At 38.4% G+C, this 72,089-nt stretch overlaps 1 protein-coding gene across 1 annotated transcript; it reads right to left on the bottom strand.

Moving 5' to 3' along the window:
• Positions 1-24,400: 24,400 nt before the first annotated feature.
• On the bottom strand, positions 24,401-64,291 carry LOC149207669 (uncharacterized). Its single transcript, XM_089395826.1, has 2 exons — positions 63,207-64,291; positions 24,401-26,386 (listed from the first exon to the last, which is right to left on the bottom strand). The coding sequence occupies exons 1-2, from the start codon at positions 64,127-64,129 to the stop codon at positions 24,850-24,852; spliced, it is 2,460 nt and encodes an 819-aa protein (XP_089251952.1). The 5' UTR covers positions 64,130-64,291; the 3' UTR covers positions 24,401-24,849.
• Positions 64,292-72,089: the final 7,798 nt, after the last annotated feature.

Raw genomic sequence — 72,089 nt, 5'->3', positions numbered from 1 at the left:
ATGAAGCGGGTGCAAGGCGGGAAAACATGATCTCCATCCGAGGTAAAGGGAAGTTCTAGGTGAAAGAAAATAGGTTAATCTGGAGGTCCCGAGCTTTCCTTCTAAGTACACAATGGTGGAATGAAATATCACTCTCAAGAACTCCTCATCACAATCATTGCTTGTAATAGCATGTTTGAATATGTCACATGGTTGTGATGAGATAGGAATGAAGGGTGAGAGAGAGGAGTGAAATAAATAGGTTTCTCAATGTGATGGTTACATCGGAGAGGGGAGGTCATGGAATGATCAAACCTACGAGTGAGTCAAAGGGGATAAAGTATATTCAATCAGGGGTTCTTCCTTGACACCATATTTAGAAAGGGGGAAGGGGCATGGTCGCTCAAGGTCATACCAAAAGGGACAAGGGACTTGCTTGAGGAAGACTCAAGATGATGAACAAGAGGGAAAGGAAAAGGGGAGGGTAAAGAGTCAGATTCAACCGGTTTTCCTTCCCCATAATCTAAAGGCTCAATTGATTTGAATATATAATCATGAGGTGGGTAGATAGGAGTAGGATTGCTTTCCTCATTATAAGCATCAAAGATTAGGTTTTCATCAAAAGGATAATCAATCATTTCCAATTGTACTTCATGCAAGGGAAAATAATAATTCTCCTTTCCAAGGGTATCAATGGATATGTCATCATAGGTAATGCCTGGGATAAAGGGAAAACCAATCTCATCCTCATCTTCTTTGTCACTATCATAAATGGGAGCATAATCAAATTGAGGCCCACCAATCTCCCATTTCTCCTTTCCAATGTGGAAATAATCTCAAGTTTCATCCTCCAAGGATCTCATGGGATCACATTCCTCAAGGTTCTCAAAAGGAGAGTCATCCTGAGTGATACCCTTGAGAGAGGTAAGGTCAGTCTTGGCCTTGCTTTCCATAGCCTCATTCTCCTCAACACGTGATCTCAAAATCCTCCTGGCCATCTTGCAGCCCCAATGAGGACTCATCTTCCTGCTCATCACCAAGATCCTCAAGGTCATCTTCATCTTGGTTGGTTGACAAGCGAGACCTCTCTTCTTCTCTTTTCTCTTGAAATAACTGCTAAGGTATTTGTTACATGATTTTTGTAATATGCTTCTAGGAGGAGAGAATTAGTAGGGTTCTCTTTATATTCACATTTCATATTATGAAGCTTCACCTCTTTATCATATAAAAAGGAGAACACTACATTATAATTACATTCCCTTACTAAACCCCTGCATGACCTATTATATTCATCCAGTATTTCTAGCATGATTTGGATACTTTCAGGATCCAACTCTTCACCATCTTTAGAGAAGATGTCTTTCACTTCACTATTATTTGCCCTCAATTCCATAACTGATGTTTGCTCGTCATCCTCATTTTCTTGGTCATCCAAATCCTCATCTGGTAATGAGCCATATTTTTCTTTGATGCTGTGAGACAAGGAATTAAATGCACAAGTATAATAGGAAATCTCCAAGAAGAGATAATTTGTGGGCACTTATTCATCCTCCTTCCTTATGCTGACGAGGTTTGACCTGCTCTTGTAATAAAAATTGAGTATGAATTCATCGTTCTCATGCTCTATCAAATGATCACAAAGCTCATATCACAAATCCAATCTTTCCCATAGGTCTTGTTCTTCTTCAGGACTAATGTTGTGGATACTTTATTTAGCCACTTTTCATGATCTTGCATATAATGCCAAAATGGAGTTGTCAGAGAGAATTAAAATCCCTTCACAAATCCTTGCTTCACCCTACAAGCATTGACTTTGAATTTCAATGATGAACTATGATTCCATTCCTCCAATGGAGTCGCCAAATGATATATCAATAATATCCTATGGGGAAAATAACGTGTTTCGTGTCCCCGACAATGGCGCCAAATGTTACCGCTCAAACTAGTAGGGGACCTAAATGGTAAATGCTAGGCCAAGGGAAACAAATGGAGACTTAGCCCATTGTCACCTCAGTTAAGGCTCCCTACTATTTACAAACTTTCACCGATGGGAAGAGACTCGGTATATTATGGAGTCATTCATGATAGGGGACTTACTCTCACCACCCTTGGAGGACTCCTACCTGAGTGGTATGTATTTAGAACCACTATACTCAACAATGATCGAATTCTAGGGTTTGAATAATTGATGTCGAGATGCATTCAAGAATAAACAATAATGGTGGAGAAAGAAATGTCTTCTAATAGAAGAAACCCCATTTCATTCTCTGCTCATGCCAAAATGAGGAATAATGCAAGGTATAAAGGTCATTTCAATGGAAATCCTAGATCTAAGGGAGGAAGGAAGGGCATGTGCTTTGTTTGCAATAAGTTTGGTCACTATGAAAGGAAGTGTCCTAATAAAAGGGATACACCTTGAGATGATGACTATCATAACAACTCCAGGGGAAACTTCAACAATAAAAACAACGATCAAAGTAATGGCAGGCCCAATGGAAAAGGAAAAAGGAAGTGGGGCATCAAGGAAATGGTCTACCCTCCAAGAAATCAAGGAACTCTAGGTATGATGAATCCATTGTTGTTAACAATAAGAAAAAAGAGTACTATCTTATATTGGGCCTCTCCATTGCCTCTCCTCTAGACACTGGGGAAATTGGTTGATTGATAGTGGTGCCTCAAGGCACTTCACCGGATACAAGGAAGCCCTTTCTAATCTGATAGAAAAGGAGACAAACTTGGAGATCATCCTTGGAGACGATGCCAACAATCCTGTGAAGGGAGTAAGGAATGTTACCCTTCAATTGAATCAAGGTAACACTATTCATTTGCAAGAAGTACTATATGTACCCGATCTCAAGAAGAACCTAGTGTCCATTTCAGCATTGGAAGATAAAGGATTCATGGTTGCTTTTATCGATGAAAAGGTACGTGTTTGGAAAATAAATTTCAAGGATGATTTTACTCTTGGGTTCAGGGTTGACAGTTTGTATCAAGTTGCAAGAAGTCCATTAGGAGCCATGTCTTGTGACACATCTCTACAATCTGAACTATGGCACCAGAGGTTCGCCCATCTTCATTATAAGGCCCTACCCAATGTGAGACAGAGGATGACAGGTATGCCCGAGTCCAAAGTAGAGCATGAAGGTGTATGTCTGGGATGTGTTGAAGGAAAACTTACAAGGGGACCATTCCCCTCAAATAATAGCAAGACCACAGACATATTGCAATTGATCCAATCTGACATATCTGGTATGATGCATGTATACTCCTTGGGAGGATACTTATATTATCTCACCTTTATGGATGATTATTCTCGCAAGTCCTAGATCTACTTCTTGAAGAAGAAGGATGAAGTGTTCACCTAGTTCCAACATTTTAAAGCCTTGATCGAAAACCAATCTGGGAATAAAATCAAGATATTGAAGACTGATAATGGGACCGAGTACAAATCCAATGAATTTCAAGATTATTGCAGAGAATTTGGCATTAAGAGGGGGACTACAATGCCATACATTCCCAAGAAGAATGGTGTGGTTGAAAGGAAGAATCGCTCTATTGTAGAAGTTGTTTTTACCATGCTTCATGATTAAGGCCTTCCGAAGTTTCTATGGGGTGAAGCTACGGATACCGTCGTGTATGTTCAAAACCGATGCCCTCATCAAGCATTGGACTCCAAGACTCCTGAATAAATGTTCACTGTTAAGAAACTCGATATCTCTCATTTCAGACTTTTTGGAAGCCTCGTATATTTTCATGTGCCCAAAGAAAAAAGAAGAAAATTGGCTGCATCTGGGAAGAAAGGAATCTTTGTGGGCTATAGTGAAAATTCTAAGTTATGTCGAATTTATGTGGTTGGTCAAAAGGAAGTTGATATAAGTCATGATGTCACCTTCGATGAAGATATGGTCCTTAGGAAGATCAAAAACCTTCCTATCCTAAGGAAGCACAAAGAAGTTGACACAAGAAATAAAGGTGAAAAAGAGGATGAAACGATGCATGAGGTTGATGAACCTATGGGTCCTATTGATCCACTCCCTCATGGGCCTTCCTCCTCCAAGAGGAGACCCTCATGGCTTAGGGAGACTGTCGAAGATGTTGAGAGGCACATTGCACCAAGGGGGACTTTCCATGAAAGAAAGAAGCCGAATAGGTACTAAGGATATTTGATCGCCATGAGCACTATCATTCAAAATGAGCCTTCATCATTCGAAGAATTCGTGAAGCATCAAGTAAGGAGGATGTTATGAATCAAGAATATGAGTCAATTATGAAGAATGATGTCTAGGATGTGGTCCCTAGACCCTAGGACAAATCAGATGTCACTTTTAAGTGGCTCTACAAAATCAAGCATGGAGTTGATGGAAGTGCAGAAAAGTTCAAGGCTCGCTTTGTTGCTCAAGGCTTATCTCAAAAGGAAGGTGTAGATTATGATAAGATATTTGCACCTATTTCCTTATACACCACCATCCGCTCGAACATAGCCCTTGCTACCTCGCAAGGATAGAACCTACATCAGATGGATGTCAAGACCACATTCTTGCATGGTTCAATCAAAGAGGAAGTGTATGTGAAACGACCCGCAGGGTTAAAAGTTCATGATCGGGAATCTCATGTATGCAGGTTGAAGAAATATATCTATGGATTGAAGCAAGCACCTTGGGCTTGGTATGAGAGGATCGATAGCTATCTCATGAAGTTTGGATTCATTAGAAGTGAATCTGATCTGAACCTTTACTTTAAGGTTGAAAATGATAAAACTCTCATTATGTTACTTTATGTGGACGACCTCTTTCTAACAGGTGCAGACCCTCTCATTCACAAAAGTAAGAGGGAGTTGGCTTCTGAATTTGAGATGAAGGACCTAGGACTAATGCACTATTCCCTAGGGTTGGAGGTCTCGAAAAATACAAGTGAAATTTTCCTCTCTCAAGGAAAATATGTTGTGAAGATATTGGAAAGATTTGGGATGGTGGACTGCAAGCCAGTGACTACTCCGATGGAACTTAACTTTAAGAAGTTATGTGGTAGTGTTGCTGGACCTGAATTGGGAAATGTCTATGAGTATCGTCATCTCATAAGAGCACCGATGTTCTTGGTGAACTCACATCTAGACATATGTTTTGCAGTTAACACATTGATCCAATACATGGTTGAGCCTCATCATATACATTGGATTGTTGTCAATAATCTTCTGAGATATCTTCGGGGCACAATCACTCATGGACTAAGATACACTACCAGAAATGTGAGGCTGCGTGGTTATTATGATGTTGATTGGGCTAGTAGTGTGGTGGATCGCAAGAGCACTTCTGGATGTTGTTTTTCTACGGGTCCAGCTTCGATATCTTGGATGAGGAGGAATCAGAAATCGGTTGCCTTGAGCACCATCGAGGCCGAATACATATCTGCTAGTATGGCCTCCTGTGAAATTTTCTGGTTGAGGAAGCTCTTCAATGAGTTGTTTGGACATGCGTTGGATACCACCGTGATCTTCTGCGACAACCAGAGTTTGATCTGATTATCATAGAATCCCATGTTTCATGATCACTCCAAGCATATAGATATCAGGTACCACTTTATCCGAGATATGGTACAACAAGGAGCAATAAGACTCCATCACATTGGGATTGATGAGAAGGTCACTGATATTCTGACAAAGCCCCTAGGGAAGGTCAAATTCTTGGCCTTCCAAGAATTACTTGGAGTCGTGGAGAGATCCTCTTATGTGGGTCATGTATGAGATGGACATTGAGCTCTGGGAGCTCTTAGGGGCTTGGGGTACTTCTTAGAGTGGTGGGAAACCATAAGGTGAGTGGTTCAGCCTTCCCCTAATGGTTTGTTGTGTACAGGGTGAGTGGTTCATCCTTCCCCTGTGATACCCCTTGGCGACATGTGAGCAGGATGAGTGGTTCATCCTACCCATGCAGTCTGGCACTCATTGGAAGTACCTCTCATCTGGCCAACGAGTATGGAAATGAGGATAGGGACCATAGTATTACTGATGGAGACATCGTGTACTACTGTACTCCCTATGCTAGGATGTCCAATATTGATCTAGGATCAATGAGAACTGACTTTGAGTCAGTAAGAGTGGTATGAGGCACTCTCTTTTGCAGAGCAGTGCATGGATGGAAGAGATGGTACAGATTGGAAAATGGATTAACAGGTGGCATTAGGGGAATTTTGAGGTCTAAAATGGGCCTCCTAAGGAAGTTATAAAATAATAGTGGAAATAATAAAATAAGATTGGATTACATTATCAAATTTTAGAGGGAAAAAAATAAAAAAATAAAACTATTTTTTCAACTCGTATTTTCAACTTATCTCCCTAAGGTTTTACTCAAATTTCGAGTGGAAACACTCGTTGGATGCATAATTTGATTCCTCATCCAAGGAGTACCAATGTTGAATATTGTTTTATGGACCCTACTACACGAAAAATGAGAAATGCATGAAAAACGTGATTGCAATCATGTTTTTTCATGTATTTCTCATTTTTCGTGTAGTGGGGTCCATCAAAAGTATGCAACATGGGTACTTCTTGGATGAGGAATTAAATTTTTCATCCAACGAGTAATCCCACTCGAAATTTGAGTAAAACGTTAGGGAGATAAGTTGAAAATACGAGTTGAAAAAATAGTTTTATTATTTTATTATTTTTTAATCTTTTTACTTTTTTACTCCAAAATGGTGAATCATCCCCCATGGTTGATATCATCATCTTGAATCCTATCAGTTCTTATAAAGTTTATTTTGGTTGTAAATCTTTCTTAGGAGGTCCATTTTAGACCTCAAAATTCCCCTAATGAGTTCTCCCTAGTTGAGAGGGAGTGTTAAAATTGGAAACTAGGGCTAAACTCCACATGGGTTATCATATTTATGACAGTTGATATTTTTATTAGATTCCTCTATCGGAGAGGTGTAGGATTGATCTAGATATCATTTGATTTTGGCATGTACAAATGAAGATATGCATTTATTTATATTTAGAACAAATTGTCAAGGTCGTCCAGCAAGCAAAACAGGCACACAAGCCCCCAATTCATCCTCAACATTGCATATAAAAGGGAGACCTCAATTAATTTTCACCATTATCTCACCACACGTGTCTCTCTCTCCTCTTGTGATTGGGCACACTATCCGATGCAGTTTTCTCTCTCTCCACATGTGTGAACTAGGGTTTTTGTTTGCTGCATTGATCAAGTTGCTAGGAGGATGTTTGACTACGATGACATGATGCGTTGACCTATTTTGACTTCGGTTTGGTTGAGGAATCTTTGTCTAAGAAGGTTGCAATTTTGGGCACGAAAATCGAGGAGTTTCGACCAACGTTCACTGTGGTTAGGGCTAACCGCAGGTTGACTGTTTGACCAGACTTTGACTGGGTAGAATTCGACTGTTTTGAGGGATGTTTCATCTTGTTGTTTGGAGGCCGAAGTTGACTAAATTTGACTAAATATTTGAGTGTAAAATTTGCCGTGTTGACCAACATTGACTTTTCTGGTTAGGGCTCTTTTGCTGCTGTTATAAATTATCATAATTTGTAAATTGTACTATCTCTCTCTGTTGAAATATTGAAGACTAAAAGAAGATTTGATCAAGGGTTTCCCCACATTGGGGTTTGTCCCTAGCTGGTGCCACATCTTGTGTCCTCTTGTCTTGGCTTGTCTTCTACTGTTTATGTTTATGTTCTATTAGTATTTTACTTACACGTTTATGTGATTGCTAAACTAAAATTGATATTGGGCTCATAAAGAAATTGAAGTAAAATTTCTCTAAAGCATAGAACATACCATTGTTGCCTAAAATTAACAAGTTCGAAATAGGGATGTAACTTTCTTTTCTACTAATGTTGCATCAATGAAGTTATGAGTAGCCCCTCCACCAACCAATGTTGTGATGTGTTATCCCTTGACGACTCCCTTGATCCTGAATGTGTAATACATAGGGGTTCGAGATAGGGACACAATCTTAACTTGCGGTTGGGTTTTCTTCTCTTCACATGGTTTTTCCTCTTCTTTAGCTTCCTCGTGGGATTTTTCCTTCTCTAGGCTACTAGGCTCACCTTTTAGGGTGGGTTCTACTTCTTTTTCCTCACGTTGGATACCACTTCGATTTAGTAGATGTTTCCTTTACCTAAACAACGATGTCCTGGCTCCCTTGGCTCGTTGCAAGTAAAACAAAGCTTCTTTCATCTTAGTTTTCTTCGGGTTTCCTCATCCAACATGTCCCTTTTGGCCCAACCTCATTGAAAGGGTTTATTCTCCTTACTCTCTCAAGGATGAGAGGCTTGGATGGGGCCTTTGATTTGGTTGTTGCATTTCCCATGTCTCAAGTCTTATTGATGGCATCCTGAAGGGTTTCCAGATAGAATGTCTCAACCCAGCCTTGTAGGGGTTTAGTTAATGCCTCCGTGAAAAGCATGACTAATCGTTCTTTAGATATGTCTTTCAACGTGACTCTGATTCGTTAGAATTCTGTGATAAACTCTTTATGTGATCTGGTTTGTTTGAGCTATTCCAATTCTCTAAAGTGTATGTTTGGGTTCTTCTGTTCAAATATCTCTACCAATCTTTGTGTAAAGTCTATATAAAAAGTGATGTTTTCATGTCCCAACATAACCATTGCATGATACCACCAATCATGTGCATCTCCTTCTAGGTGTAGTGTTGCAAATTGGATGGTGTTTGATTCTAACATAGGGTTGAGCTTGAAGTATTTGTCCAATTTATGCACCCAAACTCTTGTTGAACATTTAGATGATCCGTCAAATTAGGGGAGGGAAATTTTACTTGTGCATTAAGTAAGAATTTGGTTGTTCTTGTGGTCTATTATGGAATCTGATATTGGTGTAGTCTTGGAAAGTTAGGGCTACTCGAGTATTCTCTTCCAGTGTTGCATACTCACGAAAGTAGTCATCAAAGAGTCTATTCGACTATGTTTCTTCTTGTGTTGTTGTCTATTGATGGTTCAAAAAAGTGAGGAAGTAAAAGTATGTGACCTCTTCCATTGGTTGTCATGTGACTTGTTTGAGGAACAACATTGAAGGTGTTGAAGAATGTAACTAGGTTCGGTCTTCATAATTGTACTTGAGTCAAAATGAAATGTATTTATCAAAAGAAACAAAAAGAAATTATTATTATTATGACTTATTATAGCATGGCTTTCATGCTTGGGTCATCATTTTATAGGTCAAATTTCCCATTAAGGGCATATAGGTTTTATATTGAACCATTAGAGTCATTATCCATTTTATCAAACCCTTATTGGGCTTTTGTATCATGTAAAAATAATTATTATTGAGTCAAATAATTCATTTAGGCCTCCTCCGCCAATTCGGCCTCAAGAAGATCAATTCGGCCTCAAACAAGGTAATTCCACCTCACCAGAAGCCTATATATTGGAGCAACTCGACTTCATTTGGAACACTCTCTCATCAAGTTCAATTTGCATTAAACGGGTTGCAATAAAAGGTGCGAAGATGTTGGAGAATAAGGAAAGAAGTTGGAAGAAGAAAAGAATTTGGAAGAAGGAAATCGATTTTTTCAGTTAACTTTCTCTCACACATGCGAAGATACTGAGATGAAGTTGGGACCAAAACTCTCTCTCTATTGCAAGATCTAAGTTCTAAAGCTAGGGGTCGGAAATTCTGTTGCAGTTGCAGTAAACAAGATCGAAGTTTGTGGATGTTATGGGGTTTAAGTTTTTGCATCAAGATCGAATATGTGAAGTTGTTGCATCAAGGTTGAAGATGTGAAGTTGTTGCATCAAGGTTGAATCTATGAAGTTGCATCAAAGTTGAAGTTCTGGATTGAAGCTACACTTTGAAGGGTTGACACTTATAGGAAGGGATGACTTGGTGGAGGAGGAAGGTTTGTTGGTCTAGGGTCTTGGTTGTCTCACTATCATGTGAATCTACTGAAGGAAGATTTTTTCACTGGGTTTTTCCCTAGATAGGGGTTTTGCCATGGTTTTTGGTCTACATCTGGTGTCCCTGATCTTCATGTTTTTTATTTGATAATTGCTTAATGAAATAAAGAAAAAAATAAGAACATACGAATATCACAAGCAATTATCATCATAAGAAAATATTTATGCCTTTCTGAATTTCCAATAGAAGAAATCATATTTACGGTTGTTGCTTCCTTCAGTACTAGCCCTATTACCTATGTTCAACCCATTATTACCAAAATTATTTATGGTTTGTCAATAACCTAAGCCATTTGTTGTTGTCCTTCCCATAGGACATTGGACATTTTTCGATGTTGTAATATTGCATTGAGTAAGATGTCAAGATCTTGGTTCCCTTTCCCTATTCCATCCCCCATTTTTTGTTGATGGTTTTTTTCTTTTTTTTCTTACAGTAATGTTGTTAGTATCCTCCGGAAGCATGAAAATCTCATGCACTCACAAGCTGGCAGGATGTATGAGCTTTAATACCACTGTAATATAGCAAAGAAATTTTTCCTTAGGTTTCCTTGAATAGCTATAACATTTTTTCTTTTTCTTGTACAAATGTTTGCTTCAAATACAAAGGATATAATTTCAATAAACAATGTTGGCTAATAATGTAATAAATCCAACAGTACTGTTAAACACACCCATGGCAGAGACAAAATAGGAAAGATAAATATGAGATTGTATTTCCTATTCACCATTATACATATTTATAATACATAGGAGTGACCCTTGGTTTCATATTCCAAGTGGTCCCTTGGACTCCTTTTGGCTGTTCAGCTTCAACACCAACCCTTAGAGGATTAGGTGTCCAACATTCCCCCCCCCTTAATCTGAAGGGTTTATGTATGAGTCCAAGAAGAGCGCTGCAATACAAAATGTGCAAAAATGCATGGCAGCACTAGGCTGAATGTGTGCTCTCTAAAATTTTGGTATAAAGGGCGGTGGTTTAAGGATGACCACCAACACTGGAATGCTTAGTGCAGTTCCCAGAACTCTTACAAGTCTGGCATGAAGCTCAGGTCTTCTGCTAGAGGAAGTGCTCCTGATGTTTTGAAGAGGGAAACCTTCAACCATGAAAGGGAGGTCTCACCCCACATAAAATGGAGGACCTCAACCTGAAAAGGGAGGTCTCAACTTGTGATGGTTTAAGGATTACCACCAACTCTGGAATGCTTAATGCAATTCCTGGAACTCTTCCGAGAATTGCAAGAAGTTGAAGTCTTCTACTAGAGGAAGTGTCCCCAATTCTTTGAAGAGGTATCACCGACTGAAGGCATGCTCAAGGGCATCTTAGTCTCTAGCTACAACTCTAAATCAGGTATGGCAGGTTGTGCCTCAAGCTCTCTTGATGTGGCTTTGAATATTGTAGATGACCATCATTTCCCCCCTGTCAGACACAAGGTGAGAAGATGAAGAGTTCTCAACTGCAAGACTTTTCAATATTCAAGAACAAACCCTGTTGTATGAGCGAAATATATTCTTGGTTGTTGAAGCATGTTGCCAAGAAGCGATCCATCCAAGATGAATCATTGTTCTTGCAGGATGTTTATTTTTGAAGCATCTGTTTGAAGAATGACTGGTTTTATGACAGTGCTTACATGGATGAAGATCAAAACAGTGATCTTTCAGATGGCCAACTTGGTCACAGTGTTAGCATTTCACAATCTATTGTTATGGAAGAGGGGAAAAATTTGGAATAGCTGGAGGTGAACTATCATAAAGGAATCCAGAGCTCTGAAACTGAATGGGGTTTGAGTAGTCTGGAATATGAAAGGACACGTTCTTGTCATATCCAAGCCAGTTTTGTGCTTGTTGTGGACATGCTCTTCCCAAGGTCTGATGATGGGCTTGGGAAGTGTAAATTGAACTTCTGCATCTGCATGTAACTCTGTGACTTTATTGGGCACTGGATCTGAATCAACTGTAACATTTTTGTCTTGTTGTTTATGGGAGTCTGTTTCAATCTTCTGAACAGAAATAGGTTCAAAATGATGACTCCACTGTTGTATTATTCCTATTGTAGTTGAGATTCAAGCTGTAAAAAATCAATCTGTTCTTGTGCACATTGTAGACAAGTGTAAATTTCTGAGAGAGAGGCTTTGTTGATTTGGAATGTGTCATTAGAAGTAGATTGTTTTAGAGTTTTCAAGAACTCTAATACTTCACCAATTTGAGTCATTTTCTCCAATGTCAAACTTAGACTTCAAAATTTGTTCACAACTATGAACCAATGTCACTGCAAGGTATTCTCTTTAGCCCCAAAAATAAAATCTTGAAACTTGACAACTATAGGGGAAGCACTAATTTTTTTTATGTAATGGAATGTTAAAAAAATAATGGACTCAACCCAAATTTTGTGAATTCAATTCCATTTTCACAAATAATGACCATGAAGAAAATATTCCTGGAAAATCTGTGCAAATGCTTCGACAGGCATATTACAGAAACTCAAGGCATATACTGCCAATGAATACTCTCATGTTGAATGAGCAGCTCCAACACAAAATAGAGATTATTTGATCATGTGTTTCTGTTCCAATTCACTTTCAAGTACTAAGCCTCTTCCATAGGCAATCATTCACAAGCTACGTAATCATATGTATATGACTCGAGTAAAAATAAAGTGATACACATCAAATGAATTGTTACCTCAACATTCAAAGCAGAGATACCATCTCCAACACTACAAATATTCGATACATCGACTGTGCTTGAGTGATCTGTGGGGGAGGCGGACAACGTAAGTGATTTGAAACTGATATATAATTGTCGGGAGGTATAGATCAGTGTTATATATTATGCAACGGGGAGGAGGTGTTATATATTATGCAATGAGGAGGTGGCTTTATACATTATACAATGTGGATGAGGAATTATACATAAAATCGTTATATACCAGTGTGGTTATATATTAAAAACCAGGAGTGGATTATGAACCTGTGACAAAGGTTATAGCACGAGAGGGAGGGAGTTATAAACTGGGAGGAGGCAATGTAACCTGAGCGGAGACTGTTGGTATGGCATTATTTTATTTGAACTGAGGCGAAAGGTGTAGGGATAATTCTATGTAACAAAATACAATGCGAAGAGCAGTGCAATGCCAGAACAACGGTGGTTCAATCACGCCACTGTTTGAGCTCACACAAAGGAGAGGTGCAGTGTGATACAAAGTCACGATAGCATCATCTCTTCAATAGAGGGGATGTATGACTCAGACACGGGATTTGACAAAACACAGTCACGCCAACAATGTGTAATCTATGCTTGTAGGAGGAATGATATTACCTTATTTTGAGTCTTCGGTAGTCAATCCTCAATGCACTGGTGTTCATAGCTTTCAAACTATTCCACGCTCACCGCTCAGTCTCCACGCTCACTGCACCAGCTGAAATACTATTCATAAATACTATTCATAACCGAGTAGTTCGATGGCAGCCAATATAATCACACAATCATAACGCAGGTGGATGATACTCTAGCACTAGCATGAGAAAATATATTGTCTGTTTCAGTTCTGAACACATCCCAGCTAGTAAAAGTCATTGATACAATCAACAGGTAGCGTAGCACCTTGAGGTTCAGAACTCCACGCAGTCATCATACAAATGGATAACCTGTTTGACGCCACTCAAAGGTTCGACAGGGAAGCCATTCTCCAAAACCACGATTTCGACTGTGATTTCAAGCATCAATCAATGGGAAAATACGTACCAGCATGCACTATTGAATCACTCTTTCCATCCTTAAATCCTATTGACAGAATTAGCATCAGACCTAAATCGGTTCCGCTGGAGAACCTGAGCCACGAACACAAATCCTCAACAGCAGGTGATCAGGTGAATGGGTCGGCTCGCTGAGTAAGCGCTGAGTTTCTCAGAATCTCTGCAAAAATTATGCCACCCAACTAAACTTCCGGCAAAAGGTAAACTGCTGCAAACTGGAAATTTTTCGGTTACAGATTAGCTGATAGCTAACTGAAGACCATAATTTTCAGGCGTTTCAAAGACCAGTAAATTTTCAGCGAAATCTCGGTCACTTTTGCCAAAACTTCTAGGACTTTCCTGAGATTTCAAAGAAATGGATGTTCCCTAACGGAGAAAACCATGATTTCCACAGTGGCTTCATAATAGGAATAGAAACACATCGAATAAGTTTCAAAACACTGGAAGCAGATTGCTAATGGTTCTCCTATCCAGCGAGACTCTTCAAACACCCCAAATTGTAACGCTTGCCCTAGTAAAGAAGGCAAATAGGCCAAGTTAATTATTTCTTCAAAGCATCCATTTTTGCTATTTTTTAGACTTTAATGCCTAACTGAAATCTGGCTGACAGAGGGTGAAAAATCGCAGATCTGAGTCGCAGAGGGAAGCTCAAATTTGGTTGGCGAAGGGGCAGACCTGCACCAATACCAGGGCAGAGAGGGGTAGCAGGCTTCTGCTCTTACAAACGTTTGGAAAGGCACAACCAACAAGGAGGAGCGTTCAATTCTACAAGGGCCACAAAAATTAGCATGTGTGAGTGTTAAGCGTTAAGGACTGAGAAGCACTCATGGCCACATAATTTATATGTCAATGCTGGTAGGCTCACCAAAATGGCATTTCTGAGCAGCATAGGTCTGATAGTAGAATAGACATAAAGGCCACAAAAACAAGTGGCTCACTTAAGATTGAGCAGGTTAAGAACGTAGTAGCTCTAATACCATGTTAAACACACACATGGCAGAGACAGAATAGGAAAGATAAAAATGAGATTGTATTTCTTATTCACCATGATACATATTTATAATACATAGGAGTGACCCTTGGTTTTATATTCCAAGTGGTCCCTTAGACTCCTTTTAGCTGTCCAGCTTCCACACCAACCCTTGGAGGATTATTTGTCCAACAAGTACCAACAACCAGTGAAATCCAAATATAACCCAAACATACCCTAACAAGTTCAATTAGTATAACAATGCCCAAAACAGAGAAACAAATTCAATCTACTCAAATACCCAAGTGGGCCTCGGGTCTATACATGTTCTGCCTCTAAACATTCTCGGATCTGTTATAGTTTAACCCTTATACTTTCGAGTATGTGGAGTGAATTTTGAAACCCTAGGAGCCACAATTGTTACCTTTATCCTCATAAAAATATCTAGCCTACTACAGGAACCAACAAAAATGAACTCAAGAGAACTTGCTCAACCTCAGAAAACTCATATTTACACACTGAATCACTTCCGGAATTTTTGGTCTATCACAAGATCACTTCAATAATTTCAACATGTCACAAGATGACCACAAGATCTGCGAATGTCACAGAAGGGTTACAGTAATCTCATTATGTCTTTGGTTGGACTGAAGATATGTGGTATGTCTCAAGAATAATACTTTGATTTACCATAGAGAAGATTTGTGTGGCCTCAAACTTGGTCTATCACAAAATTTTGCTATGGTTTGATTTCAAACAATCTTGCAGGACCTCAACGATAAATTCGGATTAGCTTGCTTCAAGTGGATGTTGCCTTAGAAAAAATGTATTTGACTTGTTAATCTTCCTCAGGCCGGAGACCTTTTTCAATAACCTGTGCCAGAACAACGTAGAAAAAATAGGGAAATATAACTAACTAGGGTGAAATCTTTCACCACCGAAAATTAGTAGGAGAGAAGGGGTCTTAATGCCCTCGGATCCACAACTCAAAAAAATAGATCATATGATCCACAATTGATGATGTCTCATTTGATCTCAACCCTCTTCTATTTATATATTTTCCATGGGCTCCAAAATGTGAGGGGTTGTGGGTGCAACCCCTAATTTTTGAGTTTTTTTACCCTAGCCGACCCAACTTTTGCCTAATGTTGCCTCAACATGGAAAAAAAATGGGCTTTTATCCCTTTAACAAGACAATAGCCTATGGGGTCAAATAGGCTATTTCATCCTCCATTAGCCATCAATTTGGAGAGGACATTACATTGTTGAGAAATAAATGCTAATAGAGTTAGGGTTAGATTTATCTTTCATGATAATTACTTGTTCATTGTATTGGCTTCTTTTGTATCTTTGTTATATTATCTTTCATCAATAAATTACCAAATTATATGTGTACGAAGATCACGAGAACAAGAGACACAACTAGGGAAAAACCCCTATCTAGGGGAAAACCCAATCAAAACATCTTCCTTCAGTGGTTAAGATAAGATAATCCAAGACTCTTCAACCTAGACACAGACCTCTTCCAACCACCAAGTCAGTCTCTCCTTCCAGCCATTTCGACCTAGATATTTGACCTTGCAGCCGCAGCAGCACTTCGACCCAACAAATCCAAAATTTTGACCTTCCAGCAGTAGAATCTTCGACCCAATAAGTTCATAACTTTGACCTTCCTAGCAATAGAACTTCGATCCAACAACTAGCCTAGTAACTTCGCATAAGAGAGAGAAAGAGATAGCCCAAAACCTTCGACTTGTATTTCTTCCTTTTTCACCTTGAACTTCGCACTTTTCTGCACTTCCTTGATGTAGATCAAACTTCTTGAGTTGATGTCTCCAAATGAATTCAAACTACTTGTATATATAGGCTTTAGGTGAAGTCGAATTACCCAGTCTTAGGCCGACTTGGTGTGGAGGTGACAAATACTTTATGACTCAATAATAAACCTTTTTACATTATTCAAAAGCCCAAGAAGGGTCTCTTTAAATGGACAATGACTCTAATGACTCTGAATAAATCCTAGAAGTCCTCAATGGGGACTTTGACCTAAAATATGATGACCCAAGCATGAAACTCATGCTTTAATAAGTCATAATAATAATAATAATAATAATTTCTTTTTCATTATTTGACTCAAATATAAATATCAAGTCTGAACCTAATTATTTTCTTCAATGCTCCTTCTTAACTAGGGAGGTATTCATAAATCACACATGTATATACAAGTACAACGAAGATCTCAAAACACAAGAACTACGAAGAACTTCGGCACACAAAGTGCCACGGACCAGGGAAATCTATCCAGGGGTGACTAAGATGGACTAAATCTTTCATCCAATCTAGGTACCATCAGGCTTGCTAACCATCAACCCAGGGATATAGGTGTGTATCCAAGGTCATAGCTCCATGACCAATGCCACACTCCCTCTTCGGGATTTAGACATCAATACATATGTCATCCAGATGTTCTCCCAGACACTTTGTATCACACAAGATGCCTCCTCAATTCTCTTCCAAACATATTTCGTTAATGAAATCAATAAATCAACCAAACCAAGCAGGGTTTGAAATACTCAAACTTTTTATTAGGAAGAGATTTTTTCAACACATCAACTACTTGTTCGTCAGCTGGAACATATTGTAACTTCATGATCCCATCTTGTACCAAACTTCTAATATAGTGGTACTTATTGTTGATATGCTTCGTCGTTGCATGGAACACGGGATCTTCAGACATCTTAACGTTGCTTTGATTATCGCAATTTATCGTTGTAGGACTTAAGGTTTTTCAAACAAATCTTACAGAAGCTTCCTTAACCATACAGCGTCCTTTCCCACTTCAAAAGCAGTCACATACTAAGCTTTAGCACCAATTAAAGCAACATGAACTTGTTTTCTACTCATCCATGAAATCGTAGCAGACCCCAAACTAAAACATCCACCAGCAATGCTTCTTCCATCGGTCTCACTGCCACCCAATCAGAATCTGTAAAACCTGTCAGCTTGACTTCCTTGCTATCATACTTTAGGTAGTGATGAATAGTACCTCATAGATATCTCAATATATGCTTGGAAACTATCCAATGATCATGACGAGGCTCCAATTGAAATTGACTAAAAATGTTCACAGTGAAACATATATCTGGTCTAATGTTTACTAGATACATCAGAGAACCCACCAACTTTCGATAGGAGGTAGGATCTACGAGACTTGATTCGGAGCTTCTTAACTTCATGAGAATGGTGATCATGGGAGTAGTCATGGGCTTAGAATCCATCATACCGAATTTCTGCAACAACTTGATTATATACTTTCCTTTCCCCAAATAAATTTCCTGAAGTTTCTTCCATACTTCCAATCCTAGGAAGTAATGCATTAGACCCAGATCCTTCATCTCAAATTCGGCTACCAACATCTTCTTGCATTCTTGTATCCTTCGCTCTACACCTATAATAAATAGATCATCCACATATAGTATAATAATGACTGGCTCATTATCCACAACCTTGATATAGAGATTTGGATCAGCAGAACTTTTGACGAACCTAATTCTTAGAAGGTATGCATCCATTCTTGCATACCATGCCCTTGGAGCTTGCTTCAAACCATACAGAGCCTTCTTGAGTCTATAAACATGATTGTCTTTGCCACTTATTTCAAATCCTTCAAGGTGTTCAATATATACTTCTTCATCAATGGTCCCATTCAGAGATGTTGTTTTCACATACATTTGCTGGATATTCCATTCCATTGTTGCAACCAACGAAACCAAAGATCTTATAGTAGTATATCTCGCAGTGGGTGCAACGGTTTCTTCATAGTCTATGTCTTCTTTTTTAAAGAAACCCCTAGCAACAAATCTAGCTTTGTACTTATATATAATTCCATCCACAGCGTGATTGATCTTGTAGATCCATTTAGAAGTAACAACCAATTTGTCACTATGTCTAGGAACAATTTCCCAAACCCCATTCTTCATGTTGGATTGATATACTTCCTGCATAGCTTTCTTCCATACTTCTTGATGAGCAACTTCCTCAAATGTAGTTGGTTCAACTTCTATTAGTTTTGTCATGTATGCAGCATATCTAGAATATTGTTTTGGTCTTTTGCTTTCTCTAAAGGTTCCTTTCGTAGCTCCCAATCCTTCGACATCTTCAAGAGTAACTTTTAACCAATTTGGCCTTTTCCTTGTGTCGGGTATGATCATAGGTTGAATAGGCTCACTTGGTCCCTCTTCTTCTTCTTAATTTGTAGTGGGATTGTCGTGGTGCTCTTCTTCTTCAAATAGTGGTATGTCTTCGTCATCAGAACCAATAGGAATATCTTTGGATCTTTTGTAGGCATGATTTTCATCAAATATAATGTCCATGCTTACTTCAATGTGTCTTCCTTGTTTGATGTAGATTATATATGCCTTTGAAAATAGCCAACAAAAATCCCTTTAATGCTTGTAGGATCCAGCATCTTTCGTTTGTTCTTTGGAACATGGATATAGGCGAGACATCCAAAGATTCAGAGATGGTCCACAAAAGGCTTATTTCCTGTGAGTGCTTCTTCGGGTGTCATATTATCGAGGATTCTACGAGGACTTCTATTTTGAATATATACAGCAGTGATTGTAGGTTCTCCCCATAGAAATTTTGGAATGTCTTGATCAAAGATCATTGTTCGAATACATTCTTCAAGTGTTCTATTCTTCCTTTCTACAACTCCATTTTGTTTGGGATTGTAGGGAAAAATGAGCTCCCTCTTAATTCTTGATTCTATGCAATATGCAATTATTCCTTTTGAAGTGTATTCTCCACCATCATCGGATCTTAAAGTTTTTATTTTTCTTTTGGTTAAGGTATCTACTTCACACCTAAATTCCTTGAACTTTTCAAATACTTCATCCTTTGTTTTGAGTAGATAGAACAATGTCTTTCTAGAGTGATCATCAATGAAGGTTACATAATAGAGATTACCTCCAAGTGATTTGTCAAACATAGGCCCACATACATCTGAATGGATAAGGTCCAATATTTCTTTAGACTTTGTTTCGTCGCTTTTAAATGGTTTCCTTGTATTCTTTCCTAAGGTGCATCCCTTGCATATTCCCTCACGGTCTTCTTTAATATTGAGATTATCATTTACCAATATGTTGAGAGAGGGAATAACCTTGTAGTGTACTAATGACCATATCTTCTATGCCATAGTTCAATGGGATTGAATTTCATGTGAACTAGGGCTTGAGGAGATGGTGTTAATACCCTATATAAACTTCCTTCACGAATTCCAATGATTCTAGCTTTATCAATGGTTGAATTTTTACCCCAAGCCAAAACCTTTCCATCTACAAAAGCAACTCTATCACCATTATCTTCTAAGCAAGAAATTGAAAGTAAATTCTTTTTCAAACCTAGAACATATGGTATATTGTTGAGATGTAGCTTTGCTCCATTGCCCAGTTTTAAAGAAGTTGATCTCAAGGCTTTAATGGCATAGCTTTTGTTGTCTCTCAATTCCACTGCATGAGAAGATTGCTACTTTGATAGAGTATGAAGTTGTTTGCTATCTCATGTCATGTGTCTTGATGCTCTGCTATCAATAATCCATGCATTACTTTGATAGAGTATGAAGTTGTTTGCTATCTCATGTCATGTGTCTTGATGCTCTACTATCAATAATCCATGTGTTGTCATCATTGAGTGAACTTGTGAGTGCAGCCAAAAACTCTGTCTTCGACTTTGTTGAATAAGTTGTAGATGAGTCCTTTGATCAAGCTTTCTACAATGTTGAATCCCATTTTCAAGTATCTTATAGAGGGAGTAGTCCTTTCTTTCAAGCCAATAGAGTGATCTCCAATCTTCCCTAGCCTTAGCTCTAATACCACGTTGAGAAAGCAATGCTAGTAGAGTTAGGGTTAGATTTCTCTCTCTTGATAATTACTTGTGAATTGTATTGGCTTCTTTTATATCTTTGTTATATTATCTTTCATCAAGCAATGACCAAATTATGTGTATGAAGATCACAAGAACAAGAGACACAAGATGTAGGCACTCTATCAGGGTAAAACCTTTGGGGGAAAACCCAGTCAAAACTTATTCCTTCAATAGTTAAGACGAGATAATCCAAAACTCTTCAAGCTAGACACAAACCTCTTCCAACCACCAACTCAGCCTCTCCTTCCAGTAACTTCGACCTTGCAGCAGCAACAATTTGACCTAGCAAAACCAAAATTTCAACCTTCTAGCAATAGAATCTTCAACCCAACACTTTCAGAACTTCGACCCTCCCAACAGTAGAACTTCAATCTAGAAACTAGCCCAATAACTTCACATAAGAGAGAGAAAGAGATAGCCCACAACCTTCGACTTGTATTTCTTCCTTCTTCACCTTGAATTTCACACTTGTATGCACCTCCTTGATGTAGATCGAACTTCTTGAGTTGATTTCTCCAAATGAATTCGAACTATTTGTATATATATGCTTTAGATGAGGTCGAATTACCCAATTTGAGGCCAACTTGGTGTGGAGGTGACAAATACCTTATTTGACTCAATAATAAACATTTTTACATGATTCAAAAGCACAAGAAAGGTCTATTTAAATGGACAATGACTCAGAATAAATCCTAGAAGTCATCAATGGGGACTTTGACTTAAACATGATGACCCAAGCATGAAACTCGTGCTTTAATAAGTCATAATAATATTAATAATAATAAATTTATTTTTCATTCTTTGACTCAAATATAAATATGACGACCAAACCTAGTTACATTTTTCAACATACACAACCTATATAGAGGAAGTATTCTTACTTTTATTATATTCACAAATACATATCTCAAAAAGAAGATCCAAGATAAGCAGGCATGCATAGTCACCCCAAAATCAATTAACCATCATGTTAGTAGTGGTGCACCATCTTTATGGACATCCATATCAACAAAAAGATCATGATGTATTGTTTGCTTATATGGCATCACAGACCAAACCTCACAATCTATGTAAAATAGATGGAACAAGAATTTATAATTATCGACACTCTTTGAAAATGTCATGTTTGATTGACAATTCACTTTGCATTCGCAGTGCCCTAGAAGATGTATAAAACTCAACTTCAAGAACATTTCCAAAGCTAATTTAGGTTTAACTGAGGCAACCAGAGTATATAGACATTGTCAAGGGGGTATTATTTCAATTGCATGCAAATCCTAAGAAAGAGATGAATTTTTTTCCCAATTACATGGAGAACAATGTTCAATCCCTATGAAACATGAGCTTCGTCAATGGCTTTTCATGCATCAGGCCACTTGTACACTGTGAGGTTCTTCTCCATTCATTCACAATTAGGGGATGCATCAAAATACAACCCACTAGTTGATGAAAATGTTGTAGTTCAACTATTAACGCAATTAAAACATTCACAACTAGGAAATGCATCAAAAAAAATAACCCAATCCACTAGTTGATGAAATTGTTGTTATTCAAATATTAATGCAATTAAAACACGATATCAAGTTATTAACAACATAACCTCATTCCATCAAACATTGCAACCACTTACAACTATAGCAAACCTATCTTGTACCAATACATCATCGCTATCCTTCACTAAACCCTTCATATATGGTGGCTTTAACAATAGAATAGAGTCACGTACAATAGGGTATAATAAAAAGATCAGTGTAATCCATAATGCCAAACCATTTGACCAATGCCATCCCATGCCTTCGCAAAGCTTCAAGAGATCCAAATACGTGATAAAATCATGGTCGTATACTCTTGCCTCCCATTGCAACACTCACCTCATTGTTCTCAAAGGGTTTATTGCAGAATTTAACGTTCAAACAGGTGGAGAACGAAGCCAAGCAATCAACTCATCGTTTTCAATGGGATTTTTGCAGAATTTGACATTTGAAGACGTGGAGAACGAAACCAAGCATGTAAACGACCATGAACTCAACGATGCAAGGTTCAATCCCAGCGGTGAATCTAGAGTAAAAGCATCAAAAACATGATGCCGAACAGGGCAACAACGACTTCACTCACTGCCCACTGATTCACTTTCACACATGCACTTAAGCACAATGCTCATGAGACCCTCAAACTATAGCCCAAAAAGCATCATCGATGATCACTACACAATGGCCTCATCCACTTCCATTCTTTCCATGGGGAGTCTGTATGAAGGCACTCTGTGGCAGGGTGGACGACAGATGCAAAAGAAAGGCAGAAGCAGTGGATGAGACGGAGGGAAGAGGAGCAACAACATATTTGGAGGACAATGAAGATTGCAACCTCGGGCTTCACTAGCAGGGCCTACTACTCCCTTGGTGCCCTGAGTGCACGACCCTCTAGCAAAGCATAAAATGGAGGACCCACTGGGAAGATGGAATGCATAAACAATAGAGTTTATCCTGGGTCAAATCCATTGTTCGCAGCAAATTGATGGTCATAACATTGTGATGTCCCATTGGGCTATAAGGGCCTGTCTTTAGGGATGAAACAATATTTCTTTAGAAGTGTCCTATCATTAAATATAGGTGAAGAGCCTACACGAATCACATGAAATTATCCATCAAATAGAAAAAAATTGTGTATGTTAAAACTATCAATGGGCATCGTGAAGAAGAAGTCTGCTACATGATGATCGGTCTTCAAATTAGCAATTGAATTATTACGAAGTGTTTTCGGCTTGTATCTAACTAGGGCATGGCACTAGTTTCATTAAACAAAATAATTTCATTTCTCGATAGCCTACATTAATTAGTAGGAAAAAATTCTAATCTATTTAAAAAAACACATGTTTCTAATTTCATTGTTTTAAACGTAATACCCACAACAGAGTGCACATTATCAGCATGCTATACAGAATATTGTAAACAAAGCTTCTAACCCAAAAAATTGCACGAGAAAAGATCGAACTTTTGCACTTCTGTTCCATAACTCGTACAATTGCATGTATACAGCATTTATAATGTTGGACCTATATCTCAACAGACATAAGTTACAAGACTAAATGCTTTGACTGTTCGATTTGTTCTCCCACTATTGTGTCTCGAGCCCTCTCATATTTCATGTTGTGGTATTGTGTCCTGTATATAGTTGCAGAGCTCTCAAAACCGACTAGCTTTCATTGTAGGTTCTATGACCCTGAAAGTTTGGATTGCCAATCGTTTAACTCCCACAAGTTCATCTTCTCCTCCGCAAAATTTGTTGCGGGCCTTCACTTCTGCAACCTTAGGTTGTGGCCTTGGTCATCTTCGCAACCTTGTATTGGAGGATTTCAACTACTCCAATAACTTTGTTAACCACCACGTGGGAACCATTCCACAACTTTGCAGTGCAATCTTGCAGCCCTCTGCAATTTTATGCCTTGAAACACAGCTTTACATCCTTGGAGTTGTGACCTTAATCAATAACATGGCATGCAGTTCTGCAAGGGAAGGAATGGTTGCAGGGCCTGTCAAAACTGCAAGTTTGGGGAAGGCTGTCTGTGTACAACAAGGTGCATCTTATTAAATGAAAAATATGTTGCAAGTGTCTGCTTCAAGTCATTAATTTTAGGCAAGCATATGTAAAAGGTAAAACTCTTCTCAATGTCACCGAGTTTCCATAGTCACAGGTGTGAATGTTGTCAGATTTTCAAAATATATGCTTGTGTAAAGCCAGATTTTAATTAAAACAACAAAATTCAATAGTGACAGATTGGTACAACTAGTTACATCATTCACGTAAAATTATCTACAATTGCACAACTGCTAGCACAGTAAGAATATGGTTCAGAATAATAAGTTTGATTTTCTGATCCATAAATAGAATAAAGATTACAAGCTCTCCCCATCAACCTGAGCAGTTAAAAGTAAACTCAATGTCTGAATATAAGAATAACCCCAACTTCTAAAGAAACCAGAAAAAACACTAGCTTTGGTATCAGTTATTCAATATTACAGTCCGCATCAAGTACAAACAGCAACATCCCAATGTTGCTTTTAGAGACTTGTGCTAATTCAGGCATGTCATAATCAATCCTCAAAACTACAGTTAGCAGATGTAAGGCTCAAAAAGACAGCCGAGTATAACCAGTAAGCAAAGTGAAAACTACAGCCACCAAAATATATAGCAGTGTTTTTCAAGAAGTCCCAAAGATACTTAGATAGGCCTTCCGGAAAGGTCACTACAATACTGCATTTTCTACTATCACATAACACTAAAGATGTAGTAAAGCTACCAATGATCCAGACCAATGCCTCTACCATGATCAAACTTACCCTGCAAACCATTGTTTCTCCTTCTCTGATATTCCTGCTGCCCGTGATTTCCTCTTCTGTTGAAGTCATCCCCATTATTTCCTCCCCTGTTGTATACAAATCGTTCATTGTTCCTTCTTTCTGAACCTCTGTAAGACTCGTAGCTTCTTCCGGTGTCCGCTCGCAATATTCTTGGTTCAACTCTTTCAGGTTCATGTGCAGTATGAGAACTCCTAGGTTCATTGAGCCTTCCACTCACTTCACTTGCAGAGTGCCATCCCATTGTTTCATCAAAGCCTGTATATGCATCCACGTAACCAGGCTTTGAGCCTATCCTTCCAGCATCAAAAGGCCTTGGCAACTCTCTGTGTGGAGGAATGGGGCCTGGCCTATCAAAGACACCTCCTCTCCTCGGTGTTTCATTATGACTAGCATAAGTCCCAGGCTTTTCAAAGTCATTAACTCCTCTAACAGGACCCCTTCCTGTTAATGAACCTGTTCTGCCAGGACCTGAACCTCTTGATATATCGCTGCGCCCTGAATTAGATCCTGGTCTACCTGAACCTCTTGATATATCGCTGCGCCCTGAATTAGATCCTGGTCTTGCAGACTCATACCACTGAACATCACCTTGCCAAGAACCTGATCCTGGCCTTTCAGAGTCATAACCTCGGACATCACCATGCCATGAGCCTGAACCAAGCCTTTCAGACTCATAACCCCTGCTATCACCACGCCGGGAACCTGAGACTGCACCTGGCCTCTCAGAATCATAACGCGTAACATTACCACGCTTAGAATGAAAGTCCATCCTTTCAGAACCATATCCTCTATTAACATCAACATGACCCGAGTTGGACCGTGGTCTCTCAGAGTCATTTCCTTCATAAAAATCACCAAACCCTGGACAAGGGCCTGAGCAATCAACATCAGAGCCTACAGTAAATCCACGTCCCGGACGAAAACCTGACCTGTTGACATGATGACCTCCAGGAAAATCAACAGACCCTGACCGAGAACCAAGTCTGTCAAGCCCTGGTCCTCTAGCATCTAAACGATCATAGCCTGTGGGCATTCCCCCATGTCTCTCAGATTCAAACCCATGAGAAATATCCCTATCCCTCGAGCTGTAAGGCCGCTCACCATCATATTCTCTCATTATTTCTCCACTCACAAGTGATGAATGTGGCCTTTCCAAGTTATACCCTCTGGAAATTTCTACTCGTTCTGATCCAAGAGCCCCTTTCCCTGAGTAGTCAGAACGCCCGGATCGAGAACTAGGCCTGTCAACTTGTTTCTGTGGGAAGCGAACCTTATCATCAAGGGCTAAAGTCAACTCTTGCAACTCTCTCTCCTTCTGGGTGAGCTGGGATCGTAAGTTATTTAAGTGCTCTGTATCTGATATCCAACCAGTTCCTTGAACAGCTTTCCCACTATCTCCATCAGAATTCTTAATCAGATTTTCAAGTACTGTTATCTCTTCCTTAAGTTTCTTTTCCTCTTCAGATTCAGTTCTGCAAAAAGAACCAAGACAGTCAGCAAAAATAGCAACACTAATGTAGCATAAGCAGAACTGCAGACAAATGATTTGTTAATGTTACCATAATTTTAAAACCACTAAAAATGAAGATTAAAATAGCAGAAAACTTCACATTTTATTTACTTTATAATCTCATGACACCTTTTAGGAATCAAGTATAATCTGAAATGTGTGTGTATGTGCAGATATTCGTCAAATAGGGTATAACTCGAGTGGCTGAGATAGAATATTGTCTCCTCCCCTGCCAGGTTCAAATCCCACTATGTGACACACACACACACACACATATATGTCAAGTGGGTGTAGCTCAAGTGGTTGAGAGAGAATGTTGTTTCCTCCTCTGTCTGGGTTCAAATCCCACTATGTGACATGTGTGCTCTTAATAAGCAACTTCTTGTTGAACTTTTGACCTGGCCTTCATCCCTGAAGAATCTAGTTTCAAAGTACCATCCAAAGAATGAGGGGAAGTGCCTGGTGTGTTTCACCAGGAAATGCATTCCATGGAAAAAAAATATAAAAATAATACTAATTTGAAGGTCACGGCCAAGCCAGACACCAAATTGGTGTGGGTGTTATATATTTGAAATTAAGTCCAAATCAGTGGGATTCAAATGTGTGATAGAACTAAAATACGTATTGTAAACAGAGATCCTCGAGGAATTTTATTCTAATATTAATGAATGTGAGAAGTAGATTTCCAATTTTAAACTTGAGCTATTGTGAAAACACTTTACACACAACAGCATGCAAGAAATATTTTTTCTTGTAAGCAGGCATTCAATTTTATTTTGCTGGAGGTGTAGACATATGGGTATTCTTAAATCAAATACACCTAAATATCTCAGTGATGCTCCAAAACATCTCAATGATGGTTTTATACAAGGTCATATCACTTCAATAGATTTTCTAACAAAGAAGCAAGGGATAAAACCCCATTTTAGGAAAATAACTTAACTTTGCCAAGTAAAAATTTCATAAAGCCTGTATTTCGAAAACATACAAACACGCACACGAAGGGAATCAAAACCTGCAATTCTATGACAATGTTGTGTAAGTGCGGGGAATAGAAGCATGCAAGCAAGGGAAGAATAAAGCAAATGAAATAAGACCTGCACTAAACGAAGTGATTCAAACATCCCCATAGTGTTAATTCAGAATATCAAGGTCAATATTCCCTTTCATTTCCTTTTCCAATCTTCACACCTCATATAACACTTGTCAAGTTTCTAGCTTACTGAGCTAAAAATACATTTTATTTATATACAATATGTAGTTACATTACATGAGAACGTTAATCCCAGCCCTGCTAACTTAAGAGCAAGGAAGAAAAGGTCATTGAATTAAGGGACCACTTTAAATTTTCCGATGTCCATTTTAATGAAAGAATATCACCAAAGAAGACACTCCAGCCATACTCATACTTCATATAAAACCGGCATCATAATTAATCACAATGTCTGAGCATCCCACAACAGTTTGAAGTAAAGACAATCATGGCTGAAGTGACAAACGAGGAATTCGGAGGACGGTAAGCCTAGGTTCTCGCTTCAAAGATAATATGATGAATCTTTGAAAAGTTTGATGGGTTATTTGGAACAACATATATGAAGAGGTACAAAAGCTTTAAACCTAAGATAGCTCGGGATCTTTGGCCCCTATCACGCTTCTTCACATTGAATTGTCCTTTGCCACAAGGTCAAGAAGGGATATGAAATGACTGAAGCTTAGTCTAAACGTTCTGACTTTTTGGCCTTTTCCAGGCTGATTTTCCTGTCAATTTTGCCCAAAATCCAACCAGAAATTGTTGGAAATGTACTCTTATGTTGTTGAATCTGTACAATCCGAGTGCCCCAAGGATTTTCAGGGCACTGAATCCATTTCTGCATTCAAAAATGCAATTTAAACAACAGAATATTGTTATCTCACCAAGAATTGTATAATCAGATTAACGGGACTGCTCAGCCCATAGGTAGCAAATACATATTGAGAGTACAAAAGTCACTCCTATAAAAGCGAAGATCAAAGCTAATCTATATGATCTAGGTGAAACAATTGCAATGCCACAAAGAAATACAATGCTATGGAGCCATGTACAAGGAAAAGAGATCCAATGCTCCAAGCACCCGCCATTGCACCAAGAAACTCGATGCTCAATTCACCAAGCAACTGGCATCAGACCAATAGTTAATGAGGTACAAAAAGAATTGTTGCTGCACAAACTAGCAGGCCTTGTGAAAAGGCAAAAGCTAGAGGGCACAACAATTGGAACAGAGACCCACTGTCACCACAGCCCAAGTCCCCTACTCTTCTTGCATTTTCACCAACGGGAGGAGTCCCAGTATTACTCACACATGATAGATGTGTGTCTATGAATTGTTTGAAGCAAGGAAAGGCAGCTCATTCAATGGAAAGGTTCAACAAAAGTATGAGCTTTGGGAGAAGCTAGTAAGACTTTCCATGAAAAACCCCTTTGAAATATGGCTACACGAGACCTAGGGTTGAGATATATAATGAGATATGAGTGCATCCAAGGTCAAGGTAGATAAGAGAAAAGGCAATGTATAATTTACTTCAATAAGTATTATGGCACGTGCCTTCAAAGAATCCCCAAGTTGAAGGATTAGCTTCTAGGGTTCCCTCTTGATGTGATGGCTAGGGCATCAAATTTATGGAGACTCCACTGTGGGAATTCCTCCAAAACTTGAGGATCCCTAGAGGAGACACTAAGGAAGAATCTTATCCAAGCAAAATTCAAAATACCTCCCTCCAAAGGATTTTGCACCAAGCCCAAGAGAACCTCCCTATCCTTGAAGGGACGAAAAATAGAAGTTGAAAAGGAAGATAATCTTTGAGTTGAAAGTGATCACCGCGGATTTAAGATCAGTGCCTGAACATTGGGAGAATTGGAGTCAAGGATGATCTCAATATGGGCAATTCACTTTTTTAACGAGACCTAACGGAAGCAACGCCGCTACCCCTAATGGAGGCAGCTTCACAACACCTTTAGATATTTATACTTCGATGACACTTGCTAATGGAGTTTCAAGGATGAAAATGCAATAAATCCCCTAGGAACATTCATTCATTCACTATTTATGGGTAATACATGCAAAATTTCCCAATAGTTACAATTTTTAGACAACATTCATCAATTAGGGCACATTAATAACCATGAAAAGATAGCAAAATTATCCAAACATCCAAATTCGTCCACATATTGCAAGTCTAAAAATCTCTAATGAGGTATCAAAAATCCCAAGTGTGATGCTAGGATGAGACTAGATCTCTCCTATTTATACAAGAATTAAGAGTTCAAATTTTAAAAGACAAAGCCCCTCCAAATGCCTAAGATGCTAAGTAACTCACCCATGGTTACAAGCCAACCATGATAGCTCAAAAATTAAATTGAATTTCCTTCCTAGGCCCACGCAACGCTGACGTCATGCATTCGTGGATGCCTAGAGGGGCAATGTTGAGGCCTCATGCGCTAAAATTGTGAGAGGGGGCCTCAAAAATGATTATGAAGAGGGTGGTACCCTCATGCTACAAAACATCTTTGAACCCCTATTCGTGCTTAGTGGGCTCTAAATGGGTCTCCTAGGTCTCCAAGAGGCTCAAGATCAAGTTGATGTTCCATCAATGAGGGCTAGAAGATGACACATGCCCTCCCATGTCTCCTCTGGGCCTTGGAACAGTTGCCAAGTGTATGATGAGGAAAGCCCACACCTTGGTTATATGAATGTAGGAGGAAGCAATCGTGGTAGATGAGTTACCTCGCCTTTGTTTTTCCACCCTTCTTCATTTGTCTTTTGCCCTTTATTGATTTTTCTTCATTTTACTGCTTGGGGCTCAAAGGGATGAGAGCATGATGTGTAAGATATAGCAATGATTACCCCATTAAGGTGGGGCAGTGTCATCACCCCCACGGTGTTGGGACATTCGTGTGTTTTTTAATGATGCAATGGCCAATCATAGGGGCCCTAGGAACCTAGGTGATGGCAATAATGATAGAGGGTAGAGCTCATGTTTGGCTTTTTCCCACGTGCTAAATTTTATTGTTCTGGCCATCTTTTGCATTTTGTGGTACATTTCTTATTGTATGTGGCCATATTATGTTTTTATCTTTTTTTTTAGCTACATCAACCTTCGAGGCATCATTCCTGGCCCAGCCCAAGGTGTGGAAAAGGGGAGGAGGAGGCTAACACCTTGTGGACCCAATGGACAAATGTGGACCCAGGCAGGGATAATGTAAAAGGGGAGTGAGATATATGGTATCGGGAAGCAAGACCATGCAACCATGTAGTGATACTCCTAAAGCTATAAAAGGAAATAAAGGAGATCCCACTGGACTAGGATTCAGGATTAACCCCCCAGTTGAGGTAAGGGAACAAGAGTACAGTCAGAGCCCCTCCTCCTTCCAAGTATCCCAGTAATCCATGCCCAAGTGTGCCCAAGAAAAACAAGCATAAACACAATTACAAAATGAAAAATCATACCTTTGGGATTGAATGGTCCACCTTCAAACATATGCTCATGACAGATGAGCAAGGGTACACAATCGCGAGCTCAATTGGCGGAGAAAAGTCACACATCAAAAGCTATCAGGTGGCTGGCACGGGGCTGCTTCCTACCGGCAAAAGACAAATCTAGGAGAAAATTTCTCCTATGGGGTTACCCACTGGTGGTGGATAACAGGAATGTTATAACAACATCTGTGAGGTAATGTACACACACAAGGGAGAAATTAACATATTGAGAAGTCAACTGAATACACGAGGTTAAGTATTCATTGATAGTGAAGGTTGCGAAATTAAAGTATTGAGAAGTCAACTGCAATACATGAGGTTAAGCATTCATTGATAGTGTAGATAGCATTTCGTTAAGTCTAGTGAAACTAGTAAGCTGATTGGCCAATTTTCTGTTATTGGCTTCAATGCCCTTAATTGGCTTCTTTAAAGTCTTAAACCTCCTTTGTAACAAATAACCACACACAGTGATGAAATCTGGGTATTCTTTCAAGCATAGAAGGCATGTTATAAAGATTGTAATCATTCTTGTCTTCAAAGTTCAAGAATTAATGAATTAATAAATAATAAACTATGCCCTCAGACAACTTCTAAGTCGGCCTTACCAACAAATTACCTAGGTGGATCCCTGTGTTGATGGAATAAAGGAATCCAACTACCGCTAAGCTCCAGTCCTCCGTCCTTATTCAGACTATCTGCATGCTTGACAATCACAAGGCCCAATGGCCTCCTTGATACAACTATCTGTGTGCTTAAAAATCTCAAGGCCCAAGGGCCTATTTGATACAACTATCTGTGTGCTTAACAATCTCAAGGCCTAAGGGCCTTTTTAATACAATGCTTATAATAATGGTCTTCCTCAGTCAAGATTTCAGTGTCCTCCAGATTAATAGATTGTTGTATTATTGCAAAATATTCATAACTATACTTAAATCTGAAGATGTCGACTACATTGAGTTGCTCCAATCAGTACAATTAGTCTTAGGACACTAACTATAATACTTAAACATCATCCAATGCTCATTCACTTCATCATGTTATTATTTTGATACTTCTCTTCTTTTATATTTTATGATTTGGCATGAAATTTATAATACCACAAGATTTTGGGAGCTCTGATGACCATTGATCATTGCTCTTTAAAACTTTCATGTAACCCAAAATAGCTTTACAAGTTGTTTGTGGATGACTTTGAGGTAGAACAATTGGGAATAAAAATGATCTACCAGTACAAACACGAGAAGCTGGAACACTTTTGCTGATAGCATGATGTAAACATACCAGGCCTTTAAGTAGTCACATTCTGGAGTGATACTCGTAACATTATTTGTACCATTCACAAAACAAGAAAGAATTTTAAACCTCCAAAAGAAAAAAAAACAGCATAATGACTATAACTATTCCTACAGCACACTTCAAGCAAACTTAGCAAAGGCTAATAAAAGAGAAATTATGGAAATGTGACCCCTTGAGTAAATATCAAACAGAACAACAGTCAAATAGGATGGTCAAACATCAAAAACCGATAGAAGAGACTGCTAACAAGATAGAACCTAAGTCACCAGATTTGAATCCATGCTTGAATTCGGCAACAATCAAATTTGCAAAACACAAAAAGATTTGAGAAAGTTCACCATCAAGTTTAGAAAATATATATTTCAAAAACTTAAAAAATTAAAAACATTTATGACAAATTTAAATGACATTATAAAGCAACAACGATAAGTTTATAAAATATGTTTATTACTAATTATAACTTATGTAGTGTAATTTGAGTCTAGCACGAGTGGATATGCAATAAAGTGTTATCCTCCCCACCCAGGCTCTATTCCTGTAAGCGACATGACAAATCTTCAAACTTCTACAGAATCATGTTTACCCTCGTACCATTCTCAGAATGAGGGGAAGTGTCTGGTGGGTTTACCAAGAAATGCATTGAGGAAAAGGACAAACTTATATAGTATAGTATATAATATATATTTATTTCCAATTTACTGAAAATGAATTTTATCGAGTCACATTAGATTTTTATATAACAATTCAAATCAAACTAGAATTTGTTTGGTGAACAAATTCAAATTTGAATCATCTCGATAAAATCATAAACATAATTTAATTTAATTCTCACAAAAAATCCGTTGATTTTTGTATTTCAACAATAAAAACAGTTGAAAACAATGACACATAAATGCCTTGAAAGCCAAACTAAGCCCGCACTGTACAAATTGAAACTATATATAAACAAGTAACTTTAAGGCAAGAAAAAATTTAAACTCAAGGGCATATCCCTTAAATGCAAGCTCACCAAACTACAATGGCATATCCATTGTTGAGGATTTTGTTTCACATTAACATGACTACCATCCCTCGCATAAAAATTCAGAAATAATTACAAAAAGAAAAGTGTGTCTAATAACCCCACATTGACAACAATTGTAGGATATGGGTGGTGTGGGAAATTGTACCAACTCTTCAGACGCTTCTAGACAATCTTCCATCACAATTTCTTTTCTCTTCAACCTCAAATGCTAAGAGAGACACAAATATAGAGGTTGATGACCTACAAGAAAGGAACATCTCCTCATCTTCAGGCAAAAGGTCAAGGAGGACTGAGACCTTTTTCCTTCCTCTTTCCCCCTCTTCCAAAGCATCCCTCTTGGGCATTTGGTTGTTGGCTCTTCACAATCCATGTACCACTCCAATTTTTCCAACGTATTTGTTTCTCCTTAGAGGTTAGCTTGTGGAGTAGATCTGCTTTTTGTTTTCAGTTTAATATAAAAGTGGCCTGTGCACTCACATAGGGCATTGATACTATTGTACTTGACAGTCCATTGAACTATTTGTGATCATTTGTTTGACATTAAAAAAATTATCTTATCGACACCCACCACAACACTTTCTCATTCCAAAAGTACTATTGTACTCGACAGTCCCATTGAACTATTTGTGGTCATTTGTTGGACAATAATAAAATTATCTTATCTACACCCACCACAACACTTTCCCATTCCAAAAGTTCACTTTGGGGTGCAAGTCCCAAGTTGATGTGATAGAATCCACCCTTTCTCCAGTACTTACATCATTTAGGTCCCTATGTTTGGGAGGTCCCCATTCAGTATGATTGTTGTCTTTGCAATCTCTTCTTAAATGCAAGGCTACTAAACCATAGTGACATCCCTTTTGAAGGCAAGCAAAATTAACAAAAGTGAGTCAATGTAGCAATCCCACATTAACATGAAAGGTCTATGAAATACTACATGCACCAAAAATCTTGCCAGTCTGGAGTCTAGCCATCGGCTTCAAGGTGTGCTATCACTCAAAATGAACTTCAATAATCAAGAATCAAAAAGTTCTTCTTGATTGATTTGGCATCAATAATTCAATACTCGACAATGAACTTCCTCAAAAGTTCAATCCCTCGACATTAACAGCTCAATACTTAAGAATGAAATTCCTCAAAAAGTTCACTCCTTCAACATAAATGGTTCGAGACTCTAGAATAAGCTTCCTCATGAAGTTCATTCTTTTGGCATCAACGGTTTGATACTCAAAAGCTCAAAAAGTTAATTCCCTCAATAATGATAATTTGTGGATACATTTTGTAATTTAGAGTGTTGAGAAACTAGGGCATCGGAAATGTGATTTCTCTACTTATGATAATTTCTTGTGAATGCTTTTTTACTTCTTTAGAAAAGGATCTTCTCTTTACTTAGACTATTATTGTGTTCTTCTTCATCAAACAGTTACCGATGCATAAACAATAAAAAGACGAGACACAGAATGTAGGCGATTAGCCAAGGCCAAAACCTCTCCAACTTGAGAGGAAAAACCCAATATGAATTCTTCTTCTTATAGAGACTTCAATTGACAAATACCAAGACCAAGACCCTTGACCTATTTGACCTCTCCAAGACCAAGTCACCAAGCTTCTTATTTATACCTCTTCTTCTTACTTAAGTCAACGATGGTCAATTGCCTGCTTCTTCCTTCTTCCTCAGCAACTCTTCAGATCTCGGCTTCTTGAATCAGATCTACAACTTTTCAGTCCTACTTTAGAAGCCCTCAATTCGGTCTTTGTGAAACCTTTACCTTCAACTTGGCTTGAGGATTTACTTCTCTTTCTCCTTGATTCGGCTTCTAGGACAGCAGTGATACCTTCGACCCTTTTTCTGCAGCAGACGATCCTCCTTTCCTTCCCACGTGTGATGGATATCAGCCCTAAAACAGAGCCAAACAACTTCGTTCTTGCCTTCCTTCTTCTTGATGGCTATGAGGTTATCTTCCTTGACCTTTTCGCACTTCTTCTAGCTTCAGATTGCTTGACCAAAAATCGTGTCCACTAATGGAGGCCGATTTGCCCTATATATATAGTATTTCGTCCATCAAAATAAGTGGATTTGTCATATAGGTAAGCCAACTTGTTATTCTGGAAGCATCCTTAGGCCGACATGAAAATGGGCTTGTGACAAGGTCTTGGAGGGTAATCAAAATAACATTTTACAATGTGTAAAATGTCTTTAATACATCACAATGACTCCTTAGACTCTATGACTTGATGACCAACCCTAAAGGCTCACAATGGGAACCTTAACTAAAATAAAATTCCTTGCTCATGAAACCCATGAGACAAGCATTACAAAAATAATTTTATTTTCTCCTTTACATCAATTACATAAAATCATAATTACACATGTCATTATGAAGACCGAACCTAGTTACACTTTTCAACATAGAGTTCAACATTCGGCATCAACTAATATGGTTGTAAACTTTCAATCTCAAAATTAAACATTGGACAAGTTTCTTTCATGAGGTCTTCAGGCTAACGTTTTCTAGGGTTCACTTCCCAAGTTCCCACTTATACCAATATAGAGGGACAACTATTGGAATTCCACAGGTTACCTACACTTGTAGGCAACATGCAATATTTGATGCATGCATCAAAGGATGATAACTCCAAAAAGGTACTTCCATTTTTCAAGACTTGCATTTTGGGTAACTTTCTAGTTTTAGAAGGTCCATATTTTTCAAAAATAATCAAATTTGGATAACTTTTATAGAAGGGCATGAGGTCAATTTTGTTGGTGATCCGAGAACATATGTATTTCTGCTTTTTGCTCTTTTGAGATTGACCATATTTTTGCAATACTCTTTTTGGAGGACAATATGTGTGCGAATTTTAGTGGCAATCAAAGGAAAGGCACTTCTACACATTTTGTTTAGGTCCCCAATCTAGTACTAAAGATAGGTTTCAGTTTTTAGCAATCTCCATGCATGTTTCGTGATGCAACATAATCTTGAAATTGAGATATGTGCCTGCAACTAGTGTTTTTCTATGTTTTTTTCATAAACATCATCCTATATTGGTCCAAATGGAATGTACCTTGATTGTGGGTGTGTCATCATTATAAAGCCTACAAAGGAATGTGCCCTCACTTGAGATGATTCATGTAGGATGAGTGGTTGATTGACACGGCATCCATTCTAGACTAGTGCACCCCACTTGAGCTATCATCTTTGACTTTCATTGCCTTCCAAAGCAAGCTTTCTCCATATTGATTTGCACTCCTTGAAAGCTTCCTACTAACAAAAGTTCCCATTATTAAATTTTCACTCAAAGCAAAAGTTTTCTATGTTGGGAAAAGGGGGATATTTATGTGGACTCCAATTTGATGTTTTATTTGGAGATTCCCATTTCTATCCATGGCATGCTTTTTATTTTTTCCCTTTCATTTACAAATAGGTTGTATTCCTTCAAAAGACTTCTTAGCGTCTTTTACTTCTCCATTGTCACTTAAAGAAGTGATGCCACTCTACTTCAGAGAATCTCTTTGAAATTTCTAATGTGCCTGCAACTTACTCCAAGTAACATTTATTGCTTTTGTGGAGGTGACAAAGCATGTTTGTCTCCTTTTCTATCTTCTCCTAAATTAGGCATGTAAGTAGGATATTTTTAGCAAGAGGAGGATTCCCCCACTTTTGATATTTCAACCATCTTTCAATGGCTTTCAATGCATTTAAAGAGCATGAAAAGTGTGCATTCTTCTTTTCCAAGATATTTTCTCAAGCAAGGCTCAACTTTATTATCAATTCTCATCCTTTATCATCTTCTCTTGGTTAGTTGTTGGGTTATGAAGCTTCCAATTAAACAACTAAGTTCAAACCCAACAAAAATAGATAAATAAGACAAGATAATTTTATTAATATCCAATGAATGATCACAAAAGTAGACCTTTCATGTGTGTGCTCGTGTGTGACAGGGAAGGTGTTTGACCTCTCAGAGTTGGGTTTCCCTCCACCAACACAGGGGCATAACACACGTCAAACAAGCCAAATTGGTTTCAATGAACGTTAATAGGTACTTTAATTCAGAGTAAAAGCAAACGAAACAATCATCACTGTCTTCATGCTTCCACTAAATTCATTTGAGATTTAAAGGTTTGAGCAAGCCCTCATGCAATTGTATGGGTCAAGCTCCCCACATGCACTAACATAGTTCTACTTTGAGTGGTATGAGGAATTTGTAAGAACCTTGAGGTGATTACTTATATTCCCATCAATCCTTATGTGTGTTGATTTGTGTTCAACTTGCTTAGAACTTTGATATTTATACAACTCTTGCAAAACAAAGATCAAAGAAACATATTTTGGTAAAAAATACAAGCACATTTGTGTCTGAGAATTCCATCTTTTGCATGGCTCATTTAACCAAATTTTTACTTCTTTAATACATGAACTTTGTAGAAATTCCTCAAAATTCAAAATTCAAAAAATCACCTCTTAACTGGGGTTTCCCAACTTGTAACCCTATGAAGTTTCAGCGCTAGGTCCTGTTGACGGGCTAGATTGCTTTTCCAATCAGTCAAGGGACTCAACCCAAGAGAGCGGTTCAATTAGACGCTCCCTTGTTTGGAATGGTTGAATCCTCTAAGTTAATGGCCCAACAACCAGTTTCAAAGGGCCTTGGCGATTGAACTAGATACAAAATAATTGAAACCCATCAAAACCCTACTCTATAAGATATAAAAGAAAGGTGTTGCAATTCAACAAACAGGGTTAGTCCAGATCTACAAAATGACAACATTACAATTTACAGTCTATACTCTATGCTAATTGAAAAAAGGAAAAGACTATGTTAATCTAACAAAAATAGAAAAGATTATACACTAACTTAATAAAGGAATGTGCAGTTATCCTAGCATCCAAAGAAACTGCAGTTGACTTAAGTCAACCTGCTACCCCAAACTAGGGCAGTCAACACTGATCAAACCTGAGGTCAAATTGTCTTGATTTTCGTGCCAAAAAATGTGGCCTGCCTAGGAGAGGCAGCCACACCAAAACCGCACTCTTCTAAAGTCAACACTTGGTCAACGCTAGTCAAAGAGACCTTCAGCAGCTTTTGCGTCCTCCTTGCCCTACTACGTCCTCCTTCTTCCCACGTGTGAGCTGCTCCTTGTGTAACCCAAAGCTAAGGAGAGAGAGAGAAGAAATGAGTGAGATGAGATGATAATAAAATGAATCAACCTCACTTGTATTTATGTGATTCACTGGGGCATGTGTGCCACACATTTAACTGTTGGCCGACCTTAACAATTTGTCAAGTAAATACAAATAAATTCATATCTCCATAAATACTTGTCGGAATCGGATGATCTTTAGATCAATCCTACACCTCTCGGCAAGAGGAATCTAGGAAAAATATCAGCTACCATAAATTAGATGACCCACATGGAGTTTGGCCCTAGTTGCCAATTTTAACACTCCCTCTCTACTAGGGAGAACTCCATCTGCTAATCTATCTGATCATCGGTACTGTCCCAACCATCAAATGCACTGCCTTGCACTGCTGGCTCTACTTTGCTAAACTATGAAGAAGAAGAAATGATCGAGGATATATCATACGATCCACCATTGACCTGAAGTCAGTCTCAGAGTGTGTCATACCACTCTCACTGATCCCAGATCAATGGAGGTCATCCTAGCATAGGGAGTACAGTAGATACAACGATGCGTCCATCGATAGTACTACTAATGGTCCCTAACCCCATTTCCCTACTCACTGATCAGATGAGAGGTACTTCCCATGAATCCCAGACTACATGGGTAGGATGCCTCGATAGGAGAAATAATCATCCTGTCCACAGAAGAACGAATCATCATGTTCAATAGTCATCACAAGAGAACTAATCATCATGTCCACAGTCGCCACGAGAGAACTAATCATCCTAACCCACAGGAGAACTAATCGTCATGTCCCACAATTGCCACAGGGTGTCACAGGGGAAGGTTGAACCTTTCACTCGGTACATAGTGCACCACCAGGGGATGGTGAGTCACCCTGTGCTCGCATGTCGCTCCAAGAAGTACTGCGCGCCCCCTTGGAGCTCCCAGAGCTCAATATATGCATCATACACGACCCTCATAAGAGGGTCTCTCAACGACACCAAGTCGTTCTCGAAAAGTCAGGAATTTGACCTTTCCCAGGGGCTTCGTCAAAATGTCGGCGACCTGTTCATCTGTACCGATATGTTGGAGCCTTATTGCTCCCCGCTGTACCATATCCCAAATATAGTGGTACCTGATATCGATGTGCTTGGAGCGATCATGAAATATGGGATTCTCTGATAAACGAATCTCGCTCTGGTTGTCACACAGGATCACGGTAGTATCCAATGTGAATCCAAACAGCTCACTGAAGAGCTTCCGCAACCAGACCGCCTCACAAGAGGCCATACTAGCAGCAATGTACTCTGCCTCGGTGGTGCTCAAAGCCACCGACTTCTGCTTCCTGCTCATCCAGGATATCGAGGCAAATCCCAAAGAGAAACAGCACCTGAAAGTGCTCTTTCGGTCCACCACACTGCCTGCCCAATCAGCATCGGTATATCCAAGTAGTCTCACATCTCCGACAATGTATCTCAACCCATGAGTGATTGTGCCACGAAGATATCTCAACAAATTTTGGGCACCAATCCAATGTGTATGGTGAGGCTCAACCATATGTTGACTCAACGTGTTGACTACAAAGCATATATCTGGACAGGAGTTCACCAAGAACATCAATGCTCTGACGAGTTGACGATACTCGGTAGCATTTCGTAAAACAGGTCCGGCAGCACTACTGCTTAACTTCTTGAAGTCAAGCTCCATTGACGTAGTCACGGGCTTGCGGTCCACCATACCGAATCTCTCCAATATTTTCACCACATATTTTCCTTGAGATAGGAAAATCTCCCCTGGTTTCTGCTAGACTTCCAGTCCTAGGAAACAGTGCATTAGTCCTAGGTCTGCACCTGTTAGAAAGAGGTCATCAACGTATAGCACCAGTATGAGAGTTTTGTCTTCTTCAACCTTAAAGTAAAGGTTAGAGTCAGTTTCACTGTTGAATCCCAGCTTCATCAGGTAGCTATCGATCCTCTCATACCACGCTCGGAGTGCCTACTTCAGCCCATAGAGGGCTTTCTTCAACCTGCACACGTGAGATTCCCGATCATGAATCTCAAATCCTTCAGGTTGTTCCACATAGACTTCCTCTTTGATCGAACCATGCAAGAATGCGGTCTTGACATCCATCTAATGTAGGTTCCATCCTTGCGAAGCAGCAAGGGCTATGATCAAGCAGATGGTGGTATATGTGGCAACAGGTGCAAATATCTCGTCATGGTCTATACCTTCCTTCTGAGAGAAGCCACGAGCGACGAAACGAGCCTTATACTTTTCAGCGCTTCCATCAACTGCGTGCTTTATCTTGTAAAGCCATTTTGAAGTGACAACTGCTTTTCCTGGGGTTTGGGGACCACATCCCAGACATCATTTTTCATGATGGACTCGTATTCCTCAATCATAGCATCCTTCCACACTTGATGCTTGACAGCTTCTGCAAATGATGAAGGCTCATTTTGGATGATTATGCTCATGATGGTCAAGTATCCCTGATACCTGGTCGGCTTCTTACTTTCCCAGAAAGTCCCTCTGGGTGCAATGTGTCCTTCAGCATCATCCAGTGTCCCCCTAAGCCATGAAGGCCTCTTCCTAGAAGAGGAAGGCTCTTGCAGAGGGGGATCAATTGACAATAAGATCCATAGGTTCTTCCACATCGGGCATTGTCTCATCTTCCTTTTCCTTCGGTTCCCTGGTGTCAACTTCTTTAGATCCCCTTTGAGTAGGAAGATTGTCAACTTTGCTATGAGCCATATCTTCGTCAAAGGTGACATCATGGCTAATCTCGATTTCCCTTTGACCAGCTACAGATTCTATAGCCCTTAGTATTTTCGCTATAGCCCACGAAGATTCCATTCTTTCCAGATGCACCCAATTTATTCCTTTTCTCCTTCGGCACATGAAAATATACAGGACTTCCAAAGATTTTAAAATGAGATACATTAGGTTTCTTACCAGTAAAAATCTCTTCGAGAGTCTTGGAACCTAATGCTTGGTGAGGGCATCCATTTTGCACATATACGGTGGTATTCGCAACTTTGGCCCATAGAAACTTCAGAAGTCTTTGATCATGGAGCATAGCACGAACAGCTTCCACAATCGTACGATTCTTCCTTTCCACCACACCGTTCTGCTCAGGAGTATATGGTGTTGTAGTCTCCCTCTTAATGCCAGCCTCTTTGCAAAAGTCATGGAACTCATTGGATTTATACTCAGTCCCATTATCAATCCTTAAGATCTTGATTTTCCTTTCAGTTTGATTCTCGATCAAGGCTTTGAAGTGACGAAACCAAGTGAACACTTCATCCTTCTTTTTCAAGAAGTGTATCCAAGTCTTGCGAGAATAATCATCTATAAAAGTGAGGTAATATAAATATCCTCCCAAGGAGTTCACAGGCATCATACCAGATATGTCTGAGTGAACCAACTACAATATATCGGAGGTCTTGCTTTGGCTTGGGGGGAATGGTCCCCTTTTGAGCTTCCCTTCGACACATCCAGGACATACACCTTCTTGCTCTACTCGAAACTCGGACATCCCTATCACCATTTGTCTTACATTGGGTAGAGCTTTATAATGAAGGTGAGCAAACCTCTTGATGCCATAGTTCGGATTGATGTGATGTGTCACAAGACATGACACCCAGCGGACTTCCTCTAACCTGATATAATGAATCGAATCGAAACCCAAGAGTGAGAGCTTCTTTAAAATTCTTTTTCCATACACATACCTTGCCATCGATGAAGGTCACCTTGTAGCCTTTGTCTTCCATTGCCGAAATGGACACCAAGTTCTTTTTGAGATCAGGTACATATAGGACTTCTTGCAAATGAATTGTACTACCCTGATTCAATTTAAGAGTGACATTCCCTACACCTTTCACAGGATATTTTGCGTTGTCCCCAAGAACAATTTCCAGGTTGGAATCCTTCTCTATCATATTAGAGAGAGCTTCTTTGTAACCAGTGAAGTGCCTTGAGGCACCACTATCAATAAGCCAATTTCCAAGCGAGTCCGGGGGAGCAGTAGTAGAGAGGACCGCTGGTAGACAATATTCAATCTTGCTCATTGTTAACAACGTTAGATTCATACCTGGAGTTTCTTGCCTTCTTGAAGGGTTGTCCTCTTCTTTGATTTCCGACATTTCTTTTAACTCTGTCATTCCTTTGATTGCCTTGAGAGTGATTTTGATCATTGTCATGGTGTGAGTCCCTCTTATCAAGGCACTCCATCGCATAGTGGCCCATTTTGTTGCAATTGTAACATCGTCCTTTTCTTCCACCCTTTTGTCCAACCTTTCCTTTGGATTTAGCATGAGAAGAAAAGGCAAAGGGATTGCCTTTAAGTGCGAGCATTTCTTGCTCTTCCATCCTTGTTTCTTCTTGAATACATCTAGCCATCAATTCCTCAAATCTTGGGATGACATTATTGTTGAGAAGAGTAGTCCTGAATATATACCATTCAGGTGGCAGTCCACCAAGAGTTGTGATAGTCATTTCCTTTTTAGGAACTACTTCCCCAATAGATAGGAGATCATTCTTGATCTCGGTGATCCTTGAGAAATATGCTTGCATACTCTCATCTTTTCCCTTCTTAATTTCCTTCAGCTTATTTCTAAGGAACAAAACTTGATTTGCATCATTAACTTTAAATAAACTCACCAGTCTATCGTAGATTTCCTTGGAGGTGGTCAGCTCGGATTCTGCGGAAACATAGGCCACCAGGTGCTTGTTGATAGAGTCTCGAATGATCTTCTTTGCTTTGACTTCTCCCTTGGTCCACTTGCTTTTGGCAGCAACAGATGCATTTGATGGAGGCGCAACAATATTGCCTCTCACATGGTCCAACACTTTCTGATTTTCTAAAGTCAGATGGAGAGACATCTTCCATCCATGATAGTCAAACTTCTCACGGAGCTTGTCTTCGGCAAGGAAGAGTGTTGAGGACCCCATGAAGTTTTTAGGATATCCTTGCCAACCTTCAGTGATTGATCTTGCTCTTGCTCTTGCTTGGGCTTTGTCTTCACCTCAGCTTTGATACCATGTTAAATTATGGTATGTTCTATGCTTGGAGCAGTTTACTTCTTTTCTTCTTATTAACCACTGATTAGCAATCACATATACATTAAGTAAAGTGCAAACAGCACATTAAACGATCGACAGAAAACAAGCCAAGACAAGAGACACAAGATGTGGTGGCTAGCCAGGGACAAACCCCAATGCGGGGAAACCCTTTGATCAAATCTTCTTTTATCTTCAATAGTTCAACAGAGAGAAATAGTACAAAATCAGAATTCTGCAATTTTATATCAGAAGCAACAAACCCTAAATCAACAAAGTCAAACTTAGTCAAACGAGATGAAATTGACCTCCAATATGCTTAGTCAATTTCCCGGTCAACTAGTCTTCGAACAGCGTGAAGAATCAGCCCTTAAACAGCCCCAAATACACAATCAAACTGCAAATGACTGAAGTCAACCTGCTGCCCCAAACTAGGGCAGTCAACGCTGATCAAACCTGAGGTCAGATTGCCTCGATTTTCATGCCAAAAAATGCGACTTGCTTAAAAGAGGCAACCGCATCAAAACCGCACTCTTCTAAAGTCAATGCTTGGTCAATGCTGGTCAAAGAGACCTTCAACAGCTTCTACGTCCTTCTTGCCCTACTGTGTCCTCCTCCTTCCCACGTGTGAGTTGCTCCTTATGTAACCCAAAGCTAAGGAGAGAGAGAGAGAAGAAATGAGTGAGATGAGATGATGATAAAATGAATCAACCTCACTTGTATTTATATGATTCACTGGGCATGTGTGCCACACATTTAACTGTTGGCCGACCTTGACAATTTGTCAAGTAAATACAAATAAATTCATATCTCCATAAATACTTGTCGGAATCGGATGATCTTTAGATCAATCCTACACCTCTCGACAAGAGGAATCTAGGAAAAATATCAGCTGCCATAAATGAGATGACCCACATGGATTTTGGCCTAGTTGCACCAGCCAGGGGCAAACCCCAATGTGGGGAAACCCTTGATCAATTCTTCTTATATATTCTTCAATAGTTCAGCAGAGAGAGAGGGAGAGTATAATGATTTGAATTCAATACTGACTTTCCAAAATAGGCGATCGAACATCAAAGATCTTAACCATGTAGATGACACAATGAAATTGCAATTCTGGCACCAAGGGCTGCAATTCTGAATACTAGTTAGGGCATACTTATCAGAAATAAGTCAGCCCTAAAAATTGCTCCAACAGTCACCTAAAGGACTGCGGCTTTCCTTCCACAAGACCCTCCTTCCTTCGCTGCATCACAGGCATCACCACACTTCTCCTTGCTGGTTGTATAACCCTCAACGCAGCACCTAGAACAACCTCAAGTTGTTGGTTATGGCCTGCAGCCTAGCTCAGCAACTTGTTGTAGCTTTTGTCTCCACAACAGACCCACACAAGTGCCCTCAACAACTGCGTTTGTTCTTCCATTTTTCTCGGCCTAGACAATACTTCATGATGGCCCTAATCCGCACTTAAGATAGTCCTTTCTCTTCCACGTTGTCATCTACAGCAAACAAAGAAACCACGTTGTCCCTTAGGCTGCACCAAGGGTTGTCTTTTAGGTCTTCTTCTTACTGCGGTTTAGCTCCAATTCTGTCCAGCAAACCCAGCCAAAGAACAACCCTTAACACAAGCAAAAATAACCCTTCAAATGTGCCACGCTATCCCTGCAGCTCCTGCGGCCCAATCACAGAAGTACGCTGACCTTTTTGCCTTCTTCCACGCTGTCCTTAGGCTTCTCCTTGTTGCGGCTTAGGCTCACATTTCTCCACCGAAAATTTCAAAGGTATATGGCCTTATTGGATGATTCAAATGAGGGAGAAAGCACCTCTATATATACCAATCAGTGGGGGTCAAGAGACGTGACTATTGGATTAGGTGAGCCGACATATAGAAGAGGTCGACCTTGATAATTTGACCATAATCAAAATAAATTCATAACTTCATTTGTACATGTCGGAATCGAATGATCTTTAGATCAATCCTACACCTCTCGGAGAGAGGAATCCAAGAAAAATATCAGTTGTCATAAATAAGATGACCCATGTGGAGTTTGGCCCTAGTTGCCAATTTTAACACTATGACATCTCTATCTCGCCCTCTTGATATGGTATCACTCTCATAGTATGGTATGGTGACTGTAAGGGCTTCATCAGTTTGGCACCAATGTATATAACTAGCATCGCTCTCATAGTGTGGTTCTTGGTACGGTATATATGGCACTATGATATCTTTCACATGGCACAGTAATGTGTTCATGAAGACAGTAATGAGAGTTACACTATATGGTAATAGACAAAGTTCCCCTTGATAATTGGTTTTGGTATATATGGTCACGACCCATTGGTTTGGCAGCATTAGATATATGACATCATAAGCAGTATATATTTGACCTTATAGAGTGGGATGTGTTTGGCATCATTATGTTCTTACTCCAGCAATATGTTTTGTGTAGTTGTGACTCAGAGCAGTGTGTCACTAGATTTGCAGCAGTAGTGAGAACGAAGTATATTGCAGCAATGGTAGTGATGTTGTAATAACTTCTTCATGTTGTCGGTGATCTTATCAGTGTTTTAATCTTGTTTACAAATGAAGTTGTGAACAAGATATGTCTAGGTCTTAGGTAGCCTGGTATATCAAATAATGTCTCATATTATTGTACTTTGTATCACAGTTGAACAATTGAAGAAATCTAATAAAAGAAGAAGAATTTCGAGTTTCCCCCTTATGGGGTTTTGCCCTGGTCTTCGACCAACAATCCTGGTGGTTCCTTATGTGCATTTTTTTCTTCTAATATTCCTATTTACTGTTCTGTTGCATTTCTGATGATGTTCTTTCTACATAATTGCATATGTCGTAATAATGTTATAATGTGATGGGGTAAATTAAATGTAATGCAATTATCTAAAGCAAAGAACAATCAACCCTAAGAAAAATTAACATGGTATCAGACTTGGGCTGAAGAAAAGTCATTGAGATCACCCGTAAGAAGACATCATCGATGGAAGCAAGAGAAGATGGATGAGGCCTAAAAAAAAATTATTAGGGTTTGAAGAAAACCCTCGAAAATCTGGTTATTGGGATTTTATGGGTGTCACGAGGTTAGGGTTTAGAAGAAACCCTAGTATAAAATGTTGCTTGAGTTTTGCAATTTTGAAACATGATCACTATGAAGATGTTCTAAGCTTGTGTCAGGGTTGATGGCCTTGGTTGTTTATGAAGTCAATGGAAACATGGACAATGGATAGTAAGGACCCTTGAAGGTTGGTTCAAGAGGAAGTTGATCTTCTCTCATTAAAGATAAGTACCAATTAGATTTAGGTTACCTCTTTATGATTCTATTCTTGTTTATGATTATTGATTTGATTATTGTAAAGTTTTGTAGATGTTCTATGCTAAGAGCAATTTCACTTTTCTCACAGCAATCATACAAGTAGATAAGCAAAATGCAGATAGAACATATAAGCAGATCTTACAGAAGACAAATCAGAAACAAGAAAAATGTATGTGTTCGTTTCGGCGGTCAACAGGATGCTTCAACCAGCAAAGTCTCCTTTGGTCAGCCAGCCCAGCATGTGTCACAACAACCCTCCAACCAGTAGATGAGTCAACCCAAGTCAAACTTCTGCGAAACCCTAGCAGCAGAAAGATCCTCTTCGTCCTTCCTACGTGTGGCTGAAATTCGTCCTCCAGGTAGCTCGTACTTTTAGGATGAGAGAGGAAGATGTGAGTTGTGTTGTGATCAAATTCTCTCCAACTTTTCCTGTATATATATACATCAATGAGGGTGTGTGACACATCTGTTGGGCATGTGAGCCTACATTACAAAACTGGCTGACCTTGCACATATAATTTATTAAGAATAATAAATTCAAAATATAAGTTCTGCTCATCGGATTAAGACTATTTTTATATGGATTTTACACCTCTCAGAAAGAGGAATCCAACAAAAATATTAGCCTCTTAATCTGAGCATCAGAACATGGAGTTTGGACCTAGTTGTCCAATTTTAACACTCCCTCTCAACTAGGGAGAACTCCATCTATTAGTGCAATTAACATCGTGAGTCATCCCGCCGAAACTTGCTTTGCTGGCTTCTTTATTTCAGAACAAAAGTGGGTCAGTCACAAAGATATCATTCCCCGACTGACATAATCAGTCCAGAGGTCCCAGACCTCACAAATCTTGATCCCAGATCAAGTGGTTGGACCATGCCATCCTAGATAGAGAGTACGGCAATCTCTAATGCGTCCATCAGTCTTTGCTAATAGTCTCTAGCTTTTCCACACCTCATTGGCCAAATGAGAGGTACTTCCCATGAGCCCTGAACTCAATGGGTAGGATGCATACGGGGCACAGATTAAATGAGTGGCGAACCAGCTCAATAATCACAAGGGTGGGGTAGAAGCATTATGAGTGCTTATAGCTCCGAGAAGCTATCCCCAAAGCCCCCCAGAGCTCCCAGAGCTCATCGTCCAACAGGACCCACATCATAGGGTCTTTCCACGACACCAAGACTCTCACGGAAGGTTAGGAACTTGACCTTCCCCAGGGGCTTAGTGAGAATATCTGCGACCTGCTCATCAGTTCCTATATGATCGAGCCTTACAGCGCCTCGCTGTACCATATCCCGGATAAAGTGGTACCTGATATCAATATGCTTGGATCGGTCGTGGAACACAGGATTCTCAGTCATACGAATCCCACTCTGATTATCACAGAGTATTACAGTGGTATCTAGCACATGTTGGAACAGCTCACTAAAGAGCTTCCTCAACCAAACTGCTTCACAACAGGCCATACTAGCAGCAATGTATTCGGCCTCCGCGGTGCTAAAAGCCACCGACTTCTGCTTCATGCTCATCCATGAGATCGAAGCAGAACCAAGATTGAAACAGCATCCAGATGTGCTCTTACGATCCACCACACTGCCAGCCCAATCGGCATCAGTATATCCCCGGAGTATCACACTCCCGGCAGTGTATCTCAGCCCATGGTTTATCGTGCCCCGAAGATATCTCAAAAGATTCTTGGCACCAACCCAGTGAAAATGATGAGGCTCAACCATCTGTTGACTCAAAGTATTCACTGCAAAACATATGTCCGGACGGGTGTTCACTAAGAACATCAAAGCTCCTATGAGTTGACGATACTCAGTAGGATTGGCCAAGATAGGCCCTGCAGCGCTGCCACTCAACTTCTTAAAGTTGAGTTCCATTGGTGTCGACACGGACTTACAGTCCACCATCCCAAATCTTTCCAGAAGCTTCACAATATACTTTCCTTGAGAAAGGAAAATCTCTCCAGGTCTCTGCCAGACCTCCAGGCCTAGGAAATAGTGTATCAGTCCTAGGTCTTTCATCTCGAACTCAGCAGCAAGCTCCCTCTTACATTGATGAATGAGAGGGTCATCACCTGTCAGGAAGAGGTCGTCCACATACAGCACTAGAATTAGAGGCTTTCCTTCCTCAACCTTAAAGTAAAGGTTTGGATCAGCATTGCTTCGAGTGAAGCCCAGCTTCATCAAGTAACTATCCATCCTCTCATACCAAGCTCTGGGTGCTTGCTTTAACCCATAGAGGGCTTTCTTCAACCTGCAGACATAAGTGTCTCGATCTTGAACTTCAAATCCCAGAGGTTGTTCTACATACACCTCTTCCTTTATTGCACCATGCAAAAAAAGCGGTCTTGACATCCATCTGATGAAGACTCCATCCTTGCGTAGCAGCAAGGGCTATGATGGATCGAATGGTGGTATATCGAGCCACAGGTGCAAATATATCGTCATAGTCAATTCCTTCCTTTTGAGAGAAGCCACGGGCAACAAATCTTGCCTTAAACTTTTCAGCACTCCCATCAGATCCATGTTTAATCTTGTAGAGCCATTTAGCGGTGACAACAGATTTGTCCTTCGGTCTCGGGACCACATCCCAGACATCATTCTTCATAATAGCCTCATATTCTTCATGCATAGCATCCTTCCAGACTTGATGCTTGATGGCTTCCTCAAAAGATCCAGGTTCAGATTGTATAATAGTACTTATGGCAGCTAGATACCCTTGGTATCTACACGGCTTCTTGCTTTCTCGGAATGTTCCCCTTGGGGCAGCATGACCCTCAGCATCTTCGAGGGTGTCCCTGAGCCATGATGGCCTCTTTCCTAGAGAAGGGGAAGGATCAATAGGGTCCATTGGCCCTTCAACATCAGGCATAGTCTCATCCTGGGTTTCTTCCAGATTTCCAGGTCTTTCTTCATGGTTTTCTTCAGATCTAGGAAGATCTATTACTTTCTTCAGGGAAGCATCTTCGTCAAAAGTGACATCATGGCTTATCTCTACTTCCCTTTGACCAGGTACATAGACTCTATATGCCTTAGAAGTCTCACTGTAGCCCACAAACATTCCTTTCTTCCCAGTAGCATCCAGCTTACTTCTCTTTTTTTTCGGCACATGAAAATAGACAGGACATCCAAAAATTCTAAAATGTGAGACATCAAGTTTCTTACCAGAGAAAACCTCTTCGGGAGTTTTGGAGTCCAAAGCGGAATGAGGGCATCGGTTTTGAATGTACACAGCAGTACTGCACCATACTTCACTAATCACGTTGCTCATGTCCATGATCTTATCCATCATCATGCTGCCCTTCATTTCCATAATCTCATGCTGCCCATGTCCATGATCTTATTGCTTCATGTTACCCATGCATCAAATCAAGCTTTATGTTGCCCATGCATCATATCAAGCTTCATGTTGCCCATGCATCATATCAACACTGCTCAGCGAATATATACCCATGATTGCCCAGCGTGACTGCTCAACGTATATACAGTCATGAAGTCCACCTGTGTATATATATATTCATGAAGTCACCTACCTGCGTATAAATATACATGAAGTCCACCTGCATGTATATATTCAAATTAAGATCATATATCTAAATACTATGCATCATGGAAACTCATTCCATCAACACGGTTCTGCTGAGATAGTATGCCGAGAGTTACAGTTCTATCACTGCTGTTCATTGTGATTGGGCTGCTATAGGTATGCCACCGAGATTTATATACCAAGACAATATTGTACCCTCATCCGAGCTTTTCTCTACTTCTTTTCTGTGTTAACAGGTCTCTTCTATTACAGTGTTGACAGGTCTATAGGGTTTCTCAGCATGTGAACAACGTGTATGATTCTTCAAGGTGTGTATAGACCCTTTATGTTATGTGTTCACTACAGCGTGTTCCTTACCTAGCTGCCTTGACTGCATTCATTACGCTGTGTTCCTTATACTATATAGATCATATGAACGTGGTTCCATATTCCATATATGAACTTGGTTCCATATCCCTCATATGACTGCGTGTATATATGAACATGTTCTTATATGACTGCGTTTACATGTATGCATTCCAGTGACTGCGTTCCATGTATACGACTGTGTTCAAATGACATGAAAACGTATGACTGTATTGTCATTTGATGTGTTCAGATGCTATGCGTATGACTGTATTACTATTTGCTGCGTATACATATGAACTCATACACAACGTATTGAACAACGTATATATAATGCCCAGCGTATATGCAACCATGACTGAGTTTACCTTTACAGCATGTAAGTCTCTAGCGTGTAAGTCTCCAGCGTATAAATCTTCCTGATCTTACGTATATGCATGACAACGTATAGAGTATTTTATGTGCGTATAGGTCTCCATTGCCAACGGATTAGAGATTGCTGTGTGTATAGATGACAACGTATCTTTTCATTTTGCGTATAGTGGCTGCGTACTTTTCCTTTGCTGCGTTTTTCACTGCGGCTAGGGCATCACCCTTGGGCCAGCGTATTCTTAAGGTGCCATCCTCTTGGCAGCTACAGGTTTCCTTTGCGGCCAGAACTCTTCGACTGTGGCTAGACACTATTATGACAGCAGCTAGATCCTGGGACCTTTCCATGACTGCGTACATCCATGAATGCGTATAATACGTCTCTTCCACTGCAGCTACATCCCTTCAAGTATGCCGAGAGCCCAGAACATATGATAATGTTGCGTTTGACTGCAGCTTCATATGTTGACCCAATACATAGATTATGCTGCGTTCATGTATAGTCTAACTGCGTGTAGAACTCTGCCCTGTGTTAGGGCATCACGTTGACCGTATAAATATCATGTATACCCAGAATATGAACGTAACCATGAACACCATATAAATGTGTCTCCATTATCTGCATGTAAGTATCTCCAGGACCTGTGCATCAGTCATCAGCATATAAGGTTTCCTGGACAGCATATTGAGGCCTCACTTTGACAGCAAATTAGGGCATCCATTGACTGCGTCTAGAGTATTATTAAGACTGTGGCTAGGACTTTAGATAACCACGGTTTCTTCCATACTAGACTGTGGTTATGACTGCGGCTAGGTCTCCATGAACAGCGTATTATATTTCTTCATGAACAGCGTATTGATTGACTGTGGTTCCATATACTTTGCTGTGGCTACTTTTATCCCTGCGGCTTCATATACCCGCTTCTTAATTCATAAATGAATACATCTCCATTGCCTGCGGATCCATGACTGCGTTCTCCATTAGGGCATCATCATACTAGACCAGCTTAATCCATAGTGTATCTCCTTCTCCAAAACCCAAGACGTGGAGAGGAGATCACTTGAAGTGAGTTTGTCTTCACCTCAGCTCTGATACCATGTAAAGTTTTGTAGATGTTCTATGCTAAGAGCAATTTCACTTTTCTCACAGCAATCATACAAGTAGATAAGCAAAATGCAGATAGAACATATAAGCAGATCTTACAGAAGACAAATCAGAAACAAGAAAAATGTATGTGTTCGTTTCGGCGGTCAACAGGATGCTTCAACCAGCAAAGTCTCCTTTGGTCAGCCAGCCCAGCATGTGTCACAACAACCCTCCAACCAGTAGATGAGTCAACCCAAGTCAAACTTCTGCGAAACCCTAGCAGCAGAAACCCTAGCAGCAGAAAGATCCTCTTCGTCCTTCCTACGTGTGGCTGAAATTCGTCCTCCAGGTAGCTCGTACTTTTAGGATGAGAGAGGAAGATGTGAGTTGTGTTGTGATCAAATTCTCTCCAACTTTTCCTGTATATATATACATCAATGAGGGTGTGTGACACATCTGTTGGGCATGTGAGCCTACATTACAAAACTGGCTGACCTTGCACATATAATTTATTAAGAATAATAAATTCAAAATATAAGTTCTGCTCATCGGATTAAGACTATTTTTATATGGATTTTACACCTCTCAGAAAGAGGAATCCAACAAAAATATTAGCCTCTTAATCTGAGCATCAGAACATGGAGTTTGGACCTAGATTTTAACAATTATTGTTTCCTGCATGAATGTTTGAGTATGTGGTTACTTCTAACCACCTGATGAGATGTGATAAGTGGATCCTTCAAGAGGATCATCTAATGTGCAGGAAGAGAAGGGCTAGTGGAAAGTTGACAAAGTGCTAAGTGTTACAAGTTGTAAAGGTACATGAATAATACAAGGTATGTAAGCTACAATATTGGATAGCAAAGTAAAGCCCTGAGATATGACAAGAATATGAAAGTAAGTTTGATTTATGGTACATATTGGTGCTGCTGATATTTGGCTAGCATCTTTCATTTTAGTGATGACGGATTTCATAAATAAGGCTAGCACATTGTTTTTGATATATGGTAACTTGATGTTATAATTATGATTTTGAAGTATGAAGATACTCTTATTTGACACTAACCTTGATGAATGTTTAATGACATGATAATGACTTGTTGTGATATATGTCTAAGAACCTGATATAGTTTGTAATCTAACAGTTCTGTTGTAACATGATTATATTATGATAGACAAGTAGATAGTGATGATCAAAGAGGCTTCTCATTAAGAGGGAGTTGGCCACTGAGTTCGAGATGAAAGATCTTCTGGAGATATGAGTTTGCATGGATACACTGATAATTGGAAGAGCACATTGAGTACATTGTTGCTAGCATGGCTAGCTATGGGGCAGTTTGGTTAAGGAAGCTCCTTGGAGAGTTGTTTGAGCAAGTTCTGATATGACAATGGTATTGTGATAACAAGAGTGGGTTTCTATTGGTAAAGAATCTCGTATGTAGCTGAGTCAAAGATATCTTCATAAATTAAGACGGTGTTGTTGTGTGAGACAAGCTTAGGCTTGTGGTTGTTCCCTCCATATGAGGGAGGATGAAGAAGGTATCCTTTTTTTGTGACATATTTTTGCTCTATCATAATGTTTGATTTTGATGTCTTGTATGAACAGGAAAAAACAGAGCATAGTTGCTCTTGGTGATGTTTGAGAAAATTCTTCAATGAGTTGGATAAGTTGGTATCGGATGTGAGCACATTGATATGTTTTTGATCTACAGAGAGCAACATGGATTGATGGATGTGACCCTCCTGAAGTAAGGGTTTAGGCTAATCAAGGACACTAAACCAATTCTTCACCCCTGTCTAAGCTCCCAGGGTGAGGAATTGAGATGTTGGGCTCCTGGGTTAAGGGATCTCTAGACAATAGGGTATCACCCCTATATGTTACGCATAGGGTCGCAGATGTTGCACCCCATCTTGGTCTATACAAAGTATACCCCAGTTGGCATTTGCCTTTCCCACCCATCTGGCCAAATGGGTGTTGGCTACTTGAGTTAGGCGTGATCCTTACTATTTATGGTAAGCGACATCCCGCTCAAGCTAGAGATGCAGGTGTTCTACCACTGACTAAAGGTCAATTGGGAAGATCAGCAGAGTTTCTCAGGTTGTAGCATTGTCTCCCCGTCGGCAAAGGTTTCTCGGGTTGTAGCATTGTCTCCTCGCTGGCAGAGTTTCCCGAGTTGTAGCATTGTCTCCTCGCTGGCAGACTTTCCCAGTTCGTAGCATTGTCTTTCCCACCCATTTGGCCAAATGGGTGTTGGCTACTTGAGTTAGGCGTGATCCTTACTATTTATGGTAAGCGACATCCCGCTCAAGCTAGAGACGCAGGTGTTCTACCACTGACTAAAGGTCAGTTGGGAAGATCAGCAGAGTTTCCCAAGTTGTAGCATTGTCTCCCCGCCAACAGAGGTTTCTCGGGTTGTAGCATTGTCTCCTTACTAGCAGAGGTTTCTCGGGTTGTAGCATTGTCTCCCGCTGGCAAAATTTCCCAAGCAGTAGCATTGGGCTCCCTGCTAGCAGTGGTTCCAGGTTGAGCAAGGCTCCCTGATGTTGTTCTGGATTGAGCTAAGCTCTTCGATGTTGTTGTGGGATGAGATGGGCTCCCCTACAACGTCAGATCATTCTTTTTCAAACTCGAGATTGTTCAACAATTGCAGATGCGCAGCAATGAGTTGGGATGAGATATGAATTGATGACAATGATGATTCTATTTCAGATGACCATACTAATTATTGAATATAGAATGGAATTCAGATGTTCCCCTATGAGGATTCTTCTTCTTCTATTAGATCGTGATTGTTCAACTGACGATCAAACGATGAGATATGATGAGATGGATATTTTGTTGATATAGCTGAGATGGAGGTCATGTTATTTGACCCAGTGATTAGTAGGGTTTGTGGATTGATCTCCCCTACCTTTGTTTGTGTATTATTCCTTTACGGTATGGAACGTGATGATGATGCATTTGCCTGCCTCCTTATATTGTGTTACGTCATTTGAGATGAGACCTACTTGTATATCTATTTCTAATATAGATGGAAGCTCCTCCCTAGCTGAAAGGGAGTGTTAAAAATTAGAGCAGCATCAACAAGAACTTCCCTTAAGAAATCCTTCTACCTCAAAGGAATTTAATTGCTCAAAGAAATTATTATTATTCTATTAATGAATTAAAATTTATGATATCATGGGTCGGTTTAAAATAAAGGAGGGAAAAATTCAAATCGAATTTCAAATTATGATTTAAGTCGGCTTCAAACAGTCAAATCGGCTCTTCCAAGATTCATGACTTTTCTCCTATAGAAACAACTATAAATACTTCAAAGGGTACTTGAGATGATATTAAAATTTCAAATTATGATTTAAGTCGGCTTCAAACAGTCAAATCGGCTCCTCCAAGATTCATGACTTTTCTCCTATAGAAACAACTATAAATACTTCAAAGGGTACTTGAGATAGTTTATTCTGAGATTTTTGGATGTAGAAGTTCGTTATATTTGAGGTTATTGCTCTCGCACATGGCTAGAGGTCTCTCACTCATTACCCAAAATCTCGGTCGAGCCAAAAGCACTCGCACAGTGCCAGGGAGCAGATAAAATCACAAGATTTATTTATAAAGGTCTCTGCACATCCCAGTGTTGCAAGTTTTGGGTCCAAAATGGGCATCACTGATAACGTACGAGCTTCCAAAATCACATGCAGGCGCAAGTTGGCAATTATGTGCAGATTGAGAGGTCTGGGTTTTAGGGTTATGCAACCAATTATGATCTAGAAAGGAATTATGGTTGCCTCGACTGGTCTTATTGCGGTGTTCCTTATTGTCGTCTTGGGGAGGGCACACTCCACCATTGTTCTCATCACACCTTCCAATGAGTCCATTTCTTTCCCAGATATTGAAGCCAGCTTTGGTCTCTCTCTCGAAGTTGCTACACTATAGAACTTATTGACTGTCTCTTTCTTGGAGTCCGTACATTACAGAACCCTCAATTGTCTCTCTTGAAGTAGCTACAGGAACAAGACTCTCCTATGGTATCTATGTTTGTATTCTCTCTTTATAAAATCTTTGTGATACAAGTCTTTTGCATTATTAATTTCACAATGTTGGTATAATATTACTGCGTTGAAAGAATCCTACGGATTTGCATCGTATATCTAATAAAATCTGATCTCACATTCTTGGAATGATTTATTTGTGATTGTGTGCCCTTACTATGACATCTCTATCTCGCACACTTAATCTGGCATCGCTCTCATAGTATGGTACGGTGATTGTAAGGGCTTCATCGTTTTGGAACCATTGTATATAACTAGCATCACTCTCATAGTATGGTATGGTGACTATAAGGGCTTCATCGTTTTGGCACCATTGCATAATCGGCATCGCTCTCATAGTATGGTTCCTGGTACAATATATATGGCACTAAGATATCTTTCACATGGCACGGTAATATGTTCACAAAGACAGTTATGAGAGTTACGTTGTATGGTAATAGACAGAGTTCCCCTCGATAATTGGTTTTGGTATATATGGCCGCAACCCATTGGTTTCGCAGCATAGATATATGACATCATAAGCAGTATATATTTGACCTTATAGAGCAACATGTGTTTGGCATCATTATGTTCTTACTCCAGCAATATGTTTTGTGTAGTCATGACTCAGAGCAGTGTGTCACCAGATTTGCAGCAATAGTGAGAACTAAGTATATTGCAGCAATGATAGTGATGTTGTAGTAATTTCTTCATGTTGTCGATAATCTTATTAGTATTTTAATCTTGTTAACAAACAAAGTTGTGAACAAGATCTGTTTAGGTCTTAGGTAGCCTAATATATCAGATAATGTTTCATATTATTATACTTTGTATCACAGTTGAACAATTGATGAAATTTAATAGAAGAAGAAGAATTATGGGTTTTCCCCTTTGTGGGGTTTTGCACTGGTCTCCAACCAATCCTGGTGTCCCTTTATGTGCATGATTTTCTTCTAATGTTCCTATTTATTGTCCCGCTGCATTTCTAATAATGTTGTTCTTTCTACATAATTGCATATGTTGTAATAATGTTATAATGTGATGGGATGAATTTAATGTAATGCAATTATCTAAAGCAAAGAACAACCAACCCTAATAAAAATTAATGGGAAGGATCCATTGTCAAGCAAGAAAGACCAAATATTTCACTATTTCTGCCACATATGTGAGCAATTAGGGTTACTGTAGGTCCGAAGTGTTGCAGGACCAATTTCAGAAGTTGCAGTGAGGGTTGAGACCCTTTTTGGTTTGTTTTTGTGTTGATTTTTGGAGAACTTGACTAGAGTTTGACTAGTCCATCCTGGGAGGTTGACTTGGTGGAGTAGAGGCGGTCTCACTATTGATCTAAAAGGTCTTGGTTGTCTCATGTGATTTGGTTCTAAAGGAAGAGAAGAGAATTTTTAAGTTTTCCCCTAGAAGACGGGTTTTGCCCTGGCTGAGAGCCTACATCCTGTGTCCTTATTGTTTTGATCTCCACACATTTATGTTTTGGTAGTAGTTTGATGATAAGAAGATAAAAGAAGAGAATAAGAATACTAAGATATCACACGTAATTATCAAGATATGAAAATCTTTCTGCCCTTCTGATTTTCTAACAAACTTGCTTTTGAATTGACTCATTAAAATGCATTAAATAATAAATTTATAATAAAAAGTCAAGTGTTAGGACAAGTCAAACCAATTCACAATCAATTCAAAGATCCTAAGGGATGAATTAATCGGATTCGTTTTAGGTTCTACCAGGTTTTAAAACACCACTTTTACCTTGTGAAGGTTTCTTTTCAACATAATTTCCTAGTATTTCGAAGCCAATCAAGTCCCAGAGAGTACTATGGAACCCAGTGAAAGCTTAGAAACGACCAATACATGGCACCTTGTGATCAAGGATCGAACTAGAATCAACCCCTCAAATCCAAAATTACTAGTTTTGGTCCCAAACTAATGAAAACAACCTAGTTCAAGACAAAAACATTTAGAACCTACCGATTTGACCAATTTTGTACTAGCACACCTTCTTCCCCTTAAAAAAATAAAAAAGAAAAACACAAAAAATTAAAAGCCCATAACTACCCTAAAATCTAATTTTGATCTATCTCATGATGTCCCTTATACTATAAAGGGACTTATCCTAGATGACTTACAACAACTTCTACCACCACACTTGGTGTTGGATCTTCAAGGGATCTGTGTCAAGAGGTCAAGCATACCCATGGAAAGAATGTAGAATATCTAGATTCAAATGATTATGTAGTTTGATTTGATTGTAGATTATATTATGATCGTTTTTGGACTCTACAAGTCATTTAGAACCTCAATGTTAATGTTATTTGGTTCAAATGTGCATTGCAATTGATGCCACGCTATATTCATCCTTGCAATGCTATATACATTAGAAAACCTTTCTCTTGTGACTAGAGGAATCAGCAACGACACTGGACTTGTAGTCATGTGACGGGGTCGATTTTGATCGTGCTAATTTTAGGTATGTTCTATGCTTAGAGCAATTTATTTCAATTTTCACAGTTAGCTCAATATCTTTTCCAAATTAGCAATCACATCAGCATTAAAGTAAACTGCAGATAGAACATAAACATAAATCGCAGAAGACAAGAGGACACAAGATGTGGCGCTAGCCAAGGACAAACCCCAATGTGGGGAAACCCTTGATCAATTCTTCTTATATGTTCTCCAATAGTTCAACAGAGAGAGAGAGAGAGAGAGAGAGATAGTACGTTTACAACAAAAGTCAACACTTTGACTTATCTAGATAAGAGAATAGATCATCTCTAAGAAGATGATACATGAGATCAATTGAAGACATGTTGCTTCAACTGACTCTCCAAAGGGACTCCTTCACCTATCGTTGTGTTTCATTTTGTCATCATGCTGCACCTCACCATGTGACACCCATCATCACTATGCTGCATCTCATGATTCATTAATCATGACTGTACGCATCAATATACTGCATTATGTGTCGTTGTTGCACCATGTTGCCACACTGACCTGTGTGTTGGCTGCATCTTGCTTGCTTGTTATCCCTAGCTTGCTTGTTGTCCCTAGCATGCTTGTTGTCCTTTGCATGCTTGTTGTTGTATGCTAGCTGTCCCTTGCATGCTAGCTGTAACATTGCATGCTTGGTGTATTCGCTGCTAAGTACCATACAACTGTCCCAATGTTAGTTAGTTGTCCCTTGCATGCTGCTCTCCTTCGAAGACAGATGTTCAGGCTGTTCCAACAGTTTCGGCAAATTCGGTTGTTCTCGAAAAATCTGGCTATTCCTGGCAGTTCCTGCAGTTCCCGACAGTTCCAGCAATTCCCAGCAGTTCCATCTTTTGCCCTCTGCGTCAATTTTCCCAGCTATCCCAGTTGTCCTAGCAGTTCCGGCTATTCCCGACAGTTCCGACATTTCCAGCTATTCCCGACAGTTCCAACAGTTGTCGACAGTTCCTAAAGTTCCAGCAATTCTGGCTATTCCCGGTAGTTCTGATAGTTCCCAACAATTCCGGCAGTTCCAGCTTTTCCCAGCAATTTCAGCTATTCCCGACAATTCCAAAGACAAGTTATCCCTTAAGATCTCTCCTCCTAATAAAACCCAAAGACAAGTAGAGAGGAAGAGATCCCAAGTGTGTTGAAATGACTTGAAAGCCACCTCTATTTATACTTAAACGTTGAGCACAAGTGGGGTTTATTTGGTTGATGGCCGACCTTGGTGAATTGTCCCATAACACAAATAAATTCATATCTCCATGAATACTTATCGGAAACGGATGATCTTTAGATCATTCCTACACCTCTCAATGAGAGGGATCCAAGAAAAATATCAGCTTCCACTAATAAGATGACCCACATGGAGTTTGGCCCTATTTGCCAATTTTAACAAACCACTACCATTATAACCTCTAGGTGAAACCACAGGTGCCCCAACACATGGCTCACAAGCTAAATTGGGGGAATTTGAACCTTGGATCACATACTTTACATAGCATGGCCATCAGCAATTGAGCTGCCCACTAAAAGCTGTACATGAAAAAATCTGCCACATGCAGTTTCTAATGGTTTGGATTTACATGTATGTATATGAAAATATATTATTTAATGAAATCTGAATATTTTGTATTTTTTGGTCAACGTGTTTTATTGCTGGTTTTTACCAGCTCTGATTTAGTTCCAGCATTTTAGGTCGACCACTGCAGTCCTAATAACGTTGCTAATGATGAATGAACCTCTAATTAGTTCCTAAGTAAGACAGAAAACCATAACACTTCATTTCCTATAAGAGACCACCTTCCACTCATTCCTCACAAGTTCTTGAAGAGGATGGGTTTCCTATAGCAGCAACAAGCATTTTACTTGTCAGCCTCATAATAGTGGGACATGGATCCTAAAACCACTCACTTGGACCTCTCTCTTGTTCCTCTAAATATTGGTGACCCTAAAATAGGAAATACTTCTTCTATTCCACAATCCATCATTAAACATGCATCTTATTCTATTTTTCTTACCAAAGCTCAAGATGAGATGGATATGTATTGGGCTTTAGCTCATGTCATATTTTGGCACACACAGCCTAATAGAAATGCTGGAATTGTATATATAGCCTCGTCTATAAATGTTGTTGTTGGATTTTGCAATATATAATCATCAATGGGAATTAATATAGACATCAATTTCCTACTAAATTATCATTTCTTTATCTCAATCTTATTTTCTTGCAAGATAATGTATTGTTTTTTTAATATTTATAATTTTGTATTTCTTTTTAATTGTCAATTGGGTTTATCAGGTGGTTGGGAGGAATAATTGTTATCCTCCCCACCCAGGTTCAGTTCCCACAAGTGACATGTTGAGCTCACATCACATATATTATTCTAATGGCTTTGAGCCTTCTTGTTGTACAGCCTTGAGCCATGACGATATCTTACCCGACTACATGTTGGAGGGTAGGGTGCCCAACAACAGAGCACCTGCTAATAGAAATGGGTATAATACTACATACCCAATTTACGATGATCACACCACTAGATGCCACTCACAACTATGCAATTACTATAGTGCTATGAACCAAATGTGAACCACATCCAGTGGCTTGCCGCTTGACCCAGCAACAGAGCTCCCTGCTAATATAAATGGGTATATTACCATATTCCCATTTCCAATAATCACACCACTAGTACCACAATCACAACAACAATGCAATAATTATGCTGGCATGAACCAATGTGAGCCACAGGAGGCTTGGCCTGGCAACAGAACACCTGCTAATATAAATGGGTTTATTATTATATTCCCATTTTACAATGATCACACCAGTATGTACCTCAATCACAACAATTATACTGTCATGAACCAATGTGAACCACAGGAACTCTGTTGGCCTGGCAACAGAGCTTCTTTAATATTAATGGATATATTACCATATTCCCATTTTATAATGATCACACCACTGGGTATCACAATCACAAGTCAGCAAGTTATGAAATAACATTTCTATTCCTACAGGAAGAACGTAGTCTGAAATTTCTATAGGATGCTGTTGTTATGCAAGGCCAGGCTAAACTGCAATCATAAGTAACAGATTTTATGTATTGTGTACAAATAAATAATGTACATGGGTAGCAGCTCCAGTAAGCACGGTTGTTAAATAATGTACATAGGTAGCAGCTCCACAACTATGCCAGGCTAAACTGCACTCATAAGTAACAGATTTTATGTATTGTTAACATTGGTAGTTCCACTAAGCACGGTTGCATTCTTTATTTGTACTAAGTGTGCAAAATCTTTCGAAATCAGGATAAGTTCTTAACATTATTTGTAAAGATCCAGTTGGCTGATATTTAGGAAAGACTACCAAATGAATTTTTTTGAAAGTTAGTACGGTTCACTGTAACTTAGGGCAGCTTCCAGTGTACTGAAATTGAGGACACACTGAACTCTCTGAAATTTAGGGCACTTTGCTGAAATGTACACAGTACTATTTAGTTCAATCAGTAATTAGTCAGTTGAAATAAATTGAGGTCCATGATTTATGGGCTGTTAGTGATTAGTTCAGCCCAGTCCCCTTATTTGTGAGATTGAATTAGTCATTGTTATAAGTCAAGGAAGGATTCCATTATTATGTAAGGAGATACATCCCAGCCGATTGGCCAGGTATGGACAAATTTTGGCGAATTATTTGGATGGGTTTGCTACAGACCGGATTTGTGGCTTAAAACTTGCAAAAACTTTCCTGATTGTGAATTGAATTTCTGTACCAGTCAGCACTTTCTAGTCTTCTTTCAAGTGCAATTTAATTCAGAATAGTTAGCAGGTACTAGTTGTCTGAACTGCTAAGGGGAGAAAAACCTTGTAATTCTCGTACTGTTTCTAAATAAGCCAAATGTGGTGCCCAATAACTCAGTTTTCATTCATGCGATTATAGCGCTTGTTGTGAAGGTGGTGCCTAGCCGCTCATTCTTCATTCCCACAGTTTTGTATTGTAATAATGTTTATCTTATAACAAGCCACTTGTGACTGCGGTGCAAATGCAAATGCAAAAACCCGCTTACCCAATGGGCCTGAACATACGATGCTTTCATCGCCATTGTCACATGCATTGCCTGTAAGGACGGGCAAAAGGTCTAAAAGATGATATGCACCAGTGAAAGGTCACATTTTGCTATGCATTCGCGCAGATATAATGACCGTCACCACGCTTCAGAAAAACATGGGTTCGATTTTGGAAAGTTTTCACTGACACTGACACTTGAGAACACTATAAGGTTTTCAGGTTCAATGAGTTGTTGTATGCGCCCTGTAAAGGAGACATTTTGTGTTCAAAATTCAAATCCTGCTACTTTACAATTCTACTATTTTTAATGACCAGCGACCACCTGAACATAAAACCTAATATGCTGCAATGATGGATGAATTTTTGGGACGTCAATTCCCATTAAAATAATCAAAATCCAATTCACAGAAACAGAACATTGCGCTGGATATATTAAGTTCCCCAGAATGAGAAAAAAGTCAAAATGTTGGCCCTGGATAATAAACGGTAAGTGGGTGCTCGCTCTTACCTTACAACTGACCGGTGTTCCAGCTCCAAGTCCATCTTTCGCCAATCAAGACCCCTTTCCTCCAGCAGAACTTCCCTGGGCTTGGCATCGCCAAACGGGTTCACCTTCTTTTGCTTGGGGACCGCCGTGGATTCGACCTCCGGACCTCCGGGAGTGGACGGCCTACTGGACGAAGGCTGCCGGCTATCAACCACATTAAGTTCACCCCAACCTCCCTCTTTGTCTTTACTAACTCTATCTTCCCCAATATCCCCATCTTTATCTCTACTAACTTTTTCCCCGTCTTCATCGCTTCCAACTTTAGCAGCCTCCCCTAAGTCCCCCTTCTTCAGGGCTAGTACTTGCTCCCGCGGGCGGGCACCTGCAAATGGGTCGCTTCTATTAACCCTGGTTTGCTGCTCCGCCAGTTTACTATCAGGGACCAAAGATTCTACTGGCGCCAGGGTTCTGTCAGTGGACGGAAAACGGCGCCCCTCCCCTTGCGACTCGACCCCTTGACGTCTGTCCACGGTTTTCTTGGTGGACCCCCAGTCATCGACCTGGTCAGCACGAGAGGGAGGAGGAAGAGGGGCGAATTCTCTTTGCTCTCTGACCTTCCTATCCCAAATGCCTCCTCCGACTGCTACTCCCGTAGCTCGATCGTCGGACCTGTTAGGTGCATTTCTTTCTGAGGACGAGAAAATGGTGGTGTCGGGAAGAGGGCGGGATCGACCCCCATGGCCAACGTATTGGCCCGTGGAAATTTCCGAAATGCTGAAAGTTTGACTCTTCTTCTTCCTCTGTTTGTTAACGTTGGCTGCAGCGGCCGCTGCCTCTGCCTCTGCCTCTGCCTCTGCCGCTGCTCTTTCTTTCTGTTCGGCCTCTTCGCGTTCGGCTTCTTCGGCCCAAGTTCCAATCCGTCCATGGGTTTTTGTCGTCGCCATTGTTGTCTGAAATGAAATCCTTGGCAACCCCAATGCTATTAATTCCCTTTATGACTGGTGACGTTGTACCAAAGCTGTAAGCAAAGTTGCCGTTTGATTGCACTTTGAAGCCAAAGGAGATTGGTGAGTCATTCCCAAGATATGGGTTGAGGCGTTTTGAATAAGATTTACATGTCCGAGAAAGAGGAAATTTAAGAGTTGTGTAAAAAGGGCCTTCCCGAGAACCATTGGGGTTTGGATGACTTAGTAAAAGTTGGGGAGTTCCATCCAAGTTAGTTTCGGGATGTTATTGATTAAAGTCTTAACAATAATTTTAGATCATTTAAGGATTTTGTTGGATTTTTTAAATTTATTTTTATGTTAAAAGTATTTGAAAAAAATATATTAAGATTTTTTCTAAATCAAAATTTAATTTAATTTTTTAAACTTTATGTTCTATTTTTTTTTTTAACTTTATGTTATTTCTTTTTCAAAGAAATTTAAGTGACATTTTTTCCTTTTTCAAATATAATATTGGTTTTATTTTTCTATTTTTTAATTTTATGTTATTTTTTTCCAAAGAAATTTAAGTAACATTTTTTTTGAAATATAATATTGGTTTTATTTTTCTATGGTTTATTATGAAAATGGATGATAACTCATCTGCATTAATCACAACATTATTTTAAAGTTCAACGTTTTGAATCTTCAATTGTGGTTTATTATCCGATATGAATGAAGCCCTGAATAAATAGTGTAGAGATGCTTTAGAGAATATTGAAGAGGAATGTTAGAAATTTAACAACATTAGACAATAAAATAATAATTTAATAAATTTTAACAATGAACTTCAATAAATCAAAAAACATAAAGAAAAAAGAAAATATAAAAAATAAAGAATTTTAAATATGAAATTAAATTAGAAAAATATAATAGAAATCATTATTAAAGTGGAAAAAATAAAAGAGAAATCAACTAAATAAAGCATAATTACAGAGAAAAGAAAACACCTAAAAGGAGAAATATATATAAATTAATTAATTAATTAAAATAAGGTAAAATCACCAAAAATAAAAAAGCTATCAAAATAGTCCAAAAAATAATAATTTAATTAAAATAATGAAAAGAAACCTTAAACAAATTTAATTAACTAAATTTAAAATAAAAATAATATTAAAATACGAAAAGATAAATAAAAAGATAAAAGTTAAATGAGTTAAAATAAAGAAAGTAATCTCAAACCCATAATAATAGTAATTTAGTTAATAAAAATAAAGAAATAAAATTTTAATAAGATTAGAATATATAATAATAAATTATTATACAAAGCAATAAAAATGGGAAAAAATAAAAGAGGAAGAATGAGTATACCGAAAATAATAATAAGGGGCTAGTTTAATAATAAATATAAGGGATTAAGATGTGCTAAAAATAATAAGTAAAATTAAAACAATAAGAAAATTGAATAATATGAGATACCAAAAAAAATGAAGAAGGTAGAGATTAGGAAAGAATGGCAGGAATCCAACTCCAACTAATCTTTCATCCCTCATCTTTATTCAAATTGCCAACATGCTTTTCAATTTCTATAGCTTCCTTGAACTTCCTATTATGGAAGTGATCAATCGTGGCAAATGACTTGGGACTTGTGAATACGGATGTGATGCTAATTAAATTTTCTACTAATATTAATGAGTTATTGATTACCAAATATAAAACCAAATAATGACTATCGGGTTAATCAATATTGGTTGGTTATTGAAAAAGAAAATTACATGCTTAACTTAAATAGATAAAGTTTTTCTTTCGTTAATTAAGTTTATTTATGGTTGTTGGGAGGACTAATGTTATCCTCCCTAACCAGATTCAATTTACACATGTAACATGATGAGTTTTGACGTAATGACTTTAAGCCTTATTATTGAGAATGAATTATCCCTCAAAAAACCAAAACATATAGAATGAATATTCCCTCCAAAAACCAAAACATATGTATTCTTTATACAAAAGATAAAAATATTTTCTACATTAGAAAAGTTTAAAAATATTAAATAAAATTTCCTCCAAAAAAAAATTACTTACTAATAAATTAATACTAAATTTTTCCTCTCAATTAAAAAAACACTTACTAATAAACTAATAATTAGACCAAATAATAAATATTAAATCAATCAATATATGTGTATAACTCTCTATGGTAAAGTTTGTCCTTCAACCAATAAAAACTTTCCCTCCTTTATAGTTAAATAAGAACAAGATAAAGTAATTATTTTAATGTATTCTTTCTTTCAATAAAACACTCATTAATAAGTTAGCAATTACCAAACATAAAACCAACTCAATTAATATAGATTAGTTACTTATAAATAGAAATTCACATACATAACTAAAATAAATAAAATTCATCCTCAACTAATAAAGATATCTCGCTTTCATCAAAGAAAAGTGAGATATTATTTTCAAGATCTCAATAAAGCATTCACTAATAAAAATATCTCCCCTTCATTAAAGAAAAGTGAGATATTACTTTCAAGATCTCAATGCAGCATTCATAAATAAGTCAAAAATTACCAAAACATATGAATTAATTTTTTTTTAAAGAAATTCACTTATTAATAAATTAGTAATTACTCAATATTAAATATTAAATTAACAAATATAAATCTTTAAAAATATATATATAATTTATAATTTAAATAAATAAATAATAATAATAATAATTTTATAATCACAATTATCTTTATCAATTTCATAATCACATTTATTCTTAACTTAGAGATAGCGTAATTAACAAAAAAAAAAAAAAAAACAAAGAAAACTTAATCGTATACTCTTTCTATAAAAACTATAAAGTTATAGCATTTTACTTTTTATATTTAACATTTTAAATGTGAACTTTATACTCAGCCCAACAACACAACTCAATAGCATCTTCTTTTTAATATTATACAAAATTTAAAGCTTTTGAAATAATAATAATAATAATAATTGTTAATGACATTGTAGATGACTTGGCATTACAATGACTTGGTATTGTAAGTGACCATTTTAAGTAGAACGTTAAGTTTTTAATCAAAATTTAATTGCCTAAAAATAAAGATAAATAGTTTTTTTATTCACTAGAAAAATTTGTATTAACAAAATCACCCATACATAAACTACACCTACATTGAAAACATCTTTCTTGTGCATCCCCACAAAAAATAATTGATATGAAACATAGATTTCAACTTATTATGAGCAATTGATATGCTAGATAAATTTCAAGTGATTCTAATATAATAATATATTTATCCTTAATCCATGGTTGGTTTTAAAAGAATAGTATCATGGGTAATGTTTGTGCCAATAGTGGTTTCTTGAATGCAGTTCCATTTATCAAAGTGGACCACTTATGATTCCTTGGGGTCGTAACGTTTTACTTAAATTTACAAAAATCATTTTTCAAAAAGAATAGATGCTTTGCTTACCGTGGGACAACTCCTTTAAAGGTGATGTGGAGGATTTAAAATTATATGTTTTATTAATTTAGAACGAAGGAAAAAGTATATTAAATAATTTTTTTGATTTTATAAAAATATATTTAATATTTTAGGTTAATGTTTTAATTTTAGGTAAATATTTGTTGGGTTGGTTAATTAATTTTAAAATAATAATAATAAAATAATTTTTTATAAGTAGGATTTCGGCGTAAATCACATAAAGAGAGACATTTATGTGACATTTGTCGACGCGTTTCAAACCAACCAGTGTGGCTCATTGGATTTAGTTTGATTTATTGAGTAAAATGATTGTTGTTACTTGTAATTCAATTTTTGTAAATGATATGTCCAACTCATAATGAGTATATTATTGTAATGACTTCAAGTTTTTTTTGTTGACTACCATGTATCAAAAGGGAATAAGTTGTCGAAGGCTTCTTATTTAAACTTAAGGTGGATTAGGATTTGTTGATTTTTTTTTATTTTTTAATTGATGGTTTGGATTGATTATCAAGGGAATATGCTCAACATATGCTTAGTTTGAATGCTTATCAATGGTTGTAGTGTGTTACAAAGTTTATTAGATTGCATTGGCTTTTAATAAATTTAAAAAATTATATATGTGCTGAGTGGCTCCCCTCCCACCAATTTCCTAGGGATTTGAGATTATTTTGATTCTAATAAGCTCCTCCATGATAAGTTCTTCATTATTATTTATAACATTCATTTATGTATAAGCAAATTTTATTTAGCAAAATGGTCCATTACTTTTAATAAATTTAAAAAATTAAATTCTTGCCAAGTGGCTCCACCTCCACCAATTTCTCAGGGATTTGAGATTATTTTAATTCTAATAAGTTCCTCATTATTATTTATAGCATTCATTTATACATAAGCAAATTTTATTCAACAAAATGCTTCATTTTACAATAAGATAAGTAATTCACTTTTTTCTCGAGTTAAAGTTGACCCATAACCTTTTTATACATGGTTGATGAGGTAAATGTGTGCATTGGTAAGACATTCTTCGCATTGCAATAGTTTTTTTGTTATATTTATGAAGCCTTCAGCTATATCAACCACATTAATAATTTTAATGTGGTTGTATTAGTTTAAACTCAATTGTCTTCTCAACATGTCAAGTGTCAAACCTTTAACTAGTAAGTTGTTTCAATAATCTTAAACAAATGTTCCTTTTTTTTTAATATTTTTATATGTGAAATCTTAAGGGTTCATATTGATCATGTTGATATGAGAAAGATATATAATAGCATTCATAGCATCAAAAAAAACTAATCTCATATTTTTTAACATAAACAAGTAATATTATTTTTTAACATAAATGTGGAATATTGGTATTAGAAATAGATTGAAACAAAGTTGAATACCATAGTAATAAATAAATAAATAAAATGTGGTTTCTTAATAGAAATTGACATAGCTATCAAGCAATATGTGTCACGTATAGAAGAGTCCAAATCACCCTTTACATAGGATTTCGAAAAGTTTTTGTTGGTATAGCCTTTGAAAAAGACACTTGATATCAATGTTGTTCTACATAACATAAAAAGTACTAATGAAAAATACGCTTATTGAGTGCCTTATCTTAACTAATATAAGTGGATTGTGATTCTTGATTATCCAAGTCCATGTCTTCAATTATTTGGTGGATTGTTTCCTCTTCCTGCGAATCATCAAGGATAGAATTGGCGTTCTAATGTTTAAGGTAGCAAACTATGAACCCTCATTGAGGTTACTAACCATGTTCCTTAACATTGAACATTTAGCTTCCAAAACTTATATTTGTCTTTTCTATTGCACAAGAGTGTCCATGACCACTACATTTTGGGAAATGCATCAATTCCCATTCTTATGAACCTTTGTTGTCACCAACAATATGCACATCATGTAACTATCGATGAAATCCTTGTGCCCGCACAAAATTTTATGCATTTCCTAGATTTCCCAATAATCCATGTCCAATATCTCCCACTCCTAAACAAATAATACATAATATATGCCCAAAGGGATGATTCCTAAAAGAAGAGACGAGCATATACAAATATTAAGCATAGAAAACACCCATTAGGTCAAAATGCCAACTCAAGAGAGACAATACACAATATATGTGAAATAATATAACAAACATGTGAAAGAAACAAACTCAGAGTTACTATTGATAACTAACCTGAGTACCCCTCCTTCGAGTCATTCAAAAGCTAAAGTTTGATATTCAAAACATCCCCCAACTTGAATCTAACCAAAATCAAATGGAAGTGAAGCCCAGAAACTTTAATTCCAATAATGAGAACTAGGAGCAAGAAGCCAAAGTTGGCTCCATTCAAGTGCCAACACATAACACAAAAATAGGACAAAAATTACTAGCGATTGATCCAAAATCACTTAGAAAATGCTAGAATACACCAATAGATCTTTAATGTGAAAGCTTGCCTGGATTTCTGGTAAAAATAGAGTTGACTACCCCTAATTATCCTCGTCAAACATCACACTTACCCCAACTTCGTCCTGCATAAAATCTATGTAAGATTCAAATTGTACATAATGTATTAAGGCCAACATATGTGGGATGATGTAAGGGTTATGCACATTGCATATCAACTCCATCTAGTTATACAACAATGACTTTGTTGAGTTAACATGTTTGGTTTAATATGCTTATAAAGCAGCATCATGAATAAATTGGCATTAATCATGAACCTAAGGGATAGCTTGGAAAACAAATCCACTTTTTTCCTTAAGCTTCTCTCATTCAATCTTGGGAACTTGTCGACAAGAGCATCTACTTCTTAATCTAGTGTCCTCAAGGCTTAGAAAAAAACAATATCTTTGAAATTGAGAGTTTTCTTTATTATTCTAACGATGAAGCAACATAGCTATCAAACAAGATTTTCTTATTGTTTATAAGATTGATATTTATGAATGACTCTTTAATTGTTATTAAAAGACTTTGCTCTAGCCGCATTTATACATAAAATTCCCTTATAGAAAGCATACACCTCTACTTAATTATTCGTGGTTATTCATAAACATATCTATAAATTAAATCTTATTTCTTGGGATTGAAAATAATCTTCCTGACCCCATCACCCCTATTTCTAATCATATTAAAAAAAAGTTTAATTATATTTGTTTTTTAAATATTTTTTATTGTCAATCAAAATAAACAAAAACAATGTATATAACCCTATAGTTAAGGGATTTGCAAAGGATGGAGAACATGATAAATGCTAGGGTTTCAGTTTTCCCTAGGTTTTCTCTGGGCGCCACTGCCGATCGTGAGCCAAGGAGCAAAGGCATTGTCATTTGCAAGAAACTAAGACTTGGGATTGTTGAACTCACTTCACCCAAAGCGACAATTGTGAATCGTATTAGATCATGTATGCAGTGAACAAACAATATTTTTTGGCATGATTTGGATAAGAACCAAGAGGGACTGGATGGGCCTAACCACATGGAAGTCTTTCGATGTTGGGTCCATTCCGAGGGTTCAGAGGGCTCTTGAAGGACCCACAATCCAATGTGAAGATAACAGTGCAAGGAAGAAGAGGATTGTGCGGTGGGGATCCTCAAAAGATTTGTTTGGCGACGACCTAAATCGTTTGGGATGGCTAAATATGGGATCTCATGTTTTTAAATTTCCTGGGGTCTGAATTTGCTAGACAAGCAACCCCCTATGGTGGATCTAGAGCCTATGGAATTGATGTGGTTTGCGCACAAAATGGATTTGTCTTCCCATGGGAATACCCACCCTTTTCCCCTCTCAAATGTGGTCAAAAGGAAGGCAAAGACACAAAAATAAACATTCCAAAACTTCTTAAAAATATCAGTGGGAAGCCCTCCACTTTTTAGATTAAGAGCTCAAACCTGGTGGAAAATTTGAAGTAGTATATTCATAATAATATTAGTATTCATCGAACTCCCCAAAGTTTTTCATTCAAAGGGAAAGTGTTACTTGACTTTTTCCAAATGAAGGACTATGGTATTATGTAGAATTACACCATTGTTTTAAATATGAGGCTACATGGTGGAGCTTAGAGTTCCATAAACTCTAGTGGATAAGTCTCTTTTAAGGATGCAATGCAAGGGAAGGCTCACAACCCATCATATCAATTCCAAAACAACTCAGGACCTGCATCGTAGATCAAATGGAACAAGCTCCAGATATGGAAGTTAATCTCCAAGAAGTAAACTCTCACTTTTTATTGTTCTTCAATCCAGGGTTGTTATATGCAAATTCAATGGTTTTGGGGCGAAAATGGACACATTACACTAGTGGGTTTTCTCCACTTGGGCTCCTAATTGTGATATCTACTTATGTTCCAAATAATTCTTCAGTGTTCAATTTAATATATAGAAATATCTGGATTTTATCCTAATTGTGTAACACCCCACTCCACATTTACCCACTTTCACAAGCTCTCTAGGGTAAACATGAGCTGAGTGCTACTATGACATGACCCGACCTCCAAGTTTTAGTT

The sequence above is a fragment of the Pinus tabuliformis genome, chromosome 1_2 (genome assembly GCF_031772625.1).
Source record: "Pinus tabuliformis cultivar Carrire ecotype Pingquan chromosome 1_2, CPIR1, whole genome shotgun sequence".
Taxonomy (NCBI): domain Eukaryota; kingdom Viridiplantae; phylum Streptophyta; class Pinopsida; order Pinales; family Pinaceae; genus Pinus; species Pinus tabuliformis.
Note: the sequence above shows the minus strand (reverse complement) of the source record. Positions and strands in the feature narration are given on the sequence as shown.

What these genes read in the sequence shown, in the direction of transcription:
- LOC149207669 (XM_089395826.1), bottom strand. Translation starts at nt 64,129, where the DNA reads ATGGCGACGACAAAAACCCATGGACGGATTGGAACTTGGGCCGAAGAA. An exon ending in GAACACCGGTCAGTTGTAAG is followed by an intron (nt 26,387 to 63,206) that starts GTAAGAGCGAGC and finishes TTCTTTTTGCAG; the next exon opens with AACTGAATCTGAAGAGGAAA.